This window comes from Lytechinus variegatus, chromosome 6 (assembly GCF_018143015.1).
Source record: "Lytechinus variegatus isolate NC3 chromosome 6, Lvar_3.0, whole genome shotgun sequence".
Lineage (NCBI taxonomy): Eukaryota > Metazoa > Echinodermata > Echinoidea > Temnopleuroida > Toxopneustidae > Lytechinus > Lytechinus variegatus.
Window position 1 is genome coordinate 11871497 of NC_054745.1, and position 72089 is coordinate 11943585.

Genomic DNA, 72089 nt, shown 5'->3' on the forward strand with positions numbered 1-72089 from the left:
TCAAATCCACAAGGTTTAACACGTTTAAATCTAAATCTAATGATCGACTAACTGCTACTCACAGCTTTTCTGGATTTATATTAGATCCTTCAAATCTGCAGTGTACTGATTCAGTCATTGCTAAAACATTCTGAGGGGGATACATGTTTAAAACACATGTATAAAATATATGCAATAAATATCCAGATAATAAAAGGGAAGGGGGGCAGTTGGTCCAATTATTGCATAATTCTTTAATGATGATAATGTATACATGTTTTCATACAATATTGCAAAATGTTGTATCTCAAGAACTTTTATTTTTTAAATCTACTTTTGATGAAATTTTCAGCATTTTGTTAATTGAATTTCTTCTGTTAATGTCAATCGAGTCTTTTCACATTCTTGGAGGGCACAGTTTGAAAAAAAAAATACGATAACATCATCATCACAGGGGTCGCGGAACGGTTTGGAAGGGGGGGGGGCTGACCATGCAAAATTCACAATCATTTTTCGTCTTTTTTGTACACGGTTTAGTTCATTATTATATACACTCTAAAAAAGGATTGGTCAAAATGACCAATCTGTTGGTTAATATGTGTCCGACCGATAAAATTGGTCAAAAGCAACCAAATTATTGGTTCAAATCGACCAAAGTTTTGGTTGATATTGACCAATTTTATCGGTCGGACACATATTAACCAACAGATTGGTCATTTTGACCAATCCTTTTTAAGAGTGTACGAAGACATGTTAACAACTTTTTTCACCGAAATAATGCAAAATATTGAAATGTCATAAAAATGTTATCATTGTTATTGTTACTCCTCGTCCGATTTTGAAAACCTTTTTACTCGTCGGATTGATTCTGTTTGAATTATTCTCAGACTCCTTCAAACGATAAAAAAAAATGAATGATTAATAAAATATGCAGTAATCCTACCTGCTTGGCGCGGCAGTATACATCAAGCTTCTTTCTCAAATGAACGCAAGAAAGTTGGTTAGATGGTTGTTCCGATGGTTGACTGATCTCAGTGGGAAAAGGATAACCCACGAAAGCTAGAAAGCTTATTTTCAGTGCATGGGGGTCCTCGGCATGTGTAGAATAATAATGAAAAAAGGTGACTAACTCACATAGGTCCGATTCGCAGTGTCGTTATGTGTCATGCGGAGTTTTATTTATTGCGATATTTTACACAAAAGAGAATGAGTAAATGAATAGGCCTGCTCGTCTTCAGTTCCGCAACTGAACGACTGGAGGCTGGTTCAGCAAACTTCTCACATAGCCTTTTGTGAAAAGCACCCCCCCCCCTTCCGGTGGCATCGTAAGGGTGCGGTACCCCCCCCCCCGCCATGCACTCATCTCCTATTCTGAAAGCGCACACTCATATTTAACACTTTAAAGGGAAAGTCCGGGCTGAAAGTATCTATAGCTTAATAAATAGAGTACAATTCACTAAGCAAAATGCCGAAAATTTCATCAAAATCGGATAACAAAATAATAACAAAGTTATTCTATTTTAAAGTTTAGCAATATTTTGTGAAAACAGTCGTCATGAATATTCATTAGGTGGACTGGTGATTTCACATCTCCAATTGTTCTTTTGTATTTTATTATATGAAATTAGGTTTATTCAATTTTTTCCTCCAAGAACTAGAAAAATTGGATTGACAACTAATTTAGTGCATTAGATATTTATTGCTGCAACTTATTTCATAATAAGGGAGACATATTATTCACACAAGTACGAAATAATGAAAAAAATATGATTTTATGTAATAACATAAGAAAACGGAAAGTGGGGATGTGGCATCATCAGCCCACCTAATGAATATTCATGACGACTGTTTTCACAAAATATATCATGTCTAAACTTGAGTTAAGACTAGACGCCAACTCTATGTCTGTGCCTGTCACAGTACATAGTGAATCTAGTCTCACTACCTCAGACTTCGCACTATATGCACTTTGCGAAAACCACTTCACAGGCGATGATGACGTCATTACGATTTGGAATTGATGTTGCCTTTAATCCTACAGGGAGGCTCGAACCAAGGACCTACTACTCAGGTCCATGCTCGAACTTGAATTTCGATTAAAATAATTCATTAAAATAGACAAAATGTTTGTATATCAAAATATAAATGATAAAAACAATGTTATGTTTATACTCTTTCATGATTGATTTTTCGATGATTTTTTTGATGAGCTATGATTTAACACGTGAGTGAATGGGGGTCTGTAATACTCATAAGAGCCCCATAGTATGCGCCGGGATTTTAGCCTTGTGAGTAAAAATAAAGCTAGTCCTTAAGGGGAATGAAACCTTTGGAATATGTAGGCTTGTGTCGAAACAGAAAAATCAAAGAATAAGAACAAAGAAAGTTTGAGAAAAATCAGATAAATAATGGGAAAGTTATGAGCATTTGAATATTGCAATCACTAATGCTATATGGAGATCCTTCTATTGACAATTCGACAAGGATGTGTGATGTTACATGTGAACAACTTTCCCTTTGACATGTTTGATGGACTATAAAATACCCTAAAAATGTCTCTTTCTGCTTTTTCTTTTGGTTATACAAACTCTTTATCCATGATATATTCTTTAATATTCTGTATTACATGCCCTCCTATAGAGTCATGAATAATCTACTGAACACATGAACTACTGACTTGTTCACAAGTCATTCCCCTGCGAAATATATACTACTAGTATTTAATGGGGAGAGTGACATCGCACATCTTTGTCGCATTGCCAATTTGATGATCTCCATAGCATTAGTGATCGCAATATTCAAATGCTCATAACTTTCTCATTATTTGTCCTGTTTTTCTCAAACTTTTGTTGATCTGTTTCTTTGATTTTTCCTGTATTCACACAAGCTATCTTGTTCCAAAAGTTTCATTCTCCTTTAGGACCATAACCAACGCCAGCATGTCCCGATTTTAGTTCTTGATTCAAGCAGAGAAAATGTGAGTACACTCCCCTTCACTTATTGGGCAGTGCCGGACCCGCCCCTGGCCAAAAGGCAACAGGGTCCCTTTTCATCAAGAATTTATACTGCAAATTTACTGTATACCAATCACATGATTTCAGTAGCTCCATACAACTATTAAGGTGTTTGTGCAAGCCCCCCCCCCCGGGGGGGGGACACTTACATTGACGAGTGGATACCATGTGCGACCAAAAAAAAAAACGCGTAAAAGGGATGTCTTTTTCACGATAGGGCACGTTACGTACGTAACGTGATAAGGCTGTCAAAAACACAAAAATTATGAAAAAAATGTATCTATTTCGCCAGGAAAATTACATGTTTAGGGTCGAATTGCGGGGATGATAAAACAAAATTAAAATGTTTTATAAAGGATGTCCTTTTGCCCCAACACTACGTGTCAGAGTCCGATTTGCGCGAGGTGTAGAAGGTGGGGTCGTACTAAACCAAATAAGGTAAAGCCGACGACTGAAGGACCCGTAACAATAAAACATTCCTGTACTTGTTTAGGGGTTAATTTCAAGGAATATTTGCCAAGAGTATCGTTTTGTTTCCAATACTTGTTAAGGGTAGGGTTTCACACGCCAATACTTGTTGAGGGGTGCATTTTCAGAATATGGAAATTACGTGTTTAGGGTGCCTTTGACCCCATGGTCGCTCATGGTATCCACTCGTGAATGGAAGTGCCCCCCCCCCGGGGTGCAAGCGCATTTGAATTTGATGAATTATTGCAATCTCACTCATTTACCACACCTGGCGAAAGAGGATTTTCAGTACGTTCATTGGTTGTAAGAGGTCCATGGTTTGAATGAGGTGAGAGTGCTATAAAACAGCCTTTGTGATTGGATATTACTCCATAAAAAGGTGTGTCTTATGCAGAGATAACATGGCGGTTCTCAGAATACCTAAATGAAGAGATATGAATGCAAGGGTACTTCATCTTATTATGATTTTAACCGTTTTTTAAATTTTTATATCTTAACATACTACTCGTTGAATCACGACGAGCTGCTTCATACTTATTAAAATTTGTGATACAAATTAAAATCTGATAAATTGCACTTCAAACCATTTAGGATCCCTCACCCGAGCTCCCCGGCCGCAATTAACAAGATAAAGGGGCACCCTAACTTCACGCTCGTTGTAATGCGCTTCGCGCACATTCATTTTTAATTTCTGGGTGCATAGTTGTTTCAAACATTGTCAAAACAAGTCGACTTGTTGAATTTCAACGACTCATCATATTTTCTTCTTGTCCCAAACAAATCCACTTGCCAATAAAGTTAAAAAACTAATGATTTGATTAAATTACATTCTTTCCCCAAACATGTAAGCAGTGGCGAACCTAGGATTTTCCACGGGGGGGGGGGCAAATTCGTCCGCCCAAAAATTTGACAAGTAAAAAAAGAGGTCTTCGACCACAGATATAGGATTTCGTACTAGAAAAAAAAGGTATTCAAGCTAAGCTCGTCAGTGGGGGGGGGGGGGCAGACTGCCCCTTGCCCCCCCTGGTACGCCAGTGCATGTAAGTCAACTTTCCCAAATAAGTTTGAACAACTCTTCATTTTTCGTCTTATCCCTAACAAGTCGATTTCTAAGTTTCAACACGTTGTCTTCTTGTCCCAAACAAGATTGAAATTGGAATTGGAATTGGAATTGAAATTGGAACTATTACTAATATTGTATAATTTAAATGGAATTGGAATTAAAGTCAGTACTATAAAGTAAATGAATAGATTTTCACAGCATAATTATCATCGTTATCAATTGTTATTTTCATTGTCATTATTGTTTTTATATATCACCGCAGTTCAGTGGCGGGCCGTGACCCGGAGGAGACAAAGCAATTCCGGGTCACGGTCCGCCACTGCGACAGTTGCTGAATTAACCTAGCTATTTTCCGGGGTAAACCAGGCTCTCATCTTACAAAAAGTTGCGATTGATCCGATCAATCGCAACTATGGAAAGCCAGCAAAGTCAACATAATGCATGATTGTAAAAAAAATGGAATGATGTATATTCATAAATTCCTCGATTTCTTGACAATTTTGTTTACAAAGGGCATTTTGCAAAGTTCCTGTAGAAAAAAAAATTATGACACTGATGGATTTCCATAGAGTCACGATTGATTGGATCAATCGTAACTCTTTGTAAGACGGGGTCCAGAGCTGCACCTCAAAAGAAAAGAGGGGGGGGGGGGCGTCGCTGTAAAACATAATTTTATCATTGAGAAATTTAATAGATATAAAAGGAATTCATTTCATTTTTTTTCAAGTAAAACAGTCATACACATACTGGGCATCCAGAGAGCAGAGGCAGAACACTATCACAACACACGCTGCATAAAAGAATAATGTAAAATGATAAAACTAATGGTACATTTAAACAAATCCAGTGTACATTATGAAATTATGGTGAAAATACGCAGTTCAGCAGTTATTTTCATGATTTTGGAGATATGTGAAACATATACGATTGCATTATACGTTTCAAACGGGAGGTCTTGCATTATTTTGTCTATTCCGGTACCAGGGCCCCGTCTTACAAAGAGTTACCATTGATCCAACTATCGTTACTATGGAAATCCATCAGTGTCATAATTTTTTTGTCCTTGTCCTTTGGAAGCGCCGTGGTGTAGCGGTTCTGACTCTCGCCTTGTAATCAGAGGGTCGTGTGTTCGAACCCCACCATGGCCTAGCGTCCTTTGGCAAGGCGTCAATCCACACTTTGCCACTCTCACCCAGGTGCTTGTTGGGTACCGGTAGGAAACAACCGTCATTGTGGTTGGTTTAGCAAGTGTGCGCCTAATAGGCTGCTTGAAATGCTATGAATCCAGTGCAGGCGCGTAGCCGAGGGGAGGGGGGCGATGCCCCCGCCCCTTAACGTCCCCCCCAAAAAAAGGGAAAAAGAAGGGAGAAAAGGAAGAGAGAAGGAAGGAAAGGGAAGAAATGTAGCTTTGTGTGTTTTTCGTTTCATTATTTTTTTTTCTAAAAATAGAAACTCCTTTACTCTTGCTCTAAATTTATATACATGAATTTTACTTCCGCGCTGCGCGCGGTTAAATATTGCAGTTCTCCTTTGTTCCCTCACCCTTTCTCTAACCCTGTTTTTCCATCTCAGCTATGTGTGTTTCTTGCCAGTCAAAGTTCAAACATATACATTGGGGCATGAAACTAGAGTAAGGATAGGCCAAAGTATATGAAGTTTTTTTTTTTAATTGATCGCGCAACTTCTGGTCTGGTCGGCTCCGGGCGGGTAGAATCTTTATATAGATTTCTGCCGTCACCTCCATAAAGGAGGTGACGGCCCCATTATTTTGGGGCAAACAGGTTTCTAATTTAAAGAGAGGAAGGTATAAAAATTAGTGTCGTATTAAATAAAAACGTACAATATTTTTCTTTATCAAATTCTACTAAACTTCATGTCATTTCCCTGCACATTCATCTCCTGTCCTGTTTTGCGCCCTCAGTTTGAAATGTTGACACTTGAGTTTCTTTATCATTCAAAATGAAGCGCATCAGGAGAAGTCAAAGAAATAATACATCATCCTGTTTGACATAATTTCATTAAATCACAGAAGTACCAACTTAGAAATAATTACAAGAAAAAAAACAAGAAAGATATCAGTCTCTCGTGATTTGAATTTATATCCTCAAGCAATGTATTATACAAAAACTTACAAATTGCTTCTTGTGTAGACTAACGGACAAATATTGAGTTTACTTCCAGAAGGTCAAGCAAAATTTCTGTGAAATTTTTAAGAGGCTACATACTTTATTTACTTTGCAAGTTTATGTAGACTTTACCATCGTGTTTTAATTAAAAATTAATTTTTGAATTAATGGGAATTATGGGAATTCATGGAGTTGCTTCCTCATGGTTTGCGAGTATGCAAGTATTTATTATAAGAATAATAATGGACAATAAATACTTAATAAATAAATGTATACAGATAGATATAAATGCTACAATAAGAACTTGATTGGCAAAGAAAACTTTCAGAATTATATTTGTTATATTTTCATGCATATTGTATATTATCCTCGCCGCCCAGGCCACGTTGCATTAGACTTAATACAATAAAAACTTATCAAATGGTAACTTCACTGAAATCCTTGATTCTGATTGGCTGATTGGCATTGTTACCATGGTAGTTAGCATTAAATGGCAATGTTACTTTAATACTAACTTTTATGCAATGGGGCCCTTGACTAACATCCTCGGCATCCGCGATGTCTAACCATTGCCACTGCCATGCAGATTAATGTCCACATTATTGAACGAACTATGATTCGAAATGGCCTATCACGGTCATCGTTTCATGCGTATGTAGCTCAGTAGACTGACGAGGAACCAATCAGAATTCTTCTTTCAAATAAGTGATTTGTAACTTAACTTTGCGTTAAAGGTCACGTCCACCCCAGTAAAATACTGGCTTGAATAAAAAGAGAAAAATGAAACTAGCATAGTGCTGAAAATTTCATCAAAATCGGATGTAAAAAAAGAAAGTTGTGACATTTTAAAGTTTTGCTTATTTTTCACAAAACAGTAATACGCACAACTAGGTGAGTCAGTCGATGATGTCCATCATTCATTATTTCTCTTTTTTTTAATTGTTTGAATTATACAATATTTCATTTTTATAAATTTGACTATAAGGTCCAACTTGACCGAACCATATATTATCTTGATTATTAAACAATGTTAATTCTACATATTCAGGGAGGAATTAATCATTGTATCACTTGACAATGAGGACAAACTTAGAATATTTCATATGATGAAATACAAAAGAAATAGTGAGTGGATGACGTCATAGTCTCCTCATTATAGCAGCCAGGATGTGCATATAACTGTTTTGTGAAATTAAGTGAAACTTTAAAATATCATAACTTTCTTATTTTAAATCCGATTTTGATGAAATTTTCAGTGTTATGCTTGTTGAATTTTTCTTTTTTCATTCAAATCAACTATTTGTTGGGGTGGACTTGTCCTTGAAGGAGCGAAGGTCTGATTTCTGTCTATGAAAGACTCGCCCGAATGAGCCAAAAATATCCTCTCTCATTATGTTACAAAACTGGGTCGCGTCTCTTTTGGCTAATTCATTTAATATCTTAGAATGAAATCCATCTCGTTTGATCTTGCCTTTGTCAGAACACTCTGACTTGACTTCAATCAACATTTGCCTGAAATGGTCCAAGTCTTTCTTGAAATCCGGTCCGTAAGCCTCGATCTTTTTCCACAGAGATTCATTGAAGCGCTGATGAAGGAGCGTGTCTGCTCGATTAAACGCGCGGATCTCAGCCCGCGTTTCCTCCGGCAGCGTGTCTTTTTTCTTTCGCTTATTTTGTGAAGTGTACAATATATCGATGTAATCCCAGCAAAATGCTTTCTTCATGACGAGCAAGGATTCGTCGAAGTATTCGTTTACGATAACGAAGTCCAGTTCATCGACTAGTCGATCGAGTGTCATATTAACAAGCGTTTCGTTGTCCCGCTGCATCAAATTCAGATCGGTGCTTAGATCAAAAGTTTGGCTGTTGTGCGCAAAATGCCAAATCACGTCCCCTCTCTTTTTCAACGCATTAATGTATATTTGTGGCTGTCGGAGAAATTCGTTCACTGCATCGAGAGTAGAATTGTTCTTATCAAACGGCAATTTCAGGGAACCATTTACTGTAATCATCTGGAAACGATCTTTGGCGAAGTCAGAAATTGGTTTCCTGAAATTAAAATGATAATATGCTGAAATCCATTGGTCGGCGGGATCGCGAACGCTCGAAACATAACGCGTGCCATTGGCCATGAACTGATCTAAGACATCGCGATAAAATCGTACGTGAATCGCACTTGTGTCGTAATTCTTATATCTCGCGTAGTCTCCTTCTTTTACTCCGAGAGGTGGGAGTAACATCTTGACCACGTCAGCTTTTCGTAAGTCCATTGTTCTGTAGGTTCAAATTAAGTAGTTATAGAAGTTGCATTATAAATCTTGTTAAATAATTTATACAACGTACGAGTTCTCTTTTGTGATTTTTGCTCGTCATAAACACATAGGCGACGTAAGAATAATAACGACTCTTTCAAACTGAAGGGTATTTGTATGATCTATGATCACACGATCGATGTTTAGGAGATCTTTTCCATTGAATTTATCAGGATAATTGAGCGACTGTAAACATTCGTCGATTAGCTTTATTTCCAAAGATGTTACATTTGTTTACAGGGTAAAATTCAAAACAAAGACGATGGACATACATTAACAATGTATATTTGACAAATAAAGGGGCATTCCAGAATGAATGCATGCCGATGTACCTTAGAAACGGATCTAACAAGCCCGAGGAGAAGCAGAGGGCATTCAATATGTACTGTTACAAAAACAATAATTATTGTTAATCATGGTGATTTTAGCTACAATAAATGACAGGTCACGTGATTGATTTCAGCCAATCATTTGATTAGAATCATTTTTTTTCAATTGCAGATGCATGTATAATTGCTCATGAATATCTATCGTTAGATAGGAAAGCAACTTATAGAAATTAAAGAAATTTATAGAAATAAAAGAAAAGTTTTTACAAAACTTACATTACAGATGCAAGCTATAGGCCTAGGCTTAGTTCGTCAACAACAAAAAATAGATGTGCGGGGACGGGGACAGATGGGGGTGGCGGGGGTTTTATTTGCAAACTCACCTGAAATGCCCCAAAGCTCCATTTTTATTGAAGATAAAAGATGAATTATGGTAGAAACCAAACCGGTTGAAGAGAGTTTCAAGCGTGGTGGACCCGGTCTTATGAGTTTTGATGTACACAACATGCTTGATGACGTCACAATGCGATCTCGGTTTAGTGGATTGTGACGCATTTGCTTCCAAATACCTGCACAGAGAGAGAGAGAGGGTGTGAAAGGGATTTTTTCTGATCCACGACGGATCAAGAATATTGTAGATGTTTTGTCAAGTGCACTTTTTCAATTCTTTTTCAATTCTTTTTTATTTAATTTCCATTCAAAACATAATACAAAGTAATATAAAACAATACAAATCAAATACAATTTTACAGAAGGGCATTCTTACTTCGTAAAAAAAACAGTATAATATAGAGCATAAATGGATATGGAAATGAGGGGGATCCACTAAAAAGCAAAGCTTGTCATCACTTCATGACAATGAACAACCAAGAAGTCTTTGTCGAAAATAAAGTGAATCAAAGAAGTTTCGCTCGTCTTTGACTCTGGAAAAAAATTGTCAGCTCGAACCATGGCACGAAACTGCTGTTCCGGTTTACCAATTTTCGGCAAAGGTCTCCCAGAATAATTGTCATTTGACGGGCATTTGTGTTCTTGAAGGAAAGTCATGGTAATGGCACCCCTGCTTCGTAGGGCCATGCATTTCGTCCAACAACCATTCGGTCCAACAACCATTTCGCCCAACAACCATTTGGTCCAACAACCATTTGATTCAACAACCATTTCGTCCAACAACCATTTGGTCCAACAAACATTTGGTTCAACAACCATTTCGTCCAACAACCATTTGATTCAACAACCATTTGGTCCAACAACCATTTGGTCCAACAACCATTTGGTCCAACAACCATTTGGTCCAACAACCATTTCGTCCAAAAACCATTTCGTCCAAAAACCATTTCGTCAAAAACCATTTCGTCCAACAACCATTTAGTCCAATAATCACTTCGTCTATTACCATTTCGTCTCATAATCAGTTGGTCTACTATCCATTTCATTTTCATTTATGGTATGGACTAACTGGCTATTAGACGAAATGGGGAGTGTACGAAATAACAAATAGACCATGTGGATAATGGACTGATGATAGACTAAATGATTGCAGATGAATTGGCATTAAACGAAATGGAAATAAACCTTCTTGAATATACGCAGTGCTTCGGCGACAGCTTTCATGAGACGCCCGGATATAGGGCCCGCGGCTTTGCAGGAAGAGGTGCGTTTAAATGCAAAGCAAAATATTAAGAGTGAGCCTAGCCTATAATCGAGGCGGAGGCTGCAGTTATTGTCTTTGCTGTTATGCTGAACGTAAGCGATATGTCTGATCTGTCAAAGACTACGCATTGTGGCTGCATAGTCTTCGCCAGATCAGACGTAGGATGAGTCCTGAATGTGAGCTGGAAACTTGGTTGGAAATCAAGTTGCGATTGATTTTTATAGTTAAGTTTGATTCCAACTCTTTTTTACAATTAGTCCTTTGTGCTGACGGCTTTGAACATAGCTCAAAGAGCATACTTTTGATTCAACTCTATCTACAGTAATTTATTCTTTTAAAAAAATCTTGATTAAAACTCAAATTGTTTTCAAATAGTTACCATAATCATTTCCGAAATACATTAGTCTAACCATTACTGGGTCAGGAGTCCCTGGGTATCTAACAACAGGTTATCCTTTCGATTCAGCCTTGTTACTATTATATTGCCCCCCCCCCCGCCTTTTATCATTAATTTTCTCTTCTTACCTCTGTCGGATAATCGGATAGTAGTATCGCGTAGCCGGATAGTAATCTTCGATTCCATTCTTCTGTGTTTGGTTCACCGAGATGATGATTACTGACAAAATTGTCAAAAATCCAAGCGCAGTCCGACACACTTTCTCATCCATGGTGATCTTCTTTTCTGTGGTGAAAAATTTATACACAGCAAAAACTGTGGTGTTAACCGGTGTACATAGAGGACCACACCAGTTATTTTACACCGGTGTTTTTACAACACCTACGGTTGTTACATATACACTCTTTGGTGTTATGTTCAATCTCTAGGGTGTTATTTGACACCTCAGGGTGTGATCACTTTTTAACACCAATTGGTGTCAGTTTTAACACCACAGTTTTCACAGTGAAATAACCCAAATGTCAGCACGGGGTGTTTCACACATTTGCGTGCGCTATAAAAAAGGCATGACCGCATTGGTCAGATTATGTCAAGAGGACGCGCACTACTGCAAATTTATCCCGGGGGGGATACCATGCGCGACCATGGGTCTCCAAAAGCACCCTAAACACGAATTTTCCAGATTCTGAAAATGCACCCCTTAACAAGTATTGGCGTACGTGTGAAACCCTACCCTTAACAAGTATTATTACAATAAGCCCGCTCCAAGGCCCCCGGTTTTGTCTCGCCCGCGGCACACCCAACCATTTTTTTGGTAGAGTGCCCCCCCGGGCGCGCGCTTTAGGTTTAAAATACTGACCAGGGACCAATCAGTGCGGTTCTTGCAGAATTGCAATTCATCGCTAATCTGCGTTATGGAGCCCAGGTCTGAAGACGAAGATATATTCATTTCAAGTAATCCTATAATTATTCATTCAAAACATTCACCCCCAAATTTATTATACTATACTAGCGCCATTGGTTAATAAGGGCCAACTTAATGTTAAAGAGGTAAATAAACTATGCAACTTTGAGGTTACGTTTAACTGTCTTTCATAACCATGACCGAGAGACCAACGCATGGTGGCGCGCTTACACTTAGCACATGTAACATCATCAGTATAATGTTAAAACACACAGGCGTGACTGCCTTTGACTTTTCCCTTTTAAGTCCCGGATAGGCCCCATAGAAAGTTGACCAAACCTTGTTTTTTCATGTATACAATATTTTTTTAATGGTTTCTTGTCAATTCGAGGGTGCTGATTACGAATCTGAATGATGCCACTCGATCGTGTAACCTTGAGCATTTTCCGCAAATTGGCAAAATCCAATATGGCCGCCAAAATATGCAAATTACCCATGAGAATCATAAAAATGCAAGCAGATTGGCTATAAAATGTATGTAACTGTGTTGCAGGAGTGAAATACTCTCCGAAAAAACCCATTTTTGGAACAAATTATTTTCTTGATAGGCCTATTAAAAATGGTCGCCATAGACCGATGTATTCAACATTATGTACAATATGAATGTGGATAAATAATTTCACAAAAGTGAGCACTAAACGCAAGTAATGGTGATTTTTTTGTGAACTGATGGATAAAAACACGATTGCTACCGAAATGTATCATTTTTATGTCATGTTTGTAATAAATGAAGATTTTTAGCATTCAAAAAGCCACTAAACGCCCTGACAGTATTATGTATAATGTTGAGTGGGTACTAAAATGCATATTATTATGATATGCGAGTGGAATACTGGCTAAAAACACAATTTTGATGAAATATATTTAAGGTGCAATTCATGTGATAAATGCTTTATTTTAAATTCAAAATGGCCACCATAGGCCCAGTAGGGAATGGAGAAACTAATTTCCACAAGAATAAGAACATAAAATGCATGTAATTGTGATATACGAGAAAAATTGTCTAAAAACGGGTTTTCTAGCAAAGCATATAATTTTTTTTGTCGTGCATGAGATAAATGCTGTATTGTTATATTCAAATTGGCCCCTATTGGCCAAAACAGTATTATCTACAATGTAAATGGGGACACGTAATTTTGTAAGAATTTGGATTTGCTTGACTATGAAATCCATATAATCCTTTTGTATGAGTGTATTATTTTTAAGAAATATAGCATTTCTTAATTCTGCCATGTAAGTGATAAATACTGTATTTTGACATTCAAAATAGCCGCTACAAACCCTAACTAAATTATGTTACATGCTTTTAGGGAAACGTATTTTCAGTGGGAATCATAAAATATGCATGTAACTGTGATGTAAGAGTAAACATATTGTCTTAAATATGATTTCTAAAAAATACATCATATGTTGGTCATGGAGGTAATAATTATTATTGTACTTTGAAATTCAAAATGGCTGCCATAGGCCCTAAAAGTATTATGTACATGTATATTGTAATTTGGTACATGTAATTTTGACAGAATTTGGCTTTGTTTGACTATAAGTATTGCATTGTGATGTAAGAGTGAAATATTGTCTAAAAGCGTGGTTTCTACCGAGATATATCATATCTGGTTTAATTAAGGTGATAAATGCTGCATTCTAAAATTGAAAATGGCCACCATAGATAGGTCCTTACTGTGTACAATTTAAAGGAAATGTACCAATACACTTGTACATTGATATGATGGTAATTCAACAAATACCCCCAATGTGGCCAAAGTTCATTGACCTTACATGACCCTTGACCTTGATCATGTGACCTGAAACTCGCACAGGTATTCAGTGATACTTGATTACTCTTATGTCCAAGTTTCACGAGTCAGATCAATAAACTTTCAATGTCATGATGGTAATTCAACAGATACCCCCCAATTCGGCAAAAGTTCATTGACCTTTGACCTTGGTCATGTGACCTAAAATGCGCACAGGATGTTCAGTGATACTTGATAACTCTTATGTCCAAGTTTTTATGAACTAGGCCAATATACTTTCAAAGTTATGATGGTAATTCAACAAATACCCCCACTTTGGCCAAAGTTCATTGACCCTAGATGACCTTTGACCTTGATCATGTGACCTGAAACTTGCACAGGATGTTCAGTGATACTTGATTATTATCATGTCCAAGTTTCATGAATCATATTCATATACTTTCAAAGTTGTAATTCAACAGATACCCCAGATTCGGCCAAAGTTCATTGACCCTAAATGACCTTTGACCTTGGTAATGTGACGTGAAACTCATGCAGGATGTTAAGTGGCACTTGATTAACCTTATGGCCAAGTTTCATGAACTAGGTCAATATACTTTTTAAGTTATGATGTCATTTCAAAAACTTAACCTTAGGTTAAGATTTGATGTTGACAAGAGGAGGATTAAAAGTGTTGGATGAGGTCTGAATCGAAAAACTGCAAAACGAGCAGAAATAGTCATGAAAGGTCAATACAGAACATGATTCATTTGACTGTGTCTGATAGAGATGAAATCCATTCAAATCAAGCCACTGCTTCTGTAGTGATGGTTCTGTGAGATGACACGGTTTGAGGACGTATTTTGAAATACCCATGCATGTTTGTTTGTTATGTGTTTGCTTGTGCAGAGGTGTGTTTCACTCCATGTTAATGTTGACGTTAAGGTGCATGAAAACAAAAGAAACCGCTGAGAAACTCACTCATCACCACTGAAAAAAGAACAGTGACTTTCAATATTGCGTCATTTTGCAACATTTGAAATTTAACCTTGCCCCACACTTCAAGACACTGCCCCTCCATGCATGTGAACCATAATCATACTATGTAGGATATCAATTTAAACAAAAGTAAATGATTTATTTATTGGTATTAATTACACATTGATATTTACTAAAACCGAGGAGAAATTATCGATCAAATTCAGATTTCAAAACTTTTTTTTTGAGGAGTTTAGTATACAACAATTTTCCCATACATGACATAGTAAATGATATATCTTATTATCATTGATGGTCTATTTACTTCGTCCATAGATCACAATTACTTGCGGTTTAGGGATCATTTTTGTGAAAATTATTTTTCCCTATACTCCATGTTGTGGCCCAGTGGATTAGTCTTCGGACTTTGAAACAGAGGGTCGTGGGTTCGAATCCCAGCCATGGCGTAATTTCCTTCAGCAAGAAATTGATCCACAATGTGCTGCACTCAACCCAGGTGAGGTAAATGGGTACCGGTAGGAAATAATTCCTTAAAAAGCTGTGTGCGCTATGAACGCCTAGCTGAGCCGGGTAATATAGGAGCGCCTTGAGCACCTAACAAGGTGGATATGTGCGCAATATAAATACCCTATATTATTATACACTGTGGCTACCGTTCACCAATTTCGATTTCGATTTTTTCCCCAATTTTGTGAGCGAAATTCGACCCTCTTTCCCTACCGCTCCACGACCGCTCCAACAACGCTCTGGCGGTGTGACCAGGCCTTTCGTATGGCGGCCCGAAAGTTTTGAGCATCAAGAAAAGAAATATATTTAAAAAAAAAACATTATTTCAGAGAGTATTTCACTCCTGTAACACAATCACATACATTTTATAGCCAGTCTGCTGGCAATTTTCTGATTTCCATGGGTAATATGCATATTTTTGCGGCCACAATGCAAGGTGTTACACAAACACTTGCCCGATTGCCCGGGGCAAGTAAAAGTGAGAGTCGGGCAAGTGTTTTGAAGTAAAGACCAATACTACTTGCCCAAATTGGGCAAGCAAAATTCACACAGTAGAATGACTAAGATTAGGGCCGATTTGATATGATATTGACCCTAATTTTGGTCATGGAAGGCAAAATAAATTCACTTTGGAAAAAGAAATGCAATAAGTTAGATCAGTTAATGTCAAAAGAGAGAAAAAGGTCAATGGTTTATAAAACTGCAAAACTTTCTTTTGAAGAGGTAAAACTTTTTTTTCAAGGATTTTTTTCGGGCAAGTGAAATAGATTTTTGGGCAAGTATATTTCAACTATTTAAGGATTCACTTGCCCGACTGGGCTAGTGCATCTAAAAAATAATGTAGCACCCTGCATAATGGATTTTGCCAATTTGCGGAACATGCTCAAGGTTACACGAGTGGCATCATTAAGATTCACAATCAGCGCCGCCTCGGATTGACAAGTAGCCTTAAAAAAATATTGTATATATATGAGAAAAAAAGGTTATGCCTCTATGTTTTCACAATATAACAACTGTATAACAATATGATTCGTAGTACGATCACTACCAAGTAAAAAGGTGTTAGTCCAGGGGCCCGTTGCAGAAAGAGTTGCATTTAAACGCAAGTCAAAAAATCAATCGCAAGTCCCAAATGCGCGCTGTTGATTGGTTGAATACATAGAGTTATAGTACGTATTTAACTCTATGGTTGAATATCAAGTTGCGCATGATTTTTAGAGTTTGCGATTGATTGCAACTCTTTCTGCAACGGGCCCCAGCACAAGTATAAAACCAATATATCTACGTGTAGGCAGCGATATATCATAAGTTAAAGGTCAAGTCCACCCCAGGAAAAAACTGCGCAATTAGATAATGAGGAAACTACAGACGATTTGAATAGGTTGTGAGACATTTATTGGTCGTGGCAGAGTCGCCGCATACATATATGGGAAGCCACTTGTGGTGGCACAATTAAACTATAAATCATAATGGCGTGATTACGTTTCATTCTTTTCTCTCTTTTTTTTCCTTTAAACAGATCCAAAATCAAGCTTCAATTTGACTGTATGAAATCATATTCAAAACGTATGAACACCAATAAAAATATTCAATATTCATCTAACAGAATAACATAAGTAGGGTTACACTTAAACAGTAGGTATATCAAAAATGGTAATAACTGTTTCAGTCTAAATATGATTTGTGCAAATGATAAGGATCAAACCCATTCCCCTATACGAGTAATATAACAAACCTCAAATAATAGCCATATACGTATAGTATGGATAAAGGACATAACAATTCCACTATACAGGTCATTAATATAAAACCTCAAAATATATTAAAACAATACACTAATCCCAACTACCTTCGCTTTGTTTTAAACAATAAAAAAGAAATTGACTGCCTGGTCAAATTGCGTACATAATGTACAACAGCACGCATACATGCCACTTCTAACAAATCAAAGGCATAAATAATACCACAAAAGCACTCTTTAATCACGACCATATACAAAAACACAAAAACACAAAAAATGTGACCAAATGAAACAAGTCATGTGGATTCACTACTGAATATAAAAAACAAAAAAAATAAGGCTTGTTTCCAAATATGGTCAGTACACTACTAATAATCTTAAACGGCCGAAAGTATGCACACACGGCATAAAAAAAAATACTCAAAAACGAAACAAAGACTATAGTATGCCGTAATACAAATTTAACCAACTTCCTGCATCCAATCAGTGTAGTAACACATTGATATTTGTTGTGTGGTAAAACCATGACAAACTTAAAACCAACTGCAACTCTATACTTGTATATATCTATAAATAAAAAATAAGCACAGAAATAGCGAAACCATACCCGTATCCCCAAGCAAAACATGAGTAACAATACAGGGAATGAATAATAAAAAACATAATACAACACTGGTAAAATGTAGACACTTTAAACATTATTGTCACTCCTGCAGATATTACCAAGGGACACGGCGGGGGGGGGGGGGGCTGTGGGCCACCGTGCATGCTGAAGTGGGAAAAAACTTAAAGCCCACGGGGCAGTCACCAAACACGGCGAAAATCATTGTGTGCGAAGTCATCATATGAGCCTGAAAGAGTCCAGAAAGCCAAGGTCGCATTACAACCACACTCCGACCAGAAAAGTGAGTTCCATCAGGGGTAGGGAATCATGCGAGGTACATCATGGGATTGGGGATCATGCGAGTTCCATCAGAAAAGGGCGACGGTGGGCGAGGTCCACAAGTCCATAGAAGCCAATCCTGGTGTCCAATGGTCGCGACGCATCTAGGCCAAGATCCAACGGGGGGTTGGATCCTCAAGGGCTGATCAACAACAGCAGGGGTACGGACTGGGTTGGACACCGGTAATACGGTGCGTGACGAACTTCCATGAACATGGAGTAAGGGTGTGCTACTGTGGGCCGCTTTTCCGTCCTCAAAGAGCCATGAGGTGGGAAGACTAGTCATGACATCATATGCAGAGGACCGGTTACCAGAACAGATGTAGTCACACAGGTAAGATAGCAGCAAAATCACATCAGGATCAGTAGCGTGATGGACAACAGGCAATATCAATCGATCAGCAGGATTCTGTAGGAGAGTAGGCGTCTTGGGACTAAGGCAAGGTGCCAAATCCTTGTCTATTGTACTATAAGCTATACAGTCCATGTAGGGCGACCAGATGATACTAGCTACAGAAGGCATGTAAGCTGTGCATCCATAGAACACCTCATAAGGTAAGAGACTCGTAAAGTGATGGTTACCATTGATGAGAAAGGAACACAGTGCAATATCAAGGTAAGCGTCTGTGTGGTGACACGGCTCACCACGAACATGCCGGGGCATATCATGATCGTGTGTACAATGAACGACGCCGAAATGCCGAAAACGATCTGTGTTGCAGACACCACAAACATGTCTGGGCATATCATGATCACGTGTACAACGAACGAAACCGAAATAACGATCTGTACTGCGGATACTCTCATTGACGTACTCTATGTCTGACGGGTAGTCAGTGGTTCGGTTTTCAAGCCGATCATGGATTTCGCGAATACGGTTCTCTACTGTAGCGAAAGGAGAATAAAGGTCATGCGAAAGCGATCGAATGATGGCACAATGATGTATTGAAGTGATGTCATCACTGTGTACATAACCTGCAACAGCAAGGCTAGGCTCCGCTTCCGAAACATGAGTAGCGATGAAACAAGAGCATACTACCACTAGAGCTATGTTCACGACAAGACACAAGAGAGCTGATGTAAGGCTCATTACCAAGACACTACAGGAATGCTTAGTATTAGAGCTAAGCTCAGTATCAGGAATGTCAAAGCTTGGCTCATTACCGGGCAGGCCAGAGCTATGCTCAGTACCGGGAACACCAGAGCTATGCTCAGTACCAGGAACACCAGAGCTAGGCTCAGTATCAAGAACGCCATAGCTACATGTAGGCTCAGTGTCGGGAACAACAGAGCTAAGCTCAGTATCAGGAACACCAGAGCTAGGCTCAGTATCAGGAATGTCAGAGCTAGGCTCAGTATCAGGAACAACAGAGCTAGGCTCAGTACCAGGAACACCAGATGCAGAGCTAGGCTCAGTATCAGGAACACTGTAAAATTGTGTATGTTGGTAATTTTCCCGATTGTTATGTGACCTAATTTCACCTACGACCTTTACACACGATAGGTCACTGCTGCAACTAATATCATGTTCATGTTGATGTTTTACCTGACAATTGTAATGTGACCCAATTGCACCTACTGTCTTTACGCATAGCTTAGCACGATCACAGCAATTATCGTCAGTACTCACAGCAGGCTTACAGCTTTTGGATTCTGTGACTGTCACTATCTCAACGCTTTCACTCAACGTCTCACCAATCTCACCATCCATCTTCGACACATGTAGTGGTGACGTAAATCCCAAGTCTGGGTTTCCAACATCATACTCAGTCATAACACTTTCAGTCTCCACACTGGTCATCAATCCAAACTCACTGTGCATGTTAATGTCATTGAACTTGTGAATGTGTGGATGGTCAGCTTCATTCCCATTTACCTCTACATTACACTCAACATCCATGACCTCATTGTGTATGTTGTCATTGGACTTGTGAATGTGTGGATGGTCAGCTTCAGTCTCATTCACCTCTACATTACACTCAACATCCATGACCTCATTGTGTATGTTGTCATTGGACTTGTGAATGTGTGGATGGTCAGCTTCAGTCTCATTCACCTCTACATTACACTCAACATCCATGACCTCATTGTGTATGTTATTGTCATTGGACTTGTGAATGTGTGGATGGTCAGCTTCAGTCTCATTCACCTCTACATTACACTCAACATTCATGACCTCATTGTGTATGTTATCATTGTCGCTAGACTGGTGAATGTGTGGATGATCAGCTTCAGTCTCATTCACCTCTACATTACACCCAACATCCATGATCTCTCTGTATACTTGAGAACAGTCATTTAGTGGAAGAGTGTGTTTACACTCACAGTCAAATCCAGGATTAGTATGTTTGCACTCACTCTCAGATCCTTGCGTTATCATACCCACTGCACAATCCAGCACATCTAACTCATTCATACTAGTGGGACTAGATTGGGGAAACTGATTAGATGACATGTAAGAAAAAGTATGGTAGTCCCCAAACATGATTTGGCGTTTAGAAGGTCGAATGGAAACATCATTCTTCTCCATAAAGGGAGCCCCAGCCATCACATCAAAGTTCACCACACTATCTTCAACCACGAAACCATCATAATACAACTCACATTCATCATAGAAAAGAGAAAAAGATGTAATGCCAACAATGCCAGATGGTAAGGCAAACGACACTTCAGGGTCAACATAGTCACTGTAACCAAACGTATCGATTACAACTTCAAGGCCAAAGAAATCAGCAGTAGACTCACTTATCAAATTCAAAGGAGAACCACTATGCAATTCCACTGTCAACTGTTCGGGGGTTCCCCTAACACTGGCAGGGAAAAATGGGGTGTCATTCTTAGATTTAGTCACGATAGACTCATGCTCTACAGCAGGAGGACACCTACGCTGAGGTGCCTCAGCGACGGCTACACATCTCTGTATAGCACTCCTAGTACCAATGAGGTCCAAACATTACATGTATGGACCTCATAGGCGACATCAGTGCTAAAATTGGGTTAGAGATTTATGTGGATCTAAATTTATTGTAATTTCAACAAAAGTACTAGCTAAATTTGAGGCTTTTGTTGAAATTTTGCTTTAATGATACATTTATGCTAGTTCAATATTCAATAAGTAAAAAAAAATTGAAAGAAATGAAGGGGAACTTACATTTTGACGACTTTTTCCTGATTTTCTTGGCAGTTGTCCTTCACTTCTGACTCTCGATCGGACCTGATATGCAGATCGCGTATACACGTTCTCGTCAGGTGATCGGTCGGTTATTCTTTTCGCCAGATGTTGATAATTATATATTTCATAACGCAGCGTTCATCGCAAATTTAGCTGAAAGAGATTGAAGTTGAACAGCGCAAGCTTTAATTTATTCAGAAATAACGTTTGATTGCACAAGTTTCGCCTCGGACATTTAGGATCATTTGGTCCCATATTGGCGTAACTACGGGGGGGGGGTGTCCCTACCACCGTCCACACCGGGCGTCCACAAGCCAACAATTATCTTTTTTCTCTCTTTTTTTAACCAAAATGCTTCCCCCCAGAAAAAAAGAACCAGGGTTAAAGAGAAAGACAATTATGATAGAGGAACACAAAATACTTTATTTTTTCAGCTTTTAATGCATCGACTTATAATCAAATATTAAATGGGGCTTAGAACATTTTTTTAAAAAGTCAATTAATAAAAATATTCCGCTCTTCGGGATTTGAGCTTTCATGAAATATTAATCTTTTTCATGATTACCGAAAATACTTCAAATGTCCAAAAAAAATTATCGGTGTATTAGCTGATACCTTGCGCCCGCCTTAATTATTTTAATGTTGAGATACTTTGCTTTAATTTAATGAATTCCTAAAAGCATTAATTCTCAGATCATTTGTCGCAATCGAATGATTCGATTGGTAAGCTGGTTGTATAATTATTATGATTCATGAATTGTTTAAAATGTGTCTCTCTATCAGTTTTGAATATTTAAAAAAATGTCAGCTCGTGCTTTTTGCTCGCAATATTTTGATTAGTAAGAAATTCTTGTGTATGCGAGTTTGATACATAAATAACTAGAGAGAGGGGGGGGGGGGGGGGGGGGGGGGGTGTCCCTCAGCTACTTGTCCTTGCTTATTCCATATTTTTTTATTATGCTCGTGTTGTGAGTATTTCAAAGTCTTTTCTTTTTCTCACCCTTTTTATTGTCTCGGAGCTTCCCTCTATTTCTTTGCTACGATGTATAGCCCATCTTACTTGTTTCATTTTTTTATGTTCTCATTTCAATGAAAACATCATTATTAAACTGACGTAGAAGACTTTATTACGAAATTTTGACATTGTTTTGTTTCATTTGTTTGGCTTTCTTTTTTTCTTCTCCTCATCTTCTTTTTCTTCTTACTTTTTCCCTTTCCTTATTTTCTCTTCAGTATTTCATTCAGGTATCCGCCAATTTATACAACACCAAGCATATAGAGGCGGATAATCAGTGAGGGAGCATGACGGTGTGCCGCTCTAAATAAAAGGAGGAATATTGGAAGAAAAAAAAAAGAAGGGATGGGGAAAAAATAAAGAAAAAAAAAGATGATTATGGCAATGACGATGATGAAAATTATCTTGGTGATGATGATGGTTGTGGTGACGGTTGTGGTGATGATGATGGTGATGCTAATGATAGTGGTGATGATGATGATGACGAGATGTAATTTTGTTATTTTGTCTTTGAAAAAATTAAGTAGTGCAAAGTTGAATTCATTTAAAGTTTATCATGAAAATAGCAGAAAATAAATTGGTATGCGTTCGAGGAAAATCCATCCCCCACCAATCTTTTTCAAAGGTAAGATTTTTTTTTTGCCCGGGGCCGGGGGGCCACTTCCATTCACGAGTGGATACCATGCGCGACCATGGGGTCTCGAAAAGCACCCTAAACACGTAATTTCCATATTCTGAAAATGCACCCCTTAACAAGTAGTGGCGTGTGAAACCCTACCCTTAACAAGTATTGGAAACAAAACGATACTCTTGGCAAATATTCCCTGAAATGAACCCCTAAACAAGTACAGGAATGTTTTATTGTTACGGGTCCTTCGGTCGTCGGCTTTACCTTATTTGGTTTAGTACGACCCCACCTTCTACACCTCGCGCAAATCGGACTCTAAACACGAAGTGTTGGAGCAAAAAGGACATCCTTTATAAAACATTTTGATTTTGTTTTATCATCCCCGCAAATTAGACCCTAAACACGACGGTTTTCCTAGCGAATTAATAGATACCCTTTTTTCATTATTTTTGTGTTTTTGACACCCTTATCACGTTACGTAGGTAACGTGCCCTATCCTTTTTACGTTTTTTTTTGGTCGCGCATGGTATCCACTCGTCAATGTAAGTGCCCCCCCCCCGGTTTTTTTGTGACGGCGTAGGCCTTTGCAAGCAGCTATTATTATGGTAAAAAAGTAAATGAAATGTCAAGAAATACATGATAATGATTTTTATGGTACATTTTAGTAGGCCTATATCAATTCATACTTGTTATCAAAAAGAAAAAAGTGGGTCGTTACGGACCATTAAAAATGGGAAATTTGGGCATTTTATATTTAGGATAGAGCAACTGCTCGTTATAGACGTCACAATAAATCAAGCATTCTAAATTCTATCAACTCCATTTTTTGTCAAATAACACCTTCATCGATATTTTGAAATGATTTTTCTCATATTTTCATCATCTTTTTATCAGGGTGAAATTCCCCTTTAATTTACAAAACAGATTCGCAAACAATATCAAGAGTAGTGGGAGGCAAGGGTGGAAATCTAAGGTAGGGGACCAGGGGCTGGAAAACAGGCAAAAAAAAACAAAAACAAACTAACAAAAAAAACAAAAAGGAAGGTTTATCACCCCCAAAAGAAGGTCGTCTCGTCCAAAATACATGTTTTACTTCGATTTAAATGATGTAGGCCTATTTCTTTCCATCATATAGTAGGGGGACATTTGATAATGTGCCCCTACTATTTTGGGTTAGGGGGAAGTGTCCCCCTGGGATTTGCGCCCATGTGGGTGGGGGGTGCTGCACCTCCTTTCGGAATCATTATGGAACAGTGTGAATAGTCGCTGTGATTTCGATCTCATACCTATAAAAAAAATAGAACAAAAGAACGCCTTGACCACAGGCCAAAATGCCTAACAATTTTTCCGCGGCATTAACAACTCTCGTAAGGGGCGCTCCATTTATAAATAGAGTTGCATGTGTAGCTGTCTATGGCAACAGAATCCATCGCAGAATTGAAGCCAGAAGCGTGGGAATTTGGCAGAAAATTCAAGAAAAGAACCGGTGAGTACCGATTTAAGAGTAATTATATATTTATTAACATTTATTGAATCATAAGAATAAAGATTTTTTACGGAAAGAAAGCTTAGTTCTAAGCTAGAGCTGCCCAAATGCGCGTGAGTGGAGTCTCAGTTTCTTAACACGGGTAAGTATTGCGGTGTCGCCTAGAGTGCTGTATAGATGCAAGCCCGACGCGGGTGGGCTCCGCCACGACCGTGCATCGCTTCGTCGATGCGGCGCGCATTGCAGTACAGTACATACTATATATGGGACTACGTACGCTTTATAAATACTCAACTCTGTATGCCTACCCAAACTATCACACCACATTTAGACCTGGTGAGCGCCTGTCCCCAAGTTTCTGAGCGATCGAGATTTCCCCCAATCCGGATTCTTTGATCCTGGTAGCGAAAGTTAGCCGCGGAATTCTGATCACACCGTAAGCCACCACGCAATTAGATAATGAGGAAACTACAGACGATTTGAATAGGTTGTGAGACATTTATTGGTCGTGGCAGAGTCGCCGCATACATATATGGGAAGCCACTTGTGGTGGCACAATTAAACTATAAATCATAATGGCGCTGACTTTAATAAATAGAGAAAAATCAAACTAGCATATTGCTGAAAATTTCATCAAAATCGGATGTAAAATAAGAAAGTTATGACATTTTAAAGTTTCGCTTATTTTTCACAAAACAGTGATATGTTCAATTAGGTGAGTCAGTCGATGATGTCCATCACTCACTATTTCTTTTTGTTTTTTATTGTTTGAATCATACAATATTTAATTTTTTATAGATTTGACAATAAGGACCAACTTGACTGAAGTTACCATATAGTATTAAACAATGCTAATTCCAAATGTTCAGGGGGGGGAATTAATCGTCGTGTCACTTGACAATGAGGAGAAAATTTGAATATTTCATATTTTATATAACAAACAATAAAAGAAATAGTGAGTGGATTACGACATAGTCTCATCATTTGCATACCAGCCAGGATGTGCATATAACTGTTTTGTGAAATTTAGCAAAACTTTAAAATGTCATAACTTTCTCATTTTAAGTAAACATTGTGTTTATGTCTGAAGTAAAGCGTCTTATTCCAATACCCCCCCCCCCCGAAAAAAAGATTAAAAAAACATAAGCCTATATTATGCATGATACAACGCAGATAGAATAGTCAGTGCGTGACGTCATCATCTCCCTCATTTGCATATAGAAACAATGTTGTAAATTGAACTGTTTTGTGCACATTATGAAAATGAAAAATGAAACGACTTTTTATCTAAATCTCACATCCAAGTTTTGATGAATTTTTCAGTGTTATACGCTTGTTCGGTGTTGCTTTATTCATGTTATATTATATACATATCAACTTGTTTGGTTAGACCCCACCTTTTAGCATGTTCAGAATAGCGGGTTGGGCCTACATCTATACCGCAATTCATTAAAAAAATATAGCTATACTCATCACACAATGTCACACAATGGATGACCTCGAAGTCTGTGTGTATGTTTTTTTTTATGGGTGAGGTAAGAAGTATCCAAGAAGAAAAAACATATTTTCTTTCCTTTTCAACTCGATACGTCCTAGCCTTTTGATATCAATGCCAGTTTTCATCAACTTCCATCTTCGCGACTTATCTCCCCACGTACCTTTTATTGTAACATTTATACAGATACTGCCTACCTAGAGTTTGAATGTAGCTTTTCATTTCCCCACGGAGTTGCATTTTCCCCAAATATATTTATATTTATTCACCCGAGGGAATAAATATAGCACCGGATAGGAGGTGAAATATTATCTAATAGATAGACCATAAAATCAATAAATGATTAATAATATTCAATAAATAATTAAATAATTAATAAAAATATATTTCCTCTTTTCCCTTTCCTGTTCTTTTTTCACTCCATCAATTCTTTTTCCTCGGTCGTGGATTTCATTGTTATTATTATTATTACTATATTTCTATCATTATTATTACTAGGATTATATTATGATTATTGATATTATCATTATCAATAAGATTATTATTATTGTTATTATTTTATTCTGAATCCTATGAATTAATGTTTAAATCTCAAACGATTTAAACTCATATATTTTAGCTTTAAATTCAAATCCACAAGGTTTAACACGTTTAAATCTAAATCTAATGATCGACTAACTGCTACTCACAGCTTTTCTGGATTTATATTAGATCCTTCAAATCTGCAGTGTACTGATTCAGTCATTGCTAAAACATTCTGAGGGGGATACATGTTTAAAACACATGTATAAAATATATGCAATAAATATCCAGATAATAAAAGGGAAGGGGGGGGGGGGCAGTCGGTCCAATTATTGCCAGGGTTGGCGATTTTTTTTGATTTTTTAAAAAAAATAAAAAAAATCGGATTTATTTGATTTAAATCAGATTTTTTTTATTTAAATCAGATTTTTTTTATTTTTTAAAAGTTCCTTTGAAAAAAGGGTACTTATCCCGGGGTCCACCCGCCAGTCATAAGGACCACTGGTCATAATACCCGCTAGTTATAAGGACCGCTAGTCATAATAGTCATAAGGGTCGCTATTCATAAGGGGCTTTGTTCATAGAGGTCGCTAGTCATAATCAACGATGGGGGTCGCCATTCATAATCAAACATGAGGGTCGCTAGTCATAATAAAGGAAGAGGGTCGCCAGTCATAAGGAGGAAAAAGGTTCGTTGATCATAAGGGTCGCCATTCATAATAGTGGATGAGGGTCGCCAGTCATAATAGTAGAAGGGGTTCGCCAGTCATAATAATGGATGAGGGTCGCCAGTCATAATAGTAGAAGGGGTTCGCCAGTCATAATAATGGATGAGGGTCGCCAGTCATAATAGTGGATGAGGGTCGCCAGTCATAATAGTAGAAAGGGTTCGCCAGTCATAATAATGGATGAGGGTCGCTATTCATAACAATGAATGAGGGTTGCTATTCATAATAATGGATGAGGGTCGCTATTCATAATAATGGATAGGGATCGCCAGTCATAATAGTGGATGAGGGTCGCCAGTCATAATAGTAGAAAGGGTTCGCCAGTCATAATAGTAGAAGGGGTTCGCCAGTCATAATAGTGGATGAGGGTCGCCAGTCATAATAGTAGAAGGGGTTCGCCAGTCATAATAATGGATGAGGGTCGCCAGTCATAATAGTAGAAGGGGTTCGCCAGTCATAATAATGGATGAGGGTCGCTATTCATAGTAATGGATGAGGGTCGCCAGTCATAATAGTAGAAGGGGTTCGCCAGTCATAATAATGGATGAGGGTCGCAAGTCATAATAGTAGACGGGGTTCGCCAGTCATAATAATGGATGAGGGTCGCTATTCATAATAATGGATGGGGATCGCCAGTCATAATAGTGGATGAGGGTCGCCAGTCATAATAGTAGAAGGGGTTCGCCAGTCATAATAATGGATGAGGGTCGCCAGTCATAATAGTAGAAGGGGTTCGCCAGTCATAATAATGGATGAGGGTCGCCAGTCATAATAGTAGAAGGGGTTCGCCAGTCATAATAATGGATGAGGGTCGCCAGTCATAATAATGGATGAGGGTCGCTATTCATAATAATGGATGAGGGTCGCCAGTCATAACAATGGATGAGGGTCGCTATTCATAATAATGGATGGGGATCGCCAGTCATAATAGTGGATGAGGGTCACCAGTCATAATAGTAGAAGGGGTTCGCCAGTCATAATAATGGATGAGGGTCGCCAGTCATAATAGTAGAAGGGGTTCGCCAGTCATAATAATAGATGAGGGTCGCTATTCATAATAATGGATAAGGGTCGCCAGTCATAATAACGGATGAGGGTCGCTATTCATAATAATGGATGGGGATCGCCAGTCATAATAGTGGATGAGGGTCGCCAGTCATAATAGTAGAAGGGGTTCGCCAGTCATAATAATGGATGAGGGTCGCTATTCATAATAATGGATGAGGGTCGCCAGTCATAATAATGGATGAGGGTCGCTATTCATAATAATGGATGGGGATCGCCAGTCATAATAGTGGATGAGGGTCGCCAGTCATAATAGTAGAAGGGGTTCGCCAGTCATAATAATGGATGAGGGTCGCCAGTCATAATAGAAGAAGGGGTTCGCCAGTCATAATAATGGATGAGGGTCGCCAGTCATAATAGTAGAAGGGGTTCGCCAGTCATAATAATGGATGAGGGTCGCCAGTCATAATAGTAGAAGGGGTTCGCCAGTCATAATAATGGATGAGGGTCGCCAGTCATAATAGTAGAAGGGGTTCGCCAGTCATAATAATGGATGAGGGTCGCCAGTCATAATAGTAGAAGGGGTTCGCCAGTCATAATAATGGATGAGGGTCGCCAGTCATAAAAGTAGAAGGGGTTCGCCAGTCATAATAATGGATGAGGGTCACCAGTCATAATAGTGGATGAGGGTCGCCAGTCATAATAGTAGAAAGGGTTCGCCAGTCATAATAATGGATGAGGGTCGCTATTCATAATAATGGATGAGGGTCGCCAGTCATAATAATGGATGAGGGTCGCTATTCATAATAATGGATGGGGATCGCCAGTCATAATAGTAGAAGGGGTTCGCCAGTCATAATAATGGATGAGGGTCGCCAGTCATAATAATGGATGAGGGTCGCCAGTCATAATAGTGGATGAGGGTCGCCAGTCATAATAATGGATGAGGGTCGCCAGTCATAATAGTGGATGAGGGTCGCCAGTCATAATAGTAGAAAGGGTTCGCCAGTCATAATAATGGATGAGGGTCGCTATTCATAACAATGAATGAGGGTTGCTATTCATAATAATGGATGAGGGTCGCTATTCATAATAATGGATGAGGGTCGCCAGTCATAATAGTGGATGAGGGTCGCCAGTCATAATAGTAGAAAGGGTTCGCCAGTCATAATAATGGATGAGGGTCGCTATTCATAACAATGAATGAGGGTTGCTATTCATAATAATGGATGAGGGTCGCTATTCATAATAATGGATGAGGGTCGCTATTCATAATAATGGATGGGGATCGCCAGTCATAATAGTAGAAGGGGTTCGCCAGTCATAATAATGGATGAGGGTCGCCAGTCATAATAATGGATGAGGGTCGCCAGTCATAATAGTGGATGAGGGTCGCCAGTCATAATAATGGATGAGGGTCGCCAGTCATAATAATGGATGGGGATCGCCAGTCATAATAGTAGAAGGGGTTCGCCAGTCATAATAATGGATGAGGGTCGCCAGTCATAATAATGGATGAGGGTCGCCAGTCATAATAGTGGATGAGGGTCGCCAGTCATAATAGTAGAAGGGGTTCGCCAGTCATAATAATGGATGAGGGTCGCCAGTCGTAATAGTAGAAGGGGTTCGCCAGTCATAATAATGGATGAGGGTCGCAAGTCATAATAGTAGAAGGGGTTCGCCAGTCATAATAATGGATGAGGGTCGCTATTCATAATAATGGATGGGGATCGCCAGTCATAATAGTGGATGAGGGTCGCCAGTCATAATAGTAGAAGGGGTTCGCCAGTCATAATAATGGATGAGGGTCGCCAGTCATAATAGTAGAAGGGGTTCGCCAGTCATAATAATGGATGAGGGTCGCCAGTCATAATAGTAGAAGGGGTTCGCCAGTCATAATAATGGATGAGGGTCGCCAGTCATAATAATGGATGAGGGTCGCTATTCATAATAATGGATGAGGGTCGCCAGTCATAATAATGGATGAGGGTCGCTATTCATAATGGATGGGGATCGCCAGTCATAATAGTGGATGAGGGTCACCAGTCATAATAGTAGAAGGGGTTCGCCAGTCATAATAATGGATGAGGGTCGCCAGTCATAATAGTAGAAGGGGTTCGCCAGTCATAATAATAGATGAGGGTCGCTATTCATAATAATGGATAAGGGTCGCCAGTCATAATAACGGATGAGGGTCGCTATTCATAATAATGGATGGGGATCGCCAGTCATAATAGTGGATGAGGGTCGCCAGTCATAATAGTAGAAGGGGTTCGCCAGTCATAATAATGGATGAGGGTCGCTATTCATAATAATGGATGAGGGTCGCCAGTCATAATAGTGGATGAGGGTTGCCAGTCATAATAGTAGAAGGGGTTCACCAGTCATAATAATGGATGAGGGTCGCCAGTCATAATAGAAGAAGGGGTTCGCCAGTCATAATAATGGATGAGGGTCGCCAGTCATAATAGTAGAAGGGGTTCGCCAGTCATAATAATGGATGAGGGTCGCCAGTCATAATAGTAGAAGGGGTTCGCCAGTCATAATAATGGATGAGGGTCGCCAGTCATAATAGTAGAAGGGGTTCGCCAGTCATAATAATGGATGAGGGTCGCCAGTCATAATAGTAGAAGGGGTTCGCCAGTCATAATAATGGATGAGGGTCGCCAGTCATAAAAGTAGAAGGGGTTCGCCAGTCATAATAATGGATGAGGGTCACCAGTCATAATAGTGGATGAGGGTCGCCAGTCATAATAGTAGAAAGGGTTCGCCAGTCATAATAATGGATGAGGGTCGCTATTCATAATAATGGATGAGGGTCGCCAGTCATAATAATGGATGAGGGTCGCTATTCATAATAATGGATGGGGATCGCCAGTCATAATAGTGGATGAGGGTCGCCAGTCATAATAGTAGAAGGGGTTCGCCAGTCATAATAGTGGATGAGGGTTGCCAGTCATAATAGTAGAAGGGGTTCACCAGTCATAATAATGGATGAGGGTCGCCAGTCATAATAGTAGAAGGGGTTCGCCAGTCATAATAATGGATGAGGGTCGCCAGTCATAATAGTAGAAGGGGTTCGCCAGTCATAATAATGGATGAGGGTCGCCAGTCATAATAGTAGAAGGGGTTCGCCAGTCATAATAATGGATGAGGGTCGCCAGTCATAATAGTAGAAGGGGTTCGCCAGTCATAATAATGGATGAGGGTCGCCAGTCATAATAGTAGAAGGGGTTCGCCAGTCATAATAATGGATGAGGGTCGCCAGTCATAAAAGTAGAAGGGGTTCGCCAGTCATAATAATGGATGAGGGTCACCAGTCATAATAGTGGATGAGGGTCGCCAGTCATAATAGTAGAAAGGGTTCGCCAGTCATAATAATGGATGAGGGTCGCTATTCATAATAATGGATGAGGGTCGCCAGTCATAATAATGGATGAGGGTCGCTATTCATAATAATGGATGGGGATCGCCAGTCATAATAGTGGATGAGGGTCGCCAGTCATAAAAGTAGAAGGGGTTCGCCAGTCATAATAATGGATGAGGGTCACCAGTCATAATAGTGGATGAGGGTCGCCAGTCATAATAGTAGAAAGGGTTCGCCAGTCATAATAATGGATGAGGGTCGCTATTCATAATAACGGATGAGGGTCGCCAGTCATAATAATGGATGAGGGTCGCTATTCATAATAATGGATGGGGATCGCCAGTCATAATAGTGGATGAGGGTCGCCAGTCATAATAGTAGAAGGGGTTCGCCAGTCATAATAATGGATGAGGGTCGCCAGTCATAATAGTAGAAGGGGTTCGCCAGTCATAATAATGGATGAGGGTCGCCAGTCATAATAGTAGAAGGGGTTCGCCAGTCATAATAATGGATGAGGGTCGCCAGTCATAATAGTAGAAGGGGTTCGCCAGTCATAATAATGGATGAGGGTCGCCAGTCATAATAGTAGAAGGGGTTCGCCAGTCATAATAATGGATGAGGGTCGCCAGTCATAATAGTAGAAGGGGTTCGCCAGTCATAATAATGGATGAGGGTCGCCAGTCATAATAGTAGAAAGGGTTCGCCAGTCATAATAATGGATGAGGGTCGCTATTCATAATAATGGATGAGGTTCGCCAGTCATAATAATGGATGAGTGTCGCTATTCATAATAATGGATGGGGATCGCCAGTCATAATAGTAGAAGGGGTTCGCCAGTCATAATAATGGATGAGGGTCGCCAGTCATAATAGTAGAAGGGGTTCGCCAGTCATAATAATGGATGAGGGTCGCCAGTCATAATAGTAGAAGGGGTTCGCCAGTCATAATAATGGATGAGGGTCGCCAGTCATAATAGTAGAAAGGGTTCGCCAGTCATAATAATGGATGAGGGTCGCCAGTCATAATAGTGGATGAGGACAATGGTTTGATAACTTTCACAGTGGCGTACCGTGGGTCACGGCATGGGGGGGGGGCGCCAGCAAAATATTTGAATCACTGAGTGATTGCCAGTCATCATGGTTATACTGACCACAATTAGACCACAAACAGCGAGATTTTAAGAAATATATTTTAGGAATCCACTTAGAGTATGCATATCTCACCATAGTCATCTTATGCAAGTGCTAAGCGCTTGCTGATTTATTAGAATTACATCTGAACACATGAAACACTTTTTGCAGTCATTGCAATTTTGATTATCAAATGCATCTGACAAATATTGCGAGCGCGAAGCGCGAGCTGAAAATTTAAATAATATAGACCTATAGTGGGGCATTCTAAGGTTTCTTTGTAGGAATTAACTAGGACCATATACGTATTTCATTAACCAAATCATGCGAGCGAGAGCTGAATTTTTTTGTTATTCAGATTAGGAGAAGGGATATTTTAAAGACAGATTTTAGAAATTCATGAAGAGCTGTCATATCTCACCAATCCACTAAAGCGAACGTAATAATGGAAGGAAATGTTTCATAGATACGAAGACCTTAACATGGGGCAATCACTTTTGATTCATGAAAAAGAAGCTATGTCACTAAATAAAACAGTGATAACTCAAGTGCTAGGAAACATATTTGGTTTATATTGACTTGAAAACGGGATGTTTTAGTACAACAGGATTATATATCTCGTGAAACAGACAATGCGAGCACCAGGAACAATGAAGACGTAGGCCCTGGGCAAATTATGTTTCATAAAGGTATGATTACAATGTTTCTTATGTAATGTAACAATTATCATATAATATAACATTATAATGAATAATATTTTCCTCTTCACCGCTACGTTTCTCTTCCATTCTCCCTCTTTTCTCATTTTCCCCGTTTGTTTTTTTGTTCAGCTGATTGGAGGGGGGGGGGGCCTGCCCCCATGCCCCCCTTAGTTACGCCACTGTGTGTCCATACGGCAACCCCCTCCAATATTATCTTTTTTTATCCCATCATGATGATGGTTTAATGGATTTATTATATGTTTCAATTTTTTTGACATTCCATCTTAATCCCTTCCCAAAGACCCAACATTGATGAATTTGAAGAAACCGGGGTTTCTCTTCAATGACATAAGTATTTCGTTAGGAAATGGTGAACTGGCTCTTTATTTGCATTTTATGATTAAATAATATTGTTTTATTTGTTTAGCGGTATTTTAGGAAGAATTTTCACCAATAGAACAATTATCTCTTGTGATACTTTTTTCATTTCTTTCGTAGAAAGTGTGTGTATGTGTGTGTGTGTGTGTGTGGGGGGTGTTTGTTCGGGCCATCTCCCCCTCCTTGAAGGGGGGGGGGGGTATATCCCCATCCCCCGGGATTTACGCCAGTGCTGCTGCATGTTTGTAATATTTTTGCTGATTATGTAATTGTGTACATTTCCGATTCTCTATCTGGATGAGCGTGGGTCTAGTATTCTTCTGTATTCTATTCTTCAATAATCAAGCAGTCTTATTTATATCATTAGTTTTGGGGTGTAACAATTCAAGGTGGGGGATGTTAACTTGTTCTGATTGGTCTATAGGTAACTGTCTATCAAACTTTCTCTGGTATAAGGGGTGTGGTGATGCTCTGTGCAAGTGACTCGGGCTGGAAGTGTGAGTCCTACTTCTTCCTTGAAGTTAGCTGACATCACTGGAGGTTGGTCATTAATGGTCAAGGTTTAGGATTTAAATGGCATTGGGGTTTTTGGATTCTTAGATGACATTGGGGGAGTTTGTAAACAAGTGAATGTGAATGACTGAAAGGATAACAGGAACTTAAATACATACTACATAAAATACTACATAACAATTCAACGCGATTTACAGGTATGTTTACATGAAATTGATAAGTGGTATATAAACAATTGTTTAAAGATCAATGTTACTAGAATAAGTATTATGCTTATTTCAACTCGTTATTAAAAAAACAAAGGAAAATTTTATATAAAGCTTAATGGCAACTCAAACAAGTTAATTCTGTAAGATATTTAGGTGTTGAAGTTAATAATAATCTCATATGAAATGTTCATGTCAAACATCTATGTAGATCAATAAGTTAAATGCTTTACGACATTTAAGTAAAACTCTTAAACCAGACTTACATAATACTTTATTGAAAAAAATAATCAGTCATGTATAGATCATGCTCGTTCCGTTTGGGGTAATTGTTCATTGAAAAACAGGGAACTTAATAGACTGCAAAGGCGAGCGGCACGTATTGTAATGAAAGAATATGATTTTCTATTAGTTGTACAGATTTAACTGAAATTGTGACAATCTTTTGATACAAGGAGGGATTTTTTATGTATTTTAGCTTCTACCAATGTATATATGGACTTGCCCCTATTAGACTCTGTAATGATATTGAACTATTTACTGATAGACATGGATACACGTAATGCTGATTCACTGAATGCTGTATTACCTATAAGCCAAATATTGAAAGTTTCAAGCAATCCTTTAAATTTAGTGCAATAAAGACATGGAACTCCTTGTCAAATGAACTCCAGAATATTTCTAACCTCCTACATTTCAAGAGGTCGTACAAAAACAAGTATTTTTAAATTAACAGTAGACTGACCTTTTATCCATATTTTATTGTATACTTAACTGTCTAGTTAATTCTGTATTATGCTGTTGTACTCCTTTCTTTCCCCTCTCTCTCTCTCTTTCTCTCTCTCTCTCTACTTCTGCCATATACTAAACCACACTATTTCTCTTCCTGCTCTCTCTATTTTTTGCAACTTTTATTTTAAATTAAGCATATTCAGTATTTTAACTTAATTAAGTTTGTATGCATTTTTATTGTTATTTCATATTCTTGATGTAACAGGACCGTGTTGAAAAACAGTGTTTTATTTGAACATTTTATCCTGTATAAAGATGTTTTAATAAATGATTAAATAAATAAATCTATAAGAAATTTTTAACGTTAAGTCAACATATTTCTTGCGACTTGACCTTCAATATCTTGAAATGTAATATTACTTTTCCTTGATATTCTGACTGACCCAGGAAACCGGGACCATGAGATGCTCAATCCCTCCCCTTGCCGTCCTTTTCAATAAACCAGTACAATGTTAACCCCCCCCTCCCACAAACACACACAAACATTTCGAACTTACCTAACCCGAGTCCCCCCCTCCCAATTCGAAACCATACCGCAGTCAATTTCAAAACAGCAAGTCGCCAAAGGAGAATGCATAATCATTATGGCTGGATAGGCCTATCTCATCTTATCCCAAATAATTTGATATCATAATTAATTGAGATATATATATGTTAACGTTTGGATTTGAATAATCTGCAGGGAGTCTTTTCCTTGCAGTGATACATTTTGAGATTGCGCCAAAGTTATTAAGAAATGTTTCCAATAAATAAATCCTATTATATCTGGCGACCCTCATCCATTATTATGACTTGCGACCCTCATCTATTATTATGACTGGCGAACCCTTTCTACTATTATGAATAGCGACCCTTATCTACCATTATGACTGGCGAACCCCTTCTACTATTATGACTGGCGACCCTCATCCATTATTATGACTGGCGAACCCTTTGTTCTATTATGAATAGCGACCTTCATCCACTATTATGACTGGCGAACCCCTTCTACCATTATGACTGGCGACCCTCATCCATTGTTATGACTGGCGACCCTCATCCATTATTATGACTGACGACCCTCATCCATTATTATGACTGGCGAACCCCTTCTACTATTATGACTGGCGACCCTCATCCAGTATTATGACTGGCGAACCCCATCTACTATTATGACTGGCGACCCTCATCCATTATTATGACTGGCGAACCCCTTCTACTATTATGACTGGCGGCCCTCATCTATCATTATGACTGGCGAACCCTTTCTACTATTATGAATAGGGACCCTCATCTACCATTATGACTGGCGAACCCCTTCTACTATTATGACTGGCGATCCTCATCTATCATTATGACTGGCGAACCCCTGCTACTATTATGAATAGCGACCCTCATCCACTATTATGACTGGCGAACCCCTTCTACCATTATGACTGGCGACCCTCATCCATTGTTATGACTGGCGACCCTCATCCATTATTATGACTGGCGACCCTCTTCCACTATTATGACTGGCGACCCTCATCCATTATTATGAATAGCGACCCTCACCCATTATTATGACTGGCGAACCTCATCTATTATTATGACTAGCGACCCTCATCCATTATTATGACTGGCGAACCCCTTCTACTATTATGAATAGCGACCCTCATCCACTATTATGACTGGCGAACCCCTTCTACCATTATGACTGGCGACCCTCATCCATTGTTATGACTGGCGACCCTCATCCATTATTATGACTGACGACCCTCATCCATTATTATGACTGGCGAACCCCTTCTACTATTATGACTGGCGACCCTCTTCCACTATTATGACTGGCGACCCTCATCCATTATTATGAATAGCGACCCTCACCCATTATTATGACTGGCGAACCTCATCTATTATTATGACTGGCGACCCTCATCTATCATTATGACTGGCGAACCCTTTCTACTATTATGAATAGCGACCCTCATCTACCATTATGACTGGCGAACCCCTTCTGCTATTATGACTGGCGACCCTCATCTATCATTATGACTGGCGAACCCTTTCTACCATTATGACTGGCGAACCCCTTCTACTATTATGACTGGCGACCCTCATCTATTATTATGACTAGCGACCCTCATCCATTATTATGACTGGCGAACCCCTTCTACTATTATGAATAGCGACCCTCATCCACTATTATGACTGGCGACCCTCATCTATCATTATGACTGGCGAACCCTTTCTACTATTATGAATAGCGACCCTCATCTACCATTATGACTGGCGAACCCCTTCCGTGCTATTATGACTGGCGACCCTCATCTATCATTATGACTGGCGAACCCTTTCTACTATTATGAATAGCGACCCTTATCTACCATTATGACTGGCGAACCCCTTCTACTATTATGAATAGCGACCCTCATCCACTATTATGACTGGCGACCCTCATCCATTATTATGACTGGCGAACCCCTTCTACTATTATGACTGGCGGCCCTCATCTATCATTATGACTGGCGAACCCTTTCTACTATTATGAATAGGGACCCTCATCTACCATTATGACTGGCGAACCCCTTCTACTATTATGACTGGCGATCCTCATCTATCATTATGACTGGCGAACCCCTGCTACTATTATGAATAGCGACCCTCATCCACTATTATGACTGGCGAACCCCTTCTACCATTATGACTGGCGACCCTCATCCATTGTTATGACTGGCGACCCTCATCCATTATTATGACTGACGACCCTCATCCATTATTATGACTGGCGAACCCCTTCTACTATTATGAATAGCGACCCTCATCCACTATTATGACTGGCGAACCCCTTCTACCATTATGACTGGCGACCCTCATCCATTGTTATGACTGGCGACCCTCATCCATTATTATGACTGACGACCCTCATCCATTATTATGACTGGCGAACCCCTTCTACTATTATGACTGGCGACCCTCTTCCACTATTATGACTGGCGACCCTCACCCATTATTATGACTGGCGAACCTCATCTATTATTATGACTAGCGACCCTCATCCATTATTATGACTGGCGAACCCCTTCTACTATTATGAATAGCGACCCTCATCCACTATTATGACTGGCGACCCTCATCTATCATTATGACTGGCGAACCCCTTCCGTGCTATTATGACTGGCGACCCTCATCTATCATTATGTCTGGCGAACCCTTTCTACTATTATGAATAGCGACCCTTATCTACCATTATGACTGGCGAACCCCTTCTACTATTATGAATAGCGACCCTCATCCACTATTATGACTGGCGACCCTCATCTATCATTATGACTGGCGAACCCTTTCTACTATTATGAATAGCGACCCTCATCTACCATTATGACTGGCGAACCCCTTCTGCTATTATGACTGGCGACCCTCATCTATCATTATGACTGGCGAACCCTTTCTACTATTATGAATAGCGACCCTTATCTACCATTATGACTGGTGAACCCCTTCTACTATTATGACTGGCGACCCTCATCTATTATTATGACTAGCGACCCTCATCCATTATTATGACTGGCGGACCCCTTCTACTATTATGAATAGCGACCCTCATCCACTATTATGACTTGCGACCCTCATCTATCATTATGACTGGCGAACCCTTTCTACTATTATGAATAGCGACCCTCATCCACTATTATGACTGGCGAACCTCATCTATTATTATGACTAGCGACCCTCATCTATTATTATGACTGGCGAACCCTTTCTACTATTATGAATAGCGACCCTCATCCACTATTATGACTGGCGACCCTCATCTATCATTATGACTGGCGAACCCTTTCTACTATTATGAATAGCGACCCTCATCTACTATTATGACTGGCGAACCCCTTCTGCTATTATGACTGGCGACCCTTATCTACCATTATGACTGGCGAACCCCTTCTACCATTATGAGTGGCGACCCTCATCCATTGTTATGACTGGCGACCCTCATCCATTATTATGACTGACGACCCTCATCCATTATTATGACTGGCGACCCTCATCCATTATTATGAATAGCGACCCTCACCCATTATTATGACTGGCGAACCCCTTCTACTATTATGACTGGCGACCCTCATCCAGTATTATGACTGGCGAACCCCATCTACTATTATGACTGGCGACCCTCATCCATTATTATGACTGGCGAACCCCTTCTACTATTATGACTGGCGACCCTCATCTATCATTATGACTGGCGAACCCTTTCTACTATTATGAATAGGGACCCTCATCTACCATTATGACTGGCGAACCCCTTCTACTATTATGACTGGCGACCCTCATCTATCATTATGACTGGCGAACCCCTGCTACTATTATGAATAGCGACCCTCATCCACTATTATGACTGGCGAACCTCATCTATTATTATGACTAGCGACCCTCATCCATTATTATGACTGGCGAACCCCTTCTACTATTATGAATAGCGACCCTCATCCACTATTATGACTGGCGACCCTCATCTATCATTATGACTGGCGAACCCTTTCTACTATTATGAATAGCGACCCTTATCTACCATTATGACTAGCGAACCCCTTCTACTATTATGACTGGCGACCCTCATCTATCATTATGACTGGCGAACCCCTTCTCCTATTATGACTGGCGACCCTCATCCATTATTATGACTGGCGACCCTCATCCATTATTATGACTGGCGAACCCCTTCTACCATTATGACTGGCGACCCTCATCCCCTATTATGACTGGCGACCCTTATGATCAATGTAGCCTCTTCCTTTTTATGACTAGCGACCCTCATCTAGTATTATGAATTCCGACCCTCATTGTTGATTATGACTGGCGATCCTTATGATCAATTACCCTTATGGTCCATTATGAATAGCAACCCTTATCTTGCATTATGAAAATCGGACCTTATGACCCATGGTCCTTATGACCTTATGACTAGCGACCCCTTTTGCCTATTATGACTAGCGAGCTTTTGGGTATAGGATTTTACACGTTATGACTAGCGGTCCTTATGACCAGTTAGTATTATGACTTATGGTCCTTATGACTGACGGGCTTATCCCCTTATCCCCCCCCTTACTCTAACAATGACATCAATATTGATGTTATACATTTCACCCCTAATATTGTTCTTAACCACATATTTTGTAATTAAAATCCAGTAAAAATGGACAATTAAAAATAAATTTGAGGAATCATGTATCTTATCATACATAGGCCTATGAAGGAATATTCCATAGGGAATTCCCAGTGAGTAGAGAAAATTCCCCTCTGGGATTTTTCATTCAAATTTTTTAAAAATCCAAGAGAAAAAATCCCTTATCAAAACTGCCAACAAACCCTTTGCCAATTACTAGTATTCATGTATATTGTAAGAGAAATAATTCAAATCAATGATTTTTTTCAATTAGTCACAGCTTTACAATAGTCAAAGAGAGACTACAACTGTATATGTTTAGGATCTTTTTGATAAAAAGCTCTTCTCTTGCTACAGATATAGATGAAAAACTCTCAGTTTTGGAGAACAATATAGGAGATAGCTTAGTCAAAGGGTGACTATACTACATTCTGTTACTGTGATTTTTTTACATTAATCTACAATTTTTATTCCCATATTCTCTACAAAAAAATCTGTTTGATCCATGAAGTATGAAAAAGAATCTACTTACTTTTAACTTAAAGGATAAAAACTGCAAAACTGCTTAAATTACAACATATGTATTACAAAAAGAAGTATTTTTTTTAAATGAGACACAACTGCCAATGATTGTAACTGAAGTACCTGCATCTTAACATTAAAATGCAGTGTTAAATGTTTATTCTGAGTTTTGCAAATTGTTGTTATAGAGCTCTTTCCATTATTACATGCAGATACAAAACTTCCATTATTTTGTAGCACTGAACATATAAAATGGGCTGCAGTGATTTAAAAGGTTTATAAGAGAAAGCTTTTCTCAACAGTCAAATTATGACTGTACTACATTATGTTAATGTGATTTTTATAATTATGTTATTTAAAACATCAAATGTATGATAAATGTAACAATACGAAATAAGAGGCATGTTAAATATGTTGATTACATGCAGGTATCATTTTTTTAATTTTACATGACAGAAGTAGTTATGTGTAGGCGAAGGATCAAAACTGGAAACTGCCAACAAACCTTATCTCATTGACTTTTATATATCATATATTTTTTTTACAAACTGCTCTCTGAAAAGTCTTTGGATTATGTGAAAACTTTATGTTAAGAAAGAAATTGACTAATAATAACTGACAAAGAATGTAAAATTTCAGAAGAAAAACTCGACATAATTTACAAAAAATGAGTACCTATTGACAACATACATCTGTAGTTTTTAAGGAATTACCTGATTTTATTAATTCGATTTTAATTTCTTTTAAGTAGATATGAAGACTTTGTTGATCTTTTATCGATACAAAGTTATTCAGTTGACTTGAAGAATTAAAACTGCATTGAACAAATACTTTGTCCATGATTTGTACATTTTTCAATGGAAGTGATTTAAATCAATGATTTAAAAAAAAAAAATCATGGTGATTTAAATCGCGATTTAAATCACGATTTAAATCAACGTGATTTAAATCCGCCAACCCTGATTGTTGCATAATTCATCCATGATGATAATGTATACATGTTTTCATACAATATTGCAAAATGTTGTGTCTCAAGAACTTTTATTTTTTTAATCAACTTTTGATGAAATTTTCAGCATTTTGCTAGTTGAATTTCTTCTGTTAATGGCAATCGAGTCTTTTCACATTCTTGGAGGGCACAGTTTGAAAAAAAAAAATACGATAACATCATCATCGCAGGGGTCGCGGAACGGTTTGGAAGAGGGGTACTGACCATGCAAAAATCACAATCAGTTGGTTATTTTTCGTTTTATGTACACGCCTTTTTTAGTTCATTATTATTTACGAAGACATGCTAACAACCCTTTTTTCACCGAAATAATGCAAACTATTGAAATGTCATAAAAAATATTATTGTTATTGTTGTTCCTCGTCCGATTTTGATAAAAGTTTTTACTCGTCGGATTTGACTCTGTTTGAATTATACGATTCTCAGACACCTTCAAACGATAAAAAAAAATGAATAATGAATAAAAGATGCAGTAATCCTACCTGCTTGGCGAGGCAGTATATACATCAAGCTTCTTTCTCAAATGAACGCAAGAAAGTTGGTTAGATTGTTGTTCCGATGGTTGACTGATCTCAGTGGGAAAAGGATAACCCACGAAAGCTAGAAAGCTTATTTTCAGTGCATGGGGGTCCTCGGCATGTGTAGAATAATAATGAAAAAAGGTGACTAACTCAAATAGGTCCGATTCGCAGTGTCGTTATGTGTGATGCCGAGTTGTATTTATTGCGATATTTAACACAAAAGAGAATGAGTAAATGAATAGGCCTGCTCGTCTTCAGTTCCGCAACGGAACGACTGGAGGCTGGTTCAGCAAACTTCTCACATAGCCTTTTGTGAAAAGCACCCCCCTTCTGGTGGCATCGTAAAGGTGCGGTACCCCCCCCCCCCGCCATGCACTCATCTCCTATTCTGAAAGCGCACTCTCATATTTAACACTTTAAAGGGAAAGTCCGGGCTGAAAGTATCTATAGCGAGTACAATTCACTAAGCAAAATGCCGAAAATTTCATCAAAATCGGATAACAAAATAATAACAAAGTTATTCTATTTTAAAGTTTAGCAATATTTTGTGAAAACAGTCGTCATGAATATTCATTAGGTGGACTGGTGATTTCACATCTCCAATTGTTCTTTTGTATTTTATTATATGAAATTAGGTTTATTCAATTTTTTCCTCCAAGAACTAGAAAAATTGGATTGACAACTAATTTAGTGCATTAGATATTTATTGCTGCAACTTATTTCATAATAAGGGAGACATATTATTCACACAAGTACGAAATAATGAAAAAAATATGATTTTATGTAATAACATAAGAAAACGGAAAGTGGGGATGTGACATCATCAGCCCACCTAATGAATATTCATGACGACTGTTTTCACAAAATATATCATGTCTAAACTTGAGTGAAGACTAGGCGCCAACTCTATGTCTGTGCCTGTCACAGTACATAGTGAATCTAGTCTCACTACCTCAGACTTCGCACTATATGCACTTTGCGAAAACCACTTCACAGGCGATGATGACGTCATTACGATTTGGAATTGATGTTGCCTTTAATCCTACAGGGAGGCTCGAACCAAGGACCTACTACTCAGGTCCATGCTCGAACTTGAATTTCGATTAAAATAATTCATTAAAATAGACAAAATGTTTGTATATCAAAATATAAATTATAAAAACAATGTCATGTTTATACTCATTCATGATTGATTTTTCGATGATTTTTTTTGATGAGCTATGATTTAACACGTGAGTGAATGGGGGTCTGTAATACTCATGAGAGTCCCATAGTGTGCGCCGGGATTTTAGCCTTGTGAGGTACCTATCACGATTGTAAAAATAAAGCTAGTCCTTAAGGGGAATGAAAACCTTTGGAATATGCAAATCGACTTGCCAATATAGTTCAACTAATGATTTGATTAAATTGCATTCTTTCCCCAAACATGTAAGCAGTGGCGTACTTAGGATTTTCCACAGGGGGGGGGGGGCAAATTCGTCCGCCCAAAAATTTGACAAGAAAAAAAAGAGGTCTTCGACCACAGATATATGATTTCGTACTAGAAAAAAAAGGTATTCAAGCTAAGCTCGTCAGTGGGGGGGGGGGGGGCAGACTGCCCCCTTGCCCCCCCCCCCTTGGTACGCTAGTGCATGTAAGTCAACTTTCCAAAAAAAAGTTTGAACAACTCCCTAAGATCAGATCAATCACAACTCTTTTTAAGACGGGGCCCAGTTCTTACAACATGCATGGGCCTTTGCAAATTCATCATTTATAACATAATTTTTCACGTCTATCTTTTAGTGTATCCAGTTTACATATTTTTTATAGTATCTTCGTAGTTCAAATAACTTTTGCCTCGGATAATTTTACAAACTCTTTTCGGGATTTTTTCTATTTGAAGAGCTCACTTGCAAAAGGGGTTAGGTCCATTTTTCATCAAATTTGATTTATTTGTCTCAATTTATAGATTTTTAGTAGCTCTATGAGATGATACTGAAGAAAAGTTGAAATTCCTATTAAAAAGTGATCTAAAATGGAAAAGGCAAAGAAAAATCACTTTTTTTTCAAAAGAGGTGAGGTCCATTTCAGTTTAGTTGCAAAAGGGGTTAGGTCCACACAGAATTTTTTTGGAAAAGAATATTTTCAAAAATATGAAGACAGGTGGATTTCTTTTATACCCAATTTTATGTTCTCACGGTAGAGTATCACGAAAATTTAGTTTCGCTTAAGAATATTGCAATATGGGAGAATAAAAAAGTGATTTTCTTGGAGTGGACCTAACCCCTTTTGCAAACAAAATATTCTGAAGAGCTCATTTGTCAAAAGGGGTTAGGTCCATTTTTCATAATTTTTTTTTTATTGTTTTCTGTCTCAAAACCTCTAAATTCTTAATCGTTCTGATGAAAACAACAAAAATTTGAAATTCACATGAAAACGTAAACAAAAGTGACAAAGAAAAATCAACTTTTTAATCAAAACAGGTTGCATTCATTTCAGTTTTGTTGCAAAAGGGGTTAGGTCCACAATGATAATTTTCAAAAGAATATATATAAAAAAATTAAGACAGGTAGATTTATTTTATACCCAATTTTATGTTCACATGATATGGTAGTACATCATGACAAATTAGTTTCTCATAAGAGTGTTGCAGTAAGTGAGAATAAAAAAACACGTTTTTTCTCGGAATGGTAAAAAGTGGACCTAACCCCTTTTGCAACTAAACTCTTCATTTTTGCCCATGCATGGTCTAAAGTTAAAGTTCCATTAAACACAGGATCACCATCTAAAGAGGATACCCGATATATATTTGAATAAAGTCAGAAATTTGTCATTTATATTTTTCACTAACTTAAGCATTATTATAAAACTTTTTATTGCACATTTTTACATTTCATTTTATACGAAAGTCACGTTTTAAATTATGTTTGATATAACTCTCAAGATATTTAAAGTATAAACGTAAGGTAGTTAATGATAATAGGGTATTGTGTTCGCAGTCATCATTTCACGTGATCTCAAATCATATAATATAATAATGTGACATATAAGCCTACGGATAAAAAAATCAAATGCGTGTGACCTAAGCATTGCAGTACGCTAAAAAATCTGTATTTTCTGTCTATTATAGACATGCTTGAACGACCCTTCAATTTTATCTGCCATTAATTTGCAATACAGGTTTCCGTTGGTCTTGGATCTTATATTGAGCATCTTCGAATTATATCCCTTTAGATAAGACATTCCTACATCAGAACACTCTGACTTGACGTCATTCAACATTTGTCTGAAATGGTCCAGGTCTTTCTTGAAATCCGGTCCGTAAGCCTCGATCTTTTTGCACAGAGATTCATTGAAGCGCCGATGAAGGAGCGTATCTGCTCGGCACAACGCGCGGATCTTAGCCCGAGTTTCCTCCGGCAGTGTATCCTTCACTGCTCGCCTATTCTTTGGAATGTACAAGATATCGGTAAAATTCCAGCAAAATTCTTTCTTCATGACGAGCAAGGATTCGTCGAAGTATTCGTTCACGATAACGAAGTCCAGTTCGTCGACTAGTCGATCGAATGTCCGATTAACAAGCGTTTCGTTGTGAACCTGTTCTGGTTCAATATCCGTACTTAGATCAAATGTTTGACTGTTTCGTGCAAAGTGCCACAGTATATCATCCCCCCTCTTTTTCAGAACATCAATATATACCTCCGGTGTTCGGAGAAATTCATTAATTGCATCGAGCGTTGAATTCTTTTCATCAAATGGTAATTTTAAGGAGCCATTTATTATGATCATCTGGCCATTGGAGTTCGCTACGTCTGAGATAACTTTTCTGAATCCAAACTGATTAAAGGCTGACTCCCATTGGTCGGCTGGATCGCGAACGCTCGAAACATAACGCGTTCCACTGGCCATGAACTGATCCAAGACATCGCGATAAAATCGTACGTGAATTGCACTTGTGTCGTAATTCTTATATCTCGCGTAGTCTCCTTCTTTTACACCAAGAGGTGGGAGCAACTTTTTGACCACGTCAGCTTTTCGTAAGTCCATTGATCTGTAAGTTCAAATTAAGCAGTAGTGATATAAAATATGTATATTTTACAATCCATGATTTGATTGATTTCCATAAATTGCATGTAATTTACTGGCAAAACTTACTTGTGTCGTAATTTCCACTTCAGTAAAACAATAAGAGAAAACAAAAGCTACAACGTTAGAATGTAGAAGTTTCATATGTTATCTACCGAAAGGGATTGGTAAATTGCTCAATTAAGCCCAAGCGTACGCTATGCGATGTCATTACGCTGGGATTCGTTTGCACCAAATTGCCAGTCATAGCTCGGTGGAATCGCATCGCAGATCAGGGGCTTCGTCTGTTAAGGCCCTAAACCGCAAATTGCACCTAAACCGCAAATCGCCGCCTAAGCTTGTAGAAAAAAGTTTAGTCTTGTTTGCTCAATAGCAATGCACTCTTTGTAAACTGTTACATTTTCATCTTCTTTTCCAGAACGGCTGGTCCAATCTTGACCAAACTTGGTAGGAATCATCCCTATGCGTAGGGGATGCAAAGTTGTTCAAGGGATACCTGTAGCCCCCATGGGGGCCCTGGGGGAGGGCCCCCAAGGGAGAAAACACTGTAAATTTCAAAAATCTTCTTCTCCAGATCCAGAAGTAGAACAGTCAAGTTGTTTTGTGTGTAGATACCTTAATAGGCGAAGAATAAAGTTGTTCATGCCAGTTCCTGGGGTGCCCCCCTTGGGGCCCTGTTGGGGCTTAAAAGTCGGGGGTGGGGCACTTCAGGGAAAAAACATGTGTTTTTCTTGTTTCAAAATGGATGGTCAGATATCATTCAAACCTGGTAGGAATTATGCTTAGGTGTAGGGGACACAAAGTTGTTCAAGGGATACCTGTAGCTCCCATGGGAGCCCAGGGGGAGGGCCCCCAAGGGGGAAACCCTGTAAATTTCAGATATCTTCTTCTTCAGATCCAGAAGTAGAACAGTCAAGTTGTTTGGTGTGTAGACACCTTAATAGATGAAGAACAAAAGTTGTTCATGCCAGTTCCAGGGGTAGCCCCCTTGGGGCCCTGTGGGGGCTTAAAATTTGGGGGTGGGGCACTTTAAGGAAAATCCTATTTTTTTTTCTTCTTTTTCAAAATAGATGGTCAAATTTTATCCAAACCTGGCTGAAATCATGCTTACGGGTAGGGGACGCACAGGTGTTTAAATGGTACCCCCTGGACCCTGTGGGGGACATCCAGAGGCAAAACTGTAAATTTCTACTTTTCCTTCTCCAGTTCCAGAAATGGAAGTTGTGTCATGCATAGAATCTTATTGGGTGAAAAATTAAGAATTCTTCATGACAGCTCCTAGGATGACCCCCCTTGGGGCCCTGTGGGGGTTTCGAGTTGGGGGTGGGGCATTTCAATTTCATCAATACCTATTCTTTTGCTACTTGCTTTTATTTCTCTGAACTTGAATACCATCAGCAAACTGTTCACATAAACGTAATTATAATGACAATATTACCACAGATTTTTTTTTTTTTTGTATTCTCCCGCTAAAAAGAAGTGAAATATGACAACTGGGACTATAGTCGTGACTTTCATCATGGAATATAGCTTTGAAGTACGAATCACTTACACAGTCAATCACTTCGGATGACATGCCCTTATCGCTTTCAAAGGACAGTCACTCAATTATGAAAATATTGTTCTCTCAAGGTAGGCCACCGATTGCTGTCATTTCAACAGAATGCTAAATTTAACATGTTTTTCTTGAATGGTGATAAAGGAACTTTGGATTTCAAATTATTTAATTGCAATAATTTTTGGTTGTTGGAATCAGGGCTGCACAGAAGTTAAAAAATGCACATGAATATAATAGTAAACCATGTTTTTGTATCTTGTTCAATACCAAAATCTCTTCAAAGAAATTAAGTTTATATTGTTGGTTAATTGTAAACAAATAAACTATAAATTACTACTACTTCTACTACTACTACTACTACTACTACTACTAGTAGTAGTAGTACTACTACTACTACTACTACTACTACTACTACTACTACTACTACTAGAACTGTACTACTACTGCTTCTACTACTCTTGCTGCCAATAATGATAATTATTGTGACTATAATGATAATGATTATACCAATGATAACGAAGGACCTTGGATGAGTGGTTTCACTCCCCTGGTAACATTTAGTATTAAAGTTTGAAAATTTTTGAAAATAAGCTACTATTACTACTACTACTACTACTACTACCACAAATACTACCACTACTACTACTACTCCTACTACTACTACTACTACTACTACTACTACTACTACTACTACTACTCCTACTCATACTACTACTCCTACTACTACTACTACTACTACTACTACTACTACTACTAAAACTACTACTACTACTACTACTACTACTACTACTCTTACTGCTACTACTACTTCTACTACTGCTACTCTACTACTACTACTACTACTATTTCGTACTGATTATGACTATAATAATATGAGTACATGGCTTCATTACCCTCGTAACATTTTGTACAAGTTTTAAAAAGATTATAATAAATATTTTAAAAATTATTTATAGCGATTCTTTCTTTATTTCCCCCCTTTCATTTCTTCCCTTTTCCTTTTCCTTTGCTTAAACCTACAGGCGTTAGATTATAGGGATACACAAAAAAAAAACACACAAAAAACGGCACTATGTACAGCCCAAGTTGCCCAACTCCCGCCATAACCAAAAGTCCAAAACCAACAAACAAGAAGAACAATAATGATAGCCTTTTAGGGCCCCATGGGAGACCAACTTTATGTTGAATGAGCACCCTGGTAAAATATTTAAATAAATAAATAAATAAACAAATAAATAAATAAATACGTGTATCAACAACATTTCTCATAAAAATGAGATCAGCGCCCTAGTTCTAATTCCTCACTCTTCAACCTCTATCCTTCTGCGATTTATGTTTGCCGCCCTCTGTGTTCACGCCTCTTACGCGCGCACGGTCCTTGTTAATATTCTACATGCTTAGGCGGCAATTTGCGGTTTAGGGCCTTAACATTCGTCTTACAAAGAGTTACGATTGATCCAATCGATTGTAACTCTATGGAAATCCATCAGTGTCATAATTTTTTCTCCAAGAATATGCACAATGTCCTTTGTAAACAAAGAGTAGCACAGTGAAGTATCCAGTGCACAATGAATGCATGAATATACATTAGAGTAAGAAAATATTTTGAACAAACAGACATTTGCTGGCCGTCGTTGCTGGCCGTCCATAGTTGTGATTGATCGGATCAATTGCCACTCTTTGTAAGACGCGGCCCAGCGCACACATTGCAACTGCTCTGTAATGCCTTGCATCATCGTGGCACCTCTCCGTACGCAGCGCAGGCGGAAAATTGGTCGTGACGTCATCGTATCGGACAAATCAATGTGACTCTCCTTATCCTATTGTTTGTACACTGTAAAAACTGTTGTGTTAAAACTGACACCAATTGGTGTTAATAGAGGACCACACCCTGAGGTGTTAAAATTACACCCTATAGATTGAACATAACACCAAAGAGTGTAAATATAACAACCAAAGGTGTACGTTGCAATAACAGTCCTGTAGATGTAAAACTAACACCATCAATTTAACACCGGTGTAGAATAACTGGTGTGGTCCTCTTTGTACACCGGTTAACACCACAGTTTTTGCTGTGTATATGTTGTTTATGCGTTTGATTATGCCGAATAAATAGTGATAATAAATTCTCAAAATCGCAGAACACAGGAAGATTGGACAAGTCAAATGTATTACATTTAAAGGGATTATACTCTGCAATTCTAATTATTTAATTTGTGACGTCATATGCGAGCAACTTTTCTACATGATCGTCTGGTCAAAATCAATTAAATGTCATTTTCTCCGAAAATTAAAAAGGGTTTTTACTGTACCTTCAGTATATTAACTCAGACCCGTTTCTAAAAAAAGTCATCACAAACCATTGAAAAAATGAAATATAAACCCCGTCACACTAGAGGCGGAATGAGCCGGAATGCCGTCGGAATGAAAATTATTTGTACATTCCTGGATATTCGAAGCGCATTCTAAAAATTCTGACTGCATTCTGAGTGCATTCCAGACATTCGGGTCCATTCTTGTGACCGGCCCGAATGTTTTGCTCATGTTCAAAACTTTCGAAGTGCATTCGAAGTGGAGAAATATCGAACGACATTCGAAGTGCATTCTGACTGCTCTCTGACTGCATTCTAAATATTCTTACGACATTCTACATGTTCTAAGTACATTCGAGGCATTCTGATCCGGTTCTGATCGCATTCTAGAGAAAACCGAATCGCATAAAATGCGGCCAGCTGCTGTTGTAACGTTATTTGGCAGTAGAAGTCACCCGGTCATGTCGCAAAAAAGGAAGACATTTTTGCAAAAGTAGTGAATATTTCAAATTCCCTCCCAAATGTGGAACGAATTTTGAAAGTTCTTCATTCCGGCTGGTTCTGCTCGATTCCTGCTGATTCCGAATAAGTGTGACGGGGGTAATACGCATTTTATATTAGATGACATATTGGGCAGCTGCTCATTTATGACGTCTCAAGTCCAAAACTTTAAATTCTAATAACTTTCTTATTCTTTCATGGATTTTCCTCAAACCTTCACCGATATTTTTTGTTATTTATTTTTTATGTTTTGCTATTTTTGCAACAAACTTTTATTCAGGGTGAACTTCCCCTTTAAGTGCCCCCCTCCCCTCTGCATTTACACCACATCTCTGCTATTGTTCGAGAAATGGAATGAATCAGGGGGATCGGAATGGTTTTGAAAAGTGAGAGCCGAGTCGAAAGTATGAGGGGGGGGGGGCAGACTATGAAAGAAGAATTCTGATTGGTTCCTAGTCAGTCTACTGGGCAAAATGGGCATGCAACGATGATTTTGATAGGCCATTGCATTTTACCGATTATTCGACCACCTTATTGTATCACGGAAAAGCGATGTTTACTTTTACGTTTATGTATAGACCGTTTTGGAAAAAGGGGGAGCTGAAGCCCCAACAGACCCCCCCCCCGGCTCAGCAGCCCATGTGAATGAGGGAGAGGGGTTGGGTGATATTGATACAATCAATACCTTGGTCACATTTGCTCTACAGCGGCCGTACGGCGAGTCGAAACGGCCGTCTTAATATTTTTTGTACCAACTACATAATAGGTGGTTTGAACGGCTGTTTTCGACTCTCCGTATACGGCCGCCGTAGAGCAAATGTGACCAAGGTATAAGGGTGAACTTACTCGAAATGCCCCAAAGCTCCATTTTTATTGAAGATAAAAGATGAATTATGGTAGAAGCCAAACCGGTTGAAGAGAGTTTCAAGCGTGGTGGACCCAGTCTTATGAGTTTTGATGTACACAACGTGCTTGATGACGTCACAATGCGAACTCGGTTTAGTGGATTGTGACGTACTTTGGTCCAAAGGCCTTTTCAAAGAGAGAATGCGGAAAGTTAATCGGTTTCGATCTAACAAGTTTAATTCGCGCAGGTTTTTCTGGATGAGAACCTGGGTGTCGATCACGGGGGGTGGGGGGATATATCCCCCAATATTTCAAGTGGGGGGGGGGGATGGCCTGTATTATTAGGCGAGCGGCGAGAGGCCAAAATTTGGGACTTTAATCCCCCCGACTGGATCAAAGCAAAAACATGCATCATTTAGAAGGAAATTTTCTGAATTTTTCAGAACTGAGAGTTAAAAGTGTCGCAGAGTGTAGCTTTACCATGGAAACCAGCGTTGAATAGGCCACGCCCATTTTTGTGATATATGCAAAGCAGCAACTTATTATTTAGATTTGTTAATTAATTATACTAATTTATATATAAATATAGAATTTTCAAGGATAAAATCACTACAGATTGAATGATATGATAATGCCTAGCAACCAAATATATATTTCATACATATTTGATTTCAAAATCGTTGCCTAGCAACAGTTTTTTCCCTAGCAACCATATTCACTTTTCAATATTCTTTAATTTTTTTACCAGATTAATTCATTTTATAATTTTTTAAAGTTTTTAATTTGTAAAAACTAATGAAAAAGGTAAATTTTGATGAAAAAGTGATAAAAGAGGAAGACTAGGATGTATAATGCTTATATGATCATGAAAAGTTACCTTATTGCCGTGTTTGATTAACCCTGCATGTGACGGATTATCACTAAATATATATGTTTGTGTGTATTTACGACTATATGAATCATTTAATGGATATTGTAATATTGTTATAAATCAAATAGATACCCTACTGTGTCATGTTATCTGTTCTAATCTAAATATTTGAGTATTCACAGATTTTTCTGTTACCTATGGAAACCATTTTATGTTGCCTAGCAACAGTATTTTCCCTAGCAACCATCACTTTTTGGCGATATTTCAAGCCTGTAACCTCCACAAAATTCCTGTTTTTGGTCCTCAAAATGCATTTTGTACTATTCTAAGCATTTATTGTGATGATGACAATTAATTTCAACCATCTGGCCAGGAAGTCAGCATATTGAGAGAGGGCATGGCTGTATACAGAAAACTTTTCCTTGGGGGTGGCAAGAAAGTCTCCAAGAAACAAAGCGAGGAAGCAAAGCGACTGGGTTTGGCAAGGGATTCCTTTTCATAGTAAATGGAAGGATATCATGCACACTTAGTGAAATTTGTGAAAATTTTCAGTTAGATACCCTGTGTCAAATTATTTGTACAATCTAAATAATTCAGTATTCATAGAATTTTCTGTTACCTATGGAAACCATTACGTTGTCTAGCAACAGCATTTTACCTAGCAACCATCACTTTTTCGCGATATTTCAAGCCTGTAACCTCCACAAAATTCCTGTTTTTGGTCCTCAAAATGCATTTTGTACTATTCTAAGCATTTATTGTGATGATGACAATTAATTTCAGTCATCTGGCCAGGCAGTCAGCATATTGAGAGAGGGCATGGCTGTATACAGAAAACTTTTCCTTGGGGGTGGCAAGAAAGTCTCCAAGAAACAAAGCGAGGAAGCAAAGCGACTGAGTTTGGCAAGGGATGCTTTTTCATAGTAAATGGAAGGATATCATGCACACTTTTGGTGAATTTTGTGAAAATTTTTAGTTAGATGCCCTGTGTCAAGTTATCTATTATAATCTAAATAATTCAGTATTCATAGAATTTTCTGTTACCTATGGAAACCATTACGTTGCCTAGCAACAGCATTTTACCTAGCAACCATCACTTTTCGGCGATATTTCAAGCCTGCAACCTCCCCCAAATTCCCTTTCTTAGTCCTCAAAATGCATCTTATACTATTCTTAGCATTGATTGTGGTGATGACAATTAATTTCAGCCATTTGGCCAGGCAGTCGGTATATTAAGAGAGGGCATGGGTGTATACAGAAAACTTTTCTTTGGAGTGGCAAGCCGACTAAAAGTCCCTGATTAACAAAGCGAGGAAGCACAGCGACCAAGTTTGGCAATGGACGCTTATTCATAGTAAATGGAAGGATATAATGCTCACTTTTGGTGAATTTTGTGAAAATTTTCAGTTTAAAAATGCATCTTTTCGCTGCGTACGGCCATGGTAGAGGAAATGAGTATTATTAACAGTATCATTTAGTTTGTTATTTGGAACATTTTATTATACATTTTAGGAAAAATAATATATATATCCAAGACCAACCAATAAGTCTTAAAGTGTATCCAAGACCAGCCAATAAGTCTTAGAGTGCCCGCCATGGGAAAACGGAAATATTTATCTTGTGGAAATATAGTGATTGTGAACTCGAAAGCTAAACTTGTACTTTATGAGGTTTCTACTAAAATATGTAAATCACAATGATCTATCAAAGTTTCTATCTGCAATTCTGGCAACTCTGTACATTGTGAACTCAAAAACTAATTACTTTATGAGGTTCCTACTAAAATATGTAAATCACAATGAACTATCAAAGTTTCTATCTGCAATTCTGGCAATTTTCCTGTGTTGTTGGAAGTTTTTTTTTCTTTTTTGTTGTTGTTATTATACCAATGGATGGGCAATAGGACAGTTTAACACAGTAGTATACTTGCAGACCTTCAAACATGATTGCTGGTTTATCTGCACAACTTGATGAAAAAACCTTTTCAATGATCACCTGCCATGATTTAAACACAGATCAAAAGATCCTCAGTATGTCGAATGTACCAACTAGACAACAAAAATTACTCTAATCTGTGCCTGTTGCTCACTAGAACCGATTAGTCTCTGTACATTAGTGGGCATTACATTACTGATTCCAGCAGTTCATTAGCAGGTCAAATATCTGTTTAAGTAGAATTAATTAGGTAAGCCTGTCATCAAGATAAATGGCAAAGTCCTAACCATAGAACTTATGAGTACATTGTATTCCCAATTAATTTCTTTCTATAACTCCAAACTAATCTCTCTCCCTTTCTCGAGAAGCCACCTCCGATCAAGAAAATGTAATTATTGGGGATTTCAACAGTCACAGCATTATCTGGGGGTATGGAGGAACCAACGAGATGGAGAACTTGTGGAGAACTGGTCAGATGCAAATCAGATTGCATCACCCAACAAAATGTGACAAAGTTGTGCTTAACCCTCTCCCGCACACTCAACATCAACCTATTTGGCTGAAGGTGAATGAAGCCATCACTCTACGCACACTTCCCTTTCACAGATGTTTCACCATGAAGAAAGCAATCTGGGAGCAGTTTGTCATAGATCCGGATAACTATCCACAGGATCTTCCAGCACTCCCTACTCATTACGACACATTTGAAAAGCTATTGAAGAAATCATCAGAGAAGAATATTCCACGAGGATGCTGTACAAACTATTCTCCGGGCTTGACGAATGATGAAGCTGCTGTACAGTAAATATTTCAGGAGCTTTGAGAATGACCCCTTTGGTGCCGATACACTTGAATGTGGGGGAAATTGACAACTGCCATAATGGATAATAAAAAAGAAAGTGACAGTAATTTAATAAATCAATGGACATGACTCACAACAGCAGAAAACCCGGGGAAAACGATTCGGATCCTTGAAAAACGATTCAATATATACCCATAGTGACCACCGACCAAGTGGCCCACTACCTTCTTGTGTACAGTCAAGGTAACCCTATTTATTGCCCACGAAGGGCCAACCTCCCTTAAATAAAAGTGCAGTGACAGTCTCCCAACTAAGAGTCATTTAAATTCACAAGACCATTCAGCCTGAACGTCTTGTCTGCTTGTGCTAGGCTATCAAAGGGAACAATTAAGAGCAACAAGGTACCTGGATTAGATGATGTCCTCTGTGAGCAGATCACCCTCCTTGGACCAATGGCTGCTGACATGTTAATCCACTGTTTGCATGAAGAAAAAAAAAACAATGGCAAGAGGAAAGTTAGGGTAGTTGCCAAAGTCGAGCCAGGCAAAGACCCAATCAGAGTTACAGAAAAATCTCTCTACTCTGTCGTGTCTGTCACACATACAAGCCCTTTGAAAAGCTCCTGCTTAACCGCATTGTTCCCTTTGTGACTGAGTTCTTCATTCCAGTAGAATCAGGCCAGTAAAGTCCTTTACTTATCAAGTACTGAATCTGACTCGGTACATCAGATGGTTTGAGGAAGGTCTGAAAACTAGAGCAGCCTTTGTTAACTTAACTGCAGCTTATGAAACAGTTAATCGTGGGGTAGGCCTTCTTACGAGGAAAGTCATTGTGGTGACAAAGGAAGTCAAGTTGACAAGGCTAATTCAAAAAATGCTGAAACCGGTTGTGAATCTCAGTGGTTCCAGTAGCAAATGGTGGAGGCAGAAATGGTCTCCCACAAAGAAGTGTCCTTGCCCAACTCCTCTTTAACATCTACACAGACGACCAAGTAATCCGTCTGTATGCTATAATAAAGAGTAGATGATCTTTACCTATTGTGTGGCACAGTCCCCCAGATATAGAGGTATCAGCACGGGTGGAAAAAAGAGCAAAAAGATGTCCTTCTTCTTCCACTCTCTAACTATGAACCTGACACAAAGAGACTGGAATCAAGACAATTTCCTTCACTTGACTGAATCCCTTGATAGCTATGCACACAGTCAAAGGATTGCCTAGGGACAAACCACCTCCAGTCTGTGACGCAAAAGCTTTCCATGTGACCTACGAATCACGACCCAGGTTCAAATGACAATTGGCCATCCTGGCTATGTATTACATATGGTCTGGAACAAAAAGGTGCAAAGTCCTTAATATGCAGTTCGGGGCTACAGCAGGGATGCAGACACTATCTACGACTGAGGAGAGGATCAGACAGTGCATCACCTTTTGGTCTGCCCCCCCCCCCCTTCTACCAGAGCCGTGCGCTGCCAAAGATCTGGAGTCACTCAACCCAAAAGCCAGATCATGCTTGAACCCTCTACTACAAAGGACTTGTGTCGTTACCCGAGAAGATGGGCACAGCGCAAATATTGCCCTTTAAAATCATTCAGTACAGTATGACCAAATGAAAGCAAATGTGTGCAGGAGTTTGTTTCTCCAATAGGTGGCTTTTAAGGGGGTATGTAGATATTGGGTAAGATTGTTAGCATCAAATATCTTTGCTCTTTCACTGACAAATTGTAAATTTCCCCTTAAAACACTAACATTCAGAATATAGGCACCGTTTTCAGCAAAGTTTTGGCCTCACCATGGACCTAGGTCCATGGCCTAACCGACAACCCCATCAGGAACCAATTAAGTCCCTGTCCCCTCCCCCATCCAACAACCCATGACCAAATAATCATTTTTTCCCCCAAATGTCAGATTACCATAAATAGGTGTATTCTACCAGTCAGATAATTAATGACAGACTTCTTCTTAGCTCATTAAAGATGTCATGTCCTGATAATGGTAGCTTTCCTGTGAAAAGACTCGAGTGCAGTGGCAAAGGCAGTGGCAGTTCAAAGCTCTGGTAGGGGGGGGGGGGTATGCCAAAAAAGTGTTGTATCCTGTGATCATCCTTACAGTTGCAGGAAGTTTCTACAATCCTATTGTAGCCCCATGGGCTGTTCAACAAGATCAGGTAGGCCATTCTTCACTTGGACCTGGAGAGTAACGTACTAAGTCCGTAGGTGAGATTGTGCATCACAGACTGGAGATTGTTAGACCAGTGGGTGACGCTTTTATGCGAGCAGAGTCATCAAGGGATTCTATTGAGCAGAGAAAACTGTGTCTAGATGTGAGTCTCGTTGCAGGCTCATGATTGACGAGTGGAAAACTATGTTCTTGATTGTTTTTTTCTTTCATCTGTGCTGATGACTTCTCTTCTGACGTACGGTGGGCGCAATAATACCTAGTAGGTAAAGATTACCCACTTCTTTTAGTCACAGGCAGTCAGTGATGGCTCTGCAAGCTCCATTCAAGATTTGGGGTCAATATTTAGCACCAAGGGCTGCGTACTCAGCAGTGCAGAAGCATAAAGTCAGAGTTGTGGTCCGGGGCTGTGGTACAGAGAGATTTGGCATCTATCAATTCCCCATATGTTTCCCAGCTTCTTCAGAATGATATTCCTTTGCTCCAAATTTTGCATTTGTTTTGGCAGCATGTTCTTTGTATGAAAAAATAACGGTCTATAATGACGCCAAGGTAGGTTGGCTTGTTACCACCTGATCCTCAGTTTTTGATCTGCTCTCTGTTCTTAAGGTGGAATACACAAAGTTTGAGTCTTTCTGGATCGGAACATAGATGATTTATAGCACAGTAAGGAGTTAAACTTGCCAGATCATCACTGAGTCCGTTTTGGCACACTGAGGAGTGATTATTACTTTAGAGATTATTGTTCAATTCAATGTTTTTCTACTCCATTCAAGTAGTGATACAAAATTATGGCTGTAATTTAAATGTTCCAGCCTTATCATTTGAAGAATCATCATTACAAATGCAGATGCATTTGTATTATTAGTATCAGCATGTTTTACCAATACTGTAGATATATCATCCCAATTTTCATTTTCAGATATTTTCTCAGAAATATTTCTTATACCATGGATGTGTTTGAAGATTTACATTGATCTAAATCTCCACGGAACGAACAGTAGCGTTAGTTTGAGCCCAACAATCATGACAATAGAGGCATCTGTACCTGTTTTCTGAAGCTTTACCCATGTCAACGTCCTTTACATAATTATGTATGCATGTTGAGAGGAATCCTTTTTTTAAAACTGAGTATTTAAGGCATCAGTTTTTAACCATCGCAGTCACTGACACTATCGCTGTAGCAGAAAATACCCGAAAGACAACATCAAAGATTACATAAGCTGATATGCCTCCTCTCTATATTCTGGGACTTTTGTTGTATGCCCCATCCTGGTTGTCTCTATTCAGCAGATGTGTGCAAACCTCATGACATATTACATGACACTTAGACATAGAAAACATCTCCCACTTTAGTAAGCCTTTCTATCCTTAATGGTTTTATTGTCCTTTTCTTGGCCTGATCGGGAATGATAGCTCAGTCGATAGACATGATAGATCGGGGGTTTCGGATTCCGGTGACCTGGATTGATTCTCACTTGGTGAATTAGTGCTCTTTTTTAAGGCACATCCTCATCTCATTACCAGGTCTTGGAGAGGACATTAAGCCGTCGGTCCTCTAGTTGTTTGCTTACAAGCATTCATGCTTTCTTAGCAATCGGGTCAAAAACATCATATTAAGGTGGTGCCGTGGCCGAGTGGTCTAAGGCGCCTGACTAAGGCGCCGCGGCACCTATTCCCGTGAGCAAGGCAGTTGATCTACAATGCTCTTTCATCCTGCTTTCAAATAAATGGAAATGCTCTATGCATTATTGGTAACTAGGTGTGCACTTGTTTAAAAAAAAAATATTAAGGCTTAAGATCCCAAGTTTTCATACTTTCATCCTTCTGATTTCTTGACAGTTATCAGATTGAAAGTGACATAATAAATTCCCTGTGATTAAACTTCTGACACCTATTAATAGTATTAAAGTTTCATCAGAAACTTGTCGAACTCACAGCTTTGGCATCTTTGGGCTACAACCTCAACACAGACACAACTTTGGAGGATGGATATATGCATGGGTGATTAGGTACTATTTGACAAGAGAGATCCATTTGTTAACCATTCCATATTCACTCGAAGAAAGTAATCTACATGTAAATATGCAGCCAAAAGCCTTTGCCAATGACCTAACTGAGTACTAGTATAGGAGGGCCCTGAAATTGAAAAAAAAAATATCTGTACAAGTCTTAGGTGAAGGCCCACTGTATGATCAAAGTTTTAATCAGGGACTTTGCCTAAATAGTAGTGTTGTCCATTTTATCATATCATCAATGCTATACCTACTGTAGCAAACTAAAAAATAAAGAAAAATGCTATGTACCTAGCAACTATTTCAGTTTCAGTTTATGAATCATCCAAACCATATTATTCTATTTTTATCTGCAAAAACATTTAAATTTCTCTTTGAAGCTGCTCTTTTTTAAATGATAAAGTTTAAATACCATGCTCATGTTTAGAATAGGTAGACAAGCAATATACATACAAGGATAGATGATTTCTTTTTAGAAATAAGAGAAATAAAGGGATGTCCTTCAATTTACCATTGCCAGTATGCATGTAGGTATATTATTGTACAAATGGTACTGTACACTTAAAGGTGGATTATTTCCCCCAAATTCGTTAGGGGAGAAACATATCGTTGCTAAGGTAAATAGTGTTGCTAGGCAATGAAATTGTGTCATTACATAATGGTAAAATCCGGAATATTGTTTGCCAATCGATAACAAACTATGATATGTTAATTCTCTCAATATTTTTACTCTAAGGCACAACTTCATCAACACATTTAGCCGAGATGAAGAGTGGTAACATAGCCGTTGCTAGGGAATATTGTTTCTGGGCAACACATTTGACTCCATGGAAGCTATAAAATAGACAGTTTGTTGAATGATTACTGAAAACGAGTTTGTAGACATCTATAATGATAATTGTTTCAGGATTATTGCTCATAATGGACTATTTTCCACAGATTTGTCCAGGGAAAAGAGTGTTAATATAGTCGTTGCTATGGAAAATAGTCGTTGCTAGGCAACAAATTGGTATCCATGGATAATGTGAAATGGTCATTATGTTGTTGTTCTATTGAAGACAAGATAATTGATCAGGAATTATTCACTCAATCAACGTTTTCTCCACAAAATAGTATAAAGTATGTGCCTTGTACGTACATGTATCTGTAACAATGTAGTCAAAATGAACAATAAAATGGCGATTTGTACGATGTGAAGGGGTGTGTCCGGTTGAGCATAGCAAATTAATTTAAGGTTCTTAATAGCTTAAATGGGGGTTTTCAGTTCTTTATATTATTTTTAAATAATAATTTATGTAATTTCATTGGTGTAACTTACTTGGTTTAATTCAACCTAGTTAAAAAGTTAAAAGTTTGGTTTGAAATGGAAAAATAAGTGGTTTCCTTAAGGAGCTAAATGGTTGCTATGGAAAGTTATGTTGCTAGGCAACAATTTCTGAGAAAATGTTCATAAAATTCATGCTAAGTTGTTTTTCAGTAATTCTTCTTACAATATATAGTAGATCTAGCCTTTGAAAATAAGAAAAAATACCTGATAATCTAAATTAATAGGTAAAAAATCAATATTCGTGATAAATATTCAATAAGTATCTAAAATGGGCGTGGCTTGTTCAAGGCTGGTTTCCATGGTGATGCTACACATTACGGCATTTTTAATGCCCAATTCCGGAAAATTCAGAAAATTTCCTTTAATTTGATGTATGATTTTGCTTTGATCCAGCCGGGGGGATTAAAGTCAAGAAATAAGGCACTTTTTGGCTTCTGGCCGCTCATCTATATCATTCCCCCCCCCCCAATTATTTAGGGTACAAAAATTATAATAATAGTAATGAAAAAATGAAGTTTGATCATGATGATTAAAGTGATTATTATAGTATGCCACCAATAAGTTTGTTTCCCTCGCAATTTGCGTATATTGTTATTAAATAAAAACATTCTTTTCCAGGACTTTTAAACAGATGGGTGGAGGTTAAAAATGAAAAAGAATGAAATGTTTATGTATATGAAAGTTTTAACACATGACATAAAAGGACCCCGACGAAAAACTTTTGTTGATAGGGTGTTCCATCCCACCAGTGGTGAATAAATTAATTTTAATAAATCAATTAATTCAAAAGGGTGGAAAAATAAACGGGAGTAAAAGGGTGGCAAGATAAACGGGGGAAACCGCATGGACGTAAATCCCAGAGGGGTAGATCTTGAAAAAGTACAAATAACTTTTCTCAGATTTACCCCTCCTCACATCCAAGTGCATGATGATTGTCCCATTTAATCTACAACCCTTTTGAATATCGCTCCATATTTGTTATGTAAAAAAGGGAATCGCCAGGCATCGCTGTCATAAAAAGTTATTGTAATAAAATTCCAATGTGCGAAATAACAAGCTACCAAGAATTTCTCTTTGCGCATATGTAACAAAACGCGCTGGTCATAAAACATGTAAAAGCTCTTGATCAAGTTATCCTGATTTTATCGCGGACATATCTGAGGCTAAAAATTGATGCAAAGCGTAAAAAGTATTCAAAAATAACAAACTTCTTTCAAGCAACCCCAAGCAAGAAAGCAGAAAAAGAATTGAGAAAGGAATCTGAAAGTCCACTGCAAGAAAAAGAAACAGTTAGTATAAGTGAATTAGAATCGGCATCAACTAGTACCACATTGGAAAGGAAAGGTGAAGAAATCTTCCATGATGATGAACCAAATCACCCTCAAGATTGTTCGATCATTCCCCCAAAAGAGACAAAATCACAAAAGATATACTTTCAGAAGAAGTGGTTGACCAGATATCCATGGCTCCATTACCAACCGGAGATCCAAGGAGTGACTTGTTTCGAGTGCACGGGCTGAAGTTATGGGAATCTTGACATTATCAAAGAAACGAGATCCAGCCTTCATTTCTGATAGATTCAACAATTAGAAAAAGGCTACTAAACGTTTCAATGGGCACCAGATGTCAGAAACCCACAGGTTTTCGGTGGCTCAGCTTAAGGCCCAGAAAAATCCATCAATTGACAGTCAACTCAACAAGCAGATCAAAGAACAGCAAGATACTGCTCGCCACTCTCTTGTCAGGATATGAGGTATCTTCTGCGACAAGGAATGCCCTTTAGACGGAGGAATGCCGATGAAGGCAATCTGGAGCAATTGCTTAAGGTTTTGTCTGATGGTGATCATCAGTTAAACTCATACTTGAAACACACAACGAAATTTACTTCTCCAACATCCCAGGAAGAGATCATTCAAATCATTGCACACAAAGTAGGCCGAGAAGTTGTTAAGAACATTGGAGAGCATGGCATATATGGAATCATGGTTGATGGCACACAGGATGTTTCAGGAATGGAGCAGGAAGCAATTTGCTTCAGACACATTGACACAAACTTTGATGTTCATGAGAGTTTTGTGGGTTTGTACAACATCCCTGATACCTGCAGCGAAACCATTGCAAACGTGATATTTGATGTCATGACGCGTCTTCAGTTGAACCCCAAAAATCTCAGAGCACAGACTTACGACGGCGCTGCAAATATGAAAGGGAAGCACAACGGATGCCAAGCAAAAGTGAAGTCAAATCAACCGCTTGCTCTTCATTTCCACTGTGCCTCCCACATGGCGAATCTTGTCCTCGAGCATGCTGTGACAGCTTGCCAGCCGATTCGTGATGCCATCCAATGGTGCAATGACCTCGGAGTTCTACTCAAGAGATCTGGAAAATACAAGGTTAGATTCAATTTCCGAATATATTACTCGAAAAGAGTCACTATAGTATGAATTAAATATAAAAAAACCTGCCCACTAAGAAAACTCATTTTCCCTTAAGGCCACTCTTCATCGATTTGCAAAAATTATGACACCATTTTGGCGAAGTAATGGAATGTGTTCATTTTAGAAAGCAGAGATAATATTGTTTGAATAAATAGGATTCCAACTATATAATATTTAGACATGATTAGTTATGATGGGGGTTACTGATGGGCAATTTAAAAGTATATGGATATGAACCCATAATGTAGGCTAAAAAGAAAAAAAAACAAGATATTGCCAGTCGGGTTAGATTTAAGAGAGAAGTTGTATACATGCATGCTCAATAAACAGATCACTTTGTACTTGGTCCAGACAATTTTTGTCCTTTTTTTCGTATGAGTTTAGAATAGGTTTACTTGTAACACAAATTGAATTTTCAAAAAATTATATAGTACACTGCAACAATGAAGGAATTTCCAAGAACACCATGCATATCAACCACTCCCAAATGTCTGAACTTGTGATTTTAGTGGGGGTAATGCCGGGATAATGTTGAAAGATCCCCATCCACAAGAACATTTGTGTCAATCACCCCCCCCCCCCCCACCAAGAATACCGATCGACACCCATGATGAGAACAGAAAACCGCACGAAGCATCGGGAGCCATCTTGCAATTATTCTATCATTGCGAGTAAATTATAGTACTCGCAAGTTTCCTCTTGTGAATCATATGATCCGAGACTCTGCGCGAGGTTTTGTTTAAATCTCGCGCGTTGACGATAGACAAAGAAAAGCTGGGGTTCGTTTCATAAAGGACTTGCAACTGTTGGAACTTTGCCATTATGGCAACTACCATGGTAACAGGGCTCATCAGCCAATCAGAATCAAGGTTGCCATGGTAGTTACAACAGTTGTAACTAAATTTATGAAACGGGCCGCGGGTGGTACGGGTAAATTAATCCATTGCGCAAGCTAGCGCACTCATGTCCAAAGACTATGTTTTTGCGGGTCCAGAAAGATCGCGATGCTTGGTCCAATGTGAATCAAGATGAGGAAAGATCGCGATAAGCTCAATTAATCGCGGTATTTCAAATGAGAATGGTTATATTGACACATACAGATAAGGCGTCTCCAGACCGATTAAATCGATCTAGACGTTTCCAATGCCATTTGGATTCGACTCCGTTAATTGGTGTGATTATACAATCATGATAGATTCTTTGAAATATCGACATGAAATATCTGTATAAAAAGATTCTTTTCAAATTTGACTACTACAGGATGATCTAGCTATCAACAAAGTTCTTGTCAAAATTGAGAGGACTTGATAGTTTTACCCTGTGTATTTTCTGTAAGGCTTTCAAGGCCTTCGAGGGGAAAAAGAGTTACCCGGTTATAGCTGTGTAAATCTGTTGTGTAAGAAAATTATTTTACTCAATCTTTCTCAGAATATTACATACGTCTTGGTTCATTGAGGATTTTCAAGTTCGGTATGAGTTGTGGAAGCACAATTTAGCGCGCACAATCTTCTGATCATGCGCAGAGTGGAACTACGAACTGGCTTATTAATTGGACTAAAGTGCATGTTAATTGTGCAAAAGGAATGAAAATGAAATGGGTATTAGACCAACTTGTTATTAGACGAAATGGTCATAGTCGAACTTGTGATTAGACGAAGTGATGATTGGACCAAATGGTTATTGGACCGAATGGATTGTTAGACGAAATGTTGACGGACGGAATGGCATTAGACTAAATGAAGGTAGACCGTGTAGTGAGTGGACGAATTCGGCAATTTATACCCGTTTCCAATTAAATATATATTTTCTTTTCCTTTACCTTTGTCGAATAATCGAGATGTAGTTTCTAAGAGCCGGATAGTGATCTCCAAGTCCTTCTTTCTGATTTACCAACATGATTACCAGTAATGACAAAATCGTCAGAAGCCCTAACACTACCAGTTTTCCTTTTGGCTCCATCGTCACGTGATGCACTTGTTCAATGAACCAGAAGATGTCTAGTTGGGAGAGAGGGAGGGGGAATGTTTAATGTAAAATATGACGTTACAAACCCAATTTAATGTATGTCACGTTATATATATTCCTGTGTGCACGCGTTTCCAATTAAATATATTTATATATATATATTTATATCCAATTTATAATTAAATATATTTGTATTTAAATCTATGTTAACACGGGTATATATATATATATATATATATAAAGATATATATATATATTGTAAAGAAATGGATGAAGAGAACAATGGTAGGCGTAGCTTAAATCAAGGTTCCCAGAGCTATGCCCTTTGGAATAATTGGTGATGCCGAAAAAATGTCTCTGCTGGGAATCAAACCCGGGCCCTTAGCTTTGAACGCCGGTGCCTTAACCACTAGACCACAGAGACGGGTTAGTGGCTAGGGCGACCCCGATCCGACTGACCGTCAGATAGACAGATTTTCGACACTATACCAATTATAATTTCCTTTGTCGGGTGAAGGTGGGTTTTGAACAATGACAAGCCGCCATGCCTCAACTGGATCAAAGGTATTGTAAATTGATACAGTATTATGGGAGAAAGTATGTGTGAAGGCCATGTACAACAGCTTTTGGCAACTCTTTTATTTAAATATTGTAAAGAAATGGATGAAGATAACAATTCTTTCTACCTCCAATGCATGCCCACATTAAAGGACAAACGAACCAACAGCCATAGTAGCACCACAAGTCCTCAACTATATGCACGTCTGGACAGGGTCCTACCCATAATGTAACAGTGTGAGCCGTGTAGTCTTGTAACAGAGACCACTTCAACGATAACACACGAAATTGTTACTCAATACATTCATATCCTAACACATATCTTATAGGTAGGATAGGTACATTATCTAAAATATTCCTATTTCTCTCTCCATGCCAATCGGGATTCGTAAATGTGACCAAAGTAGCTTATATTTTGTTAAAAGTCTCGCCTCAATTTTTTTTTTAAAAAATGGGTAGAGATTTTAAGGTTAAAGGTCAAGTCTACCCCCACAAAAAATCAAACAAGCCTAATGCTTAAAATTTCATCATAATCGGATATAAAATAAGAAAGTTATAACATTTTGAAGTTTCGCTTATTTTTCCAAAAAACAGTTCCATTCACAACTCAGTGACATGCAAATGAGAAAGTCGATGATGTTCATCACTCACTATTTCTTTTGTTTTTTGTTGTTGGAATAATACAATATTTCAATTTTTACCAGTTACTTAACTGAACCATAAAATGTTATAACAATGATAATACCATATATGGTCAGGGAGGAATAACATTTGTTACATAGGACAATGAGGAGAAAATTAGAATACTTCATGTAACAAAATACAAAAGAAATGAGTGATGTCATCAGTTCCCTCATTTGCATTCCGACCATAATGTGCATATCAATAACTGTTGTGTGAAAGTTAAAAATGCGATTACTTCTTTTTTTACATCCGATTTTGATGAAGTTTTCAGTGTTATGCTTGTTGGATTTTTCTCCTTTTCTTCAAATCAACGTTTTGTTGGGGGGGAACTGTCCCGGGGACTTGTCCTTTAAATTCTTGCCTAATTTGGGACTCGAACACACAACCCTTTCGCCGTAACCTCAGGGATGCTCCTATTGAGACACGCTGGCCAGCTGCTCGGGTCATTGTCAATTAGTATTGCTTTTCGATCCGTTCATGATGCGTAGTCTTTGACTATTTTGACGCCGGGAAAAAAAAGGTTCCTCAGTTTCTTCATCGCGGACTGGCAAAAAACATACAAATTATCTACTTCAGGACTTCTTAGCACGTGTGAAACCAACTAGAACATGATTAGAATCACAGACGCCCATCACAGTCACAATTACAATAGCAATCATTTCAATGGTGATTCGAGAATCGCGTGTGAAAGTGCCGCCCTAAGATCAGTAGTCAACTGGGTGCAACTGATAATGTCTACCCACATTCTGACTTATACAGTGCGTCCCAGAAAAAACGAAACCGAGATTTAGCGATCATTTATCATTACTTAATCATAAATAAAATAGACTGATGACCTACCAATTTAAAGCTTAGAATCTCCTCTTTCATCTGATATTACTTAGATTATATCCCATTCACGCATGAGTGAGCAAATGCAATTTGAAGAAAGGATATCAAAAACTCATTTGGCGGGGGGTATCTGGGTTTCAAAAAGAAAACCACATTTTTGAAAAGTTCAATATCTCCTCTTTAATTTCGATACCTAAATTACAGAAAATGGTCGCGAAATAACAAAGTTTTGGTCATTTGAAATAAGGCTTGAATTTCAATAATTTCATAAAATGAAGAGGTTCTCCAGGCTGGCTTTCAAACTCTCTCGACACTCTGTTTTGTTGACGATCAGCCATGCATTAAATCTTTTGTTCACCATGCGAAAGCTTCTGTGGGAAACTGGGGAAAACACGTTTATCTCATGAAATTATGGAAATACAAGCCTTATTTCAAATGTCCAGAACTTTTTTTATTTCTTGACCATTTTCTGTAATTTTGGTACCAAATTAAAGAGCAGATATTGAACTTTCCACAAATGTGGTTTTCTCTTTGAAACCCAGATACCCCCCGCCAAATGAGTTTTTTGTATCCTTTCTTCAAATTGTTTTTGCTCACTCATGCGTGAATAAGAAATAACCTAAATAATTTCAGATGAAAGAGGAGAATCTAAGCTTTAAATTGGTAGGTCATTTGTCTATTGTATTTATGATTAAGTCATGATAAATGATCGCTAAATCTCGGTTTCGTTTTTTCTGGGACGCACTGTATTCTAGTCAGAAATAACTATTTTCTAGTAAAAAAATACATCTAGAAAATAGTCAAATATGACTAGAATAACAGTTGCACCCCTCTGGTTCGATTAACTAGTTATTTTTGACTGATTTGTTTTGAGAGTGAACGATACTTCAATAATATTTTAGCATGATGCATGTTTTGCAATATGCCTATTCATACCTCCGCCCCCAGCTATATCTCTGTCCTCGTAATCAATGATTTTTTTTTGGATGGAGCTTTATTCTACCATGGTACAAGATTGTAACACCTCGCTATTATGCTTCTACCTGTTGTATTCATTCAAAGACAGTGACAGCTGCAGTGGTTAACAAAGAATATCACACATTTTGAATGGGACATGCCTGTTTCAAATTTAGAGGTTAGTGATTGGAATCAGTGCACACTGCATTATCAGATTTCTAAAAAAAATAATAAGCAACAGACACGCCATGAGACAAATCTAAAATATGGATATTTATAAAAAGAAATATATAACGGCAATGATTATGAACGCAAACTATCCCTTTATTTCGAATTTTTCAAGTTCTACCATGTTTCAGATATTTAATTGTGAGGTCAGGTGACAAAATTATTAATATTACATTCAATTAAGTTTGTTTCTCCGGGTTTGCCGAACATTGTTGTCTCCATTCTACACTCGGCATGAAGAATGCATTTTTTTTTTTTGGGGGGGGGGGGGCGGTGGGGTCCACTATCTAGCATCACTGTTTCATGGGTAAGATATTCTAGAGGGAATTATTAGGCCTGTTTAAATCTATAAAAATTGTTTGGGCATTGATTTCAATCATTGGCGAAAATCTCTTAAAAGGTAGTCATGGTAGGGGGCGACACAATCGAGTTTTCCATTGTTCTTCTACACACACGCACATATACTTATTGACAACAGTCATTTTAATTTGAAGTTATTTATTCCCCAACTAATGTCGCCCCCCCCCCCCGAATTTTGCTGAAAAATATAAATTAAAAGGACACTCAAACGAAAGAAAAACATAAGAAAACAAAAGTGACATGAAAGATGTGTCCCCCCTAATCTTATTTTATTTACTCGTCTTCCTCCTCTCCTTTTTTCTCTCCTCTTTTTTCCCTTCTGTTTTTTCTTTTTCTTCCCACTTTTTCTCTCTCGCTCCTTCGGAAAATAGTGTGGGGGCATTTGGTATTGTGTCCCCCTTTCCAAAAGGTGAGGGGGGCGCGTCCCCACTGTCCCCCTGGGATTGTGAAAGTATGGAAGCGTCGTGGTGTAGCGGTTCTGACTGTCTGCTTGTAACCAGAAGGTCGTGTGTTCGAATCCCACCATGGCCTCGCGTCCTTTGGCAAGCCGCTAATCCACACTTTGCCACTCTCCACCCAGGTGTTAAATGGGTACCCGTTAGGATGTGAAAGCCTATATGTAGTATGCCTAGCAATTGAGTCTTGGAACTCTTGTTGGAATGCTCCCCAGGGAGTGGAGAAGGTGCATGCATTGTATATGCGGGCACGCAAGGATCCGATGACCGGGGTAATGATATGTCTGTAAAGCGCTTAGAGAACGTCGTTCCGGTGTATTAAGCGCTATATAAATGCGGAATATTATTATTATTTCCGTCCATGATTGCAATCATTATTTTAATTATATGTGATTAAGTATTATTGAATAATCTAATTTGAGGGGTCCACGATTTAGAAGCATATCTTATACAACGGACCTCTCCATTTCCAACATGTAATTTTCAGCTACAATGATCCATATAAGATTCAAATGAATAAATTAAGATAAATTTATATACGTGTTACATGTTTCTATCTTATATTTCAATAATGTTGTTATGATTGCATGTTTATGGATTTGTATACTGTTCTGAATAATCATACATTGATCGTTAAAATAAAGACAATATGTCATAAATATATGTAGGTATAACAATGAATTACCATATTATAGTTGCTTATTTGATGTGACTAAAAAGGGGATGGTAAAAGCATAATAAATGATAAAAAATAATGATCTGCTTAATACTTACATATTGTCGCGAGAGGAAAAAAAACACTTGTATCATTCGGAAACTTAAATGATCTGTAATTAGAATTCAGTCGTGTTCTCTCTAATAATATCCCACTATATATTCCGGGTCGGGGAATAAATACAGATAATCACCATTGATATAATTTGCGAACTTTATTTTCGAAAAATGTCAGCTGCGAGAAAAAGAGGCAAGTCGGACTATTTGAAACAATATACCATGATTGAATTAACGTATATCAGGACCGGCCGATTTACATCAAAGGGGTGCTATTCATTCTGTATAAGCACTTAAGTGGTCCAAATAAACAGAGATAATTAGATATTAAAAATCACAAGACGAAATGACGTCGAACTTAAGAGGACCAACATATAATACTTCCATGTATCTCTTAACATTCAGTTTGTTAATTTGTTTTCCCAGTCCCATTCAAAGAAAATGAATGGTTTATGTCAATTATACTTCACATAAATGGAGCAAGTTCATTTCAGCGATTTGCACTGCGATGCAGAACGCTTTCAAAGAACAGAAAACGTATTGTCAAATACCCTTTATGTAAAACAAAAACCAATATGTCTTTGTGGAAAATTGCAAAAATAGGCCATATAGGCCTATTCAGGAGCGGAACGAGGATTTTACAAAGGGGGAGGGGTGGGTGCACTTAAATTTTCCAGTGGAAAAATTTTACAAGCGGAAAAAAGTATCTTCCAAAAGGGGGGGGGGCACACTTGTGTTTAAATGGCATTTTATATTACAAATTTTAATTGTGCCTCGGAGGGGGGGGGGGTGGGGGGCATGATCCGACTGTACCCCACACGGATCTGAGAGTGGGTCTATGTTGCCCTTTACAATTTAGGGAAGGGGGGGCTAGCTGGAAACTATATAAACCATTAATCTTTAAACAATCGTTTATTATTGTCAGCTCATGACATAGGCATACCAAAATAACTATGAGCGCATAGCAACAGAAAAAAAGAAAAAGTCATATCAAAAGACCGCGCCCAAATTCAGGGGCGGATCCAGCCTTCGCCAATAGGGGGGGGGGGCGGAATTTTTTTCAGCCATATTTTCCCCGATCGGCCGCTCGAATATGATTTTTGCCGGGATTTTTTGTTTCTTTGAAGGGGTAGTCCTAATGGTGACTTTTTAGCTTTATTCTTATGAAACATCAATGTATAATACCATAACCCTCATTTATATAATGCGAGCGCGAAGCGCGAGCTAAATTTTTTGGAAATGTTATGTACGTTTTCCTAAAATTTTGAACATTCTGGGAAATGTTTGTTTTCCTGAAAAAAAAATGTGTATGCAAGTTAATAATTACTACGAACGTAAAGAGTGAGCAGAAATGAAGTGATGGAAAAGGTACTGTTAAATACTTGCTTGCAATTAGCCATGAAGACGTTATACATTTTTAAAAATCAAATAATGCGAGCGCGAAGCGCGAGCCGAAATTTTTTGACATTTTCACCTAAGGAATGGAAATTCTTAGCACGTTTTGTAACTTAACAGAATAGGTATGTAATTAAACATGCGAGCACGAAGCGTGAGCAAAAAAAATCGAGATTTAGACCTACTGAACAAGACACTCTATTCAATTAGTTTTGTAAATCATGAAAAGGATGAGTAAGTGGGGATCTTCCTTACATTAATAATGTGAGCGCAGAGCGCGAGCAGAAAATTTTTGTATACGTTTTGAAATGCTCGAAATTGTACCTGTTATGGACTGCTTGCATTTAGCCATTAAGACGTTACATATTTCAACATTCAAATATTGCGAGCGCGAAGCGCGAGCTGAAATTTTTTTGACCTTTTTCACCTGAATAATGGAAATGCTAAGCACTTTTTGTAATCTTGGAAGGACTCTAAGTAACTTTATTAATGC

General features: G+C 38.4%; 3 protein-coding genes across 3 annotated transcripts; all 3 read right to left on the reverse strand.

Annotated features, from left to right (window-relative positions):
- Positions 1-7939: 7939 nt before the first annotated feature.
- On the reverse strand, positions 7940-11613 carry LOC121416836 (galactosylceramide sulfotransferase-like). The gene is made up of 3 exons (XM_041610354.1): positions 11471-11613; positions 9675-9860; positions 7940-8924 (listed from the first exon to the last, which is right to left on the reverse strand). The coding sequence occupies exons 1-3, from the start codon at positions 11611-11613 to the stop codon at positions 7943-7945; spliced, it is 1311 nt and encodes a 436-aa protein (XP_041466288.1). The 3' UTR covers positions 7940-7942.
- A 6507-nt stretch (positions 11614-18120) lies between these two features.
- On the reverse strand, positions 18121-26800 carry LOC121416837. Its single transcript, XM_041610355.1, has 3 exons — positions 26718-26800; positions 20409-21162; positions 18121-20315 (listed from the first exon to the last, which is right to left on the reverse strand). The coding sequence occupies exons 1-3, from the start codon at positions 26798-26800 to the stop codon at positions 18219-18221; spliced, it is 2934 nt and encodes a 977-aa protein (XP_041466289.1). The 3' UTR covers positions 18121-18218.
- Positions 26801-45380: 18580 nt separating this feature from the next.
- Positions 45381-65383, reverse strand: LOC121417007 (galactosylceramide sulfotransferase-like). Its single transcript, XM_041610544.1, has 3 exons — positions 65212-65383; positions 51830-52015; positions 45381-46577 (listed from the first exon to the last, which is right to left on the reverse strand). Exons 1-3 carry the CDS (start codon positions 65349-65351, stop codon positions 45626-45628), a joined length of 1278 nt encoding a protein of 425 aa, XP_041466478.1. The 5' UTR covers positions 65352-65383; the 3' UTR covers positions 45381-45625.
- Positions 65384-72089: the final 6706 nt, after the last annotated feature.

Coding starts and splice junctions, on each gene's coding strand:
- LOC121416836 (XM_041610354.1), bottom strand. CDS start 11,613: ATGGATGAGAAAGTGTGTCGGACTGCGCTTGGATTTTTGACAATTTTG. Junction 9,861..11,470: donor TATCCGATTATCCGACAGAG/GTAAGAAGAGAA, acceptor CTCTCTGTGCAG/GTATTTGGAAGCAAATGCGT. Junction 8,925..9,674: donor GGAGCTTTGGGGCATTTCAG/GTGAGTTTGCAA, acceptor TTGAACCTACAG/AACAATGGACTTACGAAAAG.
- LOC121416837 (XM_041610355.1), bottom strand. CDS start 26,800: ATGTATCCCCCTCAGAATGTTTTAGCAATGACTGAATCAGTACACTGC. Junction 21,163..26,717: donor AATATAAATCCAGAAAAGCT/GTGAGTAGCAGT, acceptor CATTGGTACTAG/GAGTGCTATACAGAGATGTG. Junction 20,316..20,408: donor ATGATAACATACACAATGAG/GTCATGAATGTT, acceptor ATACACAATGAG/GTCATGGATGTTGAGTGTAA.
- LOC121417007 (XM_041610544.1), bottom strand. CDS start 65,351: ATGGAGCCAAAAGGAAAACTGGTAGTGTTAGGGCTTCTGACGATTTTG. Junction 52,016..65,211: donor ATCTCGATTATTCGACAAAG/GTAAAGGAAAAG, acceptor CTCTTTGAAAAG/GCCTTTGGACCAAAGTACGT. Junction 46,578..51,829: donor GGAGCTTTGGGGCATTTCGA/GTAAGTTCACCC, acceptor TTGAACTTACAG/ATCAATGGACTTACGAAAAG.